Source organism: Varanus komodoensis, unplaced genomic scaffold (genome assembly GCF_004798865.1).
Source record: "Varanus komodoensis strain SLA01 unplaced genomic scaffold, ASM479886v1 scaffold70, whole genome shotgun sequence".
In the NCBI taxonomy this organism is placed as follows: Eukaryota; Metazoa; Chordata; class Lepidosauria; order Squamata; family Varanidae; genus Varanus; species Varanus komodoensis.
Window position 1 is genome coordinate 3,115,479 of NW_025336348.1, and position 65,813 is coordinate 3,181,291.

General features: G+C 40.8%; 2 protein-coding genes across 2 annotated transcripts; one reads left to right on the forward strand and one right to left on the reverse strand.

Annotated features, from left to right (window-relative positions):
- Positions 1–7,888: 7,888 nt before the first annotated feature.
- PLCZ1 (phospholipase C zeta 1) lies at positions 7,889–55,207 on the forward strand (the record flags this gene model as incomplete). The annotated part of the gene is made up of 12 exons (XM_044452167.1): positions 7,889–8,005; positions 11,286–11,517; positions 20,737–20,938; positions 23,893–24,037; positions 25,823–25,975; positions 29,963–30,184; positions 33,783–33,939; positions 34,850–34,966; positions 45,221–45,393; positions 49,067–49,199; positions 53,405–53,554; positions 55,119–55,207. Coding segments are annotated over 12 exons (1,890 nt in total), but the record flags the coding sequence as incomplete, so codon positions are not given.
- Positions 55,208–63,874: 8,667 nt separating this feature from the next.
- Positions 63,875–64,693, reverse strand: CAPZA3 (capping actin protein of muscle Z-line subunit alpha 3). The gene has a single exon (XM_044452163.1). It carries the CDS (start codon positions 64,691–64,693, stop codon positions 63,875–63,877), a length of 819 nt encoding a protein of 272 aa, XP_044308098.1.
- Between the last annotated feature and the right edge of the window lie 1,120 nt (positions 64,694–65,813).

Here is a 65,813-nt window from a genome sequence, read left to right on the forward strand (position 1 = left end):
TAAGAAATTTTGGAATCAAGTCTCCATTGGACTTGTCTAAAAGTGAGGAAGTAACTTACCTTTTGTGACTTGGTTTGCTAAAAGCTTCTAAAACTTCCTGGCAAGAAAAGCATCTGAGCCATATGGCTGGAAATTTTCCAGGGGTGAGGTAGGCAAAGGTGCAGTGCTCAGTTTGTGGTTGTAATTTGTGTGCACAGTGCACACCACTACAATTCACCTGTACACTTTCCTGGTGTGTATGCTGTTTCCTAGTGTTACATTCTATGACACAGAGTAGCAGAAGATCCTAGGAATGCAACAGCATGAATGGGTAAGAATGTTATATTTAAGAACTCTCAAAAGCCCAGCACACCTTATTTGGAATGAAAGATAAATAGCACACACTTAAGAAGAGAAAAAATATGCATAACACAAACGCTTTAGAGTAGAATAGCATGGTGCCAATTTTACAGCATCTCTGCCCTCAACATAAAATTGACAAATTTTATGTGACTTGCCTGGAATGATTTCTTTCATCTTGGAAAGAGTGATAAAGACCCTCAAGAATAGTCTTTCCCAACCTGGTAGCCTCCAGATGTTTTAGACTACAACTCCCAGAATACTTTCCAGCACTGTACAGGCTGATACAAGTTCAAGTCTGAAACATCTGGGGGTGCCACACTGGAGAAGGCAGCAATGTACTGTAGTAGTTGAGCATCTTTAGTGATGGGAGCAAAAATGAATGTTGCGGTTTAGAGTTCTAGAACAGCCTGCCTTTTTTGTTTTTCTCATTGCTATTAGCCACTAGCTAACAGTACAACTTTTGCGTGGTTTGAATTTGAAACTGCAGCAGTGTTCTTTTGTAATTGCATCTTCATCCTGGAATTTCACATTTCATGTATGGTTGCACATTTTAGAAATTCCTATTAGCATAAGTGATCCGGTCCAGTTTTTCTGCTAGAACTGGTGAATGAGCTGGGATGAGGATACCATGTCACCCAAGATAGATAGACTTGGCTTCCAAAAATGTTGTCTATAAGGTTTACGTTTGGGCTGTTTTGCAGTATGCAGACTTGGTGTCCTTCCACTCATAGCTGGACCCTTCCATTCTTTCCCTGAATCTTTTATTCCCTGTAATGGCACTTGAGTCAAGGGCAATTACAGAGGGGAAGAGTGTGGTTAACATTGCAGGGTACCTTTGACCTTGTCAACGTTCTCCTATGCCCTGTTCTGTAGGTAACACACAATAGAATCTGGTACTTTAACAATTGGGCTGAGATGAGATATCACTGAGGCAGCTCGGAGCTGAGACACACTGTCTCAGCTCCAAGTCCTGCACTAAGACAGAGATGGAGAGAAGTTCCACTTGGATATTTTGGCAAGAGTTAGAAATGGCAGTTTTTTTTTAAGGTGCAAACATATACAAAACCTTCTCACCCTTAATAAATTGCATTTCACAGAACTATCTGTATTTCCCCAAAGTACCAACACACCAGGAGACTGGACAGAACAGTGTACTACACAGAACAATGCACTACACTGCATTAACCCCCATTCCCTGCAAACAAGGGAATAATGATGCTGGGCTACCCTGCAGGACTAGTTTAACCCACATGTTCTCAGCTACAGCCCTGGCTCCTGCAATATGGATAGAATAATTATTAGAATTACATCAAATTTTATTATGTTACACCTACAACCCACTGTTTTTCCTCATGGAAAGAACCAAGGTGGCTTATTAGATTCTTCTATTCTCCATTTTATCCTTACAGCAACAGCCCTGTGAGACAGCTTAGGCTAAGAGTGTGTTACTGGCACAAAGTCACCCAGTGAACCTTGTTGGTGAGTAGGAGTAAGAACCCAAATTTCCTCAGCCCTGGTCCAACACTCGAACCACTATGCAAAATATTGCCAGGATAATTTTTAAAATGTTTATACATTCAGAAAAATATTAACAAAACCTCATTTAGAAAGATGATAAGCCCCTATCTTTGCTCCTACCTTTTTCATTTTTAGCAGATATTCTACTGTCCAAATTCAGCTACACTAAATTCCTGGCTTTCTAAATTGTTCTTCATGAGGCTGTAATTACTTCCTAACAGGGAAGGTTCCCAAAGATGGAACACAGTCAAAAGAATTAAAAGAACAAGAAAATGGGTGTGTTAACCAAAGCTATGACTTCATTCACTGGCTGAAAACATTGGAGGATACTGCAGGGATGAATAAGTCTTCTTTCTTTGACAGTTGTGATTCCAAGCTGAATTCAGTTTGCCACAGCTATCAAAGTCTCCACTGTGCAAACAGGCTTCATTCTCTGAAGCACAACGAGAAGGGTGGGGGATCTGAAATGTGACCCCCAGCACCTTCCCCAGAGGCTCTGCAGTGATGTTCCATTCTCAGGTCAGCCTCCCAAAATGGATTAACAGGTCACAGTTTCTTCCTGGGAGTAACTCAGGTAGAGGCTGGGAAGGTGGGCCCTGGCGGGGATAATCTGAGAATGGCCAAGCCCATGGTCTACCTACCTGGTTTCCACCTGAACTCCTTACTTCCAGGTAAAAATGGGGTGAGGAGACATTAGCTCAGTGGGGATGCCGCACTGAGTCCATGGCTCTGCTTCCTGCTTCCACTTGAAAGTAAGCCATCAGGCATGCTCTCTGGGTAGCTGCTTTTGCCAAGTGACTCACATGCTCTGGATCTTTCCCCATGATGAGTTTTGTTGTCTGAGTTTGGATGACACAACAAGCAATCGTGTTAGGGGAAAATCCTAGAGCATACTGTTGTTGTGATCTCTGCCATGTTAAGTCATGATAGCAAATCGCCAGAATGATTGGGTTTGGACAGCATGACCATTGATAAAAAGCAGTTGTTGCTTGTTGTGCTGTGAGAACCCAGTCAATATCATCATCTGACTGATTGTTATGGAACTAGGGAAAATAGATGCAATTACAAGTTATGAAGATGGCAAACAAGCATCTCTCACTTGTGCATGCTGAATATATATGCACGCTATATTACTCCTGGCCATGAATACAAACCAGGCAGTCAGAAATGAAAAGAACTTAAACAAAGGGATTTAAAGAAGCCAAAGGACACCCATCAAGTGTAAGGACATTTTACTGCAGACCAAGGTCAAGATCACCCAAACCATTACATTCCCAATCATACTGTATGGGAGTGAAAGCTGGACAGTGAAGAAAGCTGGCAGGGAGAAAATGGATGCATTTGAGACATGGTACTGGAGGAGAGTTTCCTGGGCTGACAGTAAGACAAACAAGTGGGTTCTAGATCAAATCATGCCAGAGCTTTCACTAGAAGCAAAAATGACAAAACGGAGGCTTTCATACTTTGGGCCTATCATGAAAAGGCAAGACTCCTTGCAGATGACAATCATGTTAGGGAAAGTAGAAGGCAGAAGTTGAAAAGTGAAGGCCAAATAAGAGATGGATGGACACTATAAAGCAAGTTACAAACTTGAACTTGGGAGAGCTGGATGGAGTTGTCATGGACAGGGCATTCTGGAGGACTTTCATTCATAGGATCCCCATCAGTTAGAGATGACTTGAAGGCACATAACAACAGCAACAGCAACAACAACAACACACCCAATCAATCTCATGAGACCTTTTTGCAGGGGGAACTGTGCTTGAGATCTGGAAAAAGTTGCCTGACAAAAATAGTCTTTAGTACACAGCCCTGGACTCCATAGGTTTTCTGAACTCCTTCTAGTACTTTAGATTCTAACCTAATGCGGTAAGATATCCTAGAAGGAGGAGGAAATTTTGAAAAAGAGTGAACTCTAGATAGGGATCAGCCTATTAATAGATATTTTGATCGTGCCCTTGAAGTGGTTTTGCCAGAAGGAACCAATGTAGTCAACACATACACCTTCACCAGTTGCAATCCTTGTTTTGTTTATTCAGAAGTAAGCCCACTGTGTTCAATGAGTTAATGCATGGGTAAGTGGGACTGCATTTATCTGAGACTGCAGCTTCAAAGACTTTCATACCGTCTAGAGGTAATGCAAAGAAAATAAAAGAAGAAAAAAAGTGTGTGTGTGTTAGAGAAAGAGATTTTATGCTAACAATTATTTAGCTGTTTTCCTATTTTCTGAGTTTCTTCTCTGTTACTTTGAATCTAATTTTCGGGCACAACTAAATTTGATCTTGCAAAGTGCAGCATCAGGTTCTTTTTTTTTTAAAGTCAGACTGCTTCTATTAGTTTTATTTTATACATTTTATTTCAGACATTTAGTCAGCAGCTGTGGGAATATGTGTTCTTCTGGGCATAGTACACAAAAGACTAAGGAAACCAAGAGCATATGAAAATTTCATTATGTTTCTTATTATGTGCTAACAAGCAGATATTTAAAGGAAGGTCTTGCGAAGTCATCTTTTTGTTTCATGTCTGTGCTTTCCCCTTAGCAATATCCCCTGAAGGAAATGTGCTATTATTGACAGAAAGTCCAATAGCTGTAGAGGGAAAAATAGAAAAAAATGCTTTTATGAGGATGTCAGAAACTCACAAACACTGTTCTTGTTTTCCTTTTCACAAGAAGGTCTCTGTGTTCCAGTGTTCTTGTGAATTAACAGTTGGTGCAAACTGTTGTTGCCCCTTGAATCAGCTACCAAACATATTTTTGGAACCAAAGCTGAAAGATTTGCATAGATATTACAGAATTGTAGAATAATTGTAGAGTTGAAAGGGGCTGGAGGGCCATCAGGTCCAACCTCCTGCTTAGTGCAGGGCTCCAAATTCAACATCATGCCTTCTTGAACACTGGAAATTTGCTTTTCAAAAGTTTCATCCACCCATCTTCCTTGACTGGGTGGTCAGTAATCGACTACAATCACTGTGTTCCTTTTATTCCTTGCTCCATTTATATTAATCCAGATGCTGTTGATGGAGATACTAAGGTCATTCTTCTGTATTCCTTTGCAAGGATATGCATCTTTAATGTAAAATACAACTCTGCCTCCATTTCTGTTCCCTCTGTTCCTCTTGAATAGGTTATATCCTTCAGTTGTTGAATTCCAGCCATGGGTGTCATTCTATAAAGTTTTAATTATACCTATTAGGTCATATTCATCCTCTTGTATTAAGAGTTCAAGTTCATGCTGTTTGTATCCTGTACTCTGGACATTGGCATATAAACAATAAAAACGAATGCTTTATGATCTATACACTTTCTTACTTTTTTGTAAGATTATTATTGGACTCTGTTGTAGAGCATAAGCCTTTGTCTGTTATGCCCAGGTGTACTTCTCCCTCCCCTGTAGGATTCAGTTTAAACTCCTGATAAACTTCATGCTGGGACCAAACATATTTTTTCCAGTCTTTGTAAGGTGCAACCCATCCCTTGCCATCAGTCCAACTTCCAGGAAGTACAGCCCATGGTCCCATCTCTCATGTTGGAACCATCTTCAAAGCCAGGCATCCACTTGAAGAATTTTCCTTTCCCTGTCTATTCTTTTTCCAAGAACTGGAGGGGTTAAAGAGAAAATCCTTCCAGAAAATCCTAGGCCCCACAGTTCTTGACTCTTCCTAAAGCTTTAAAGTCTGCCGTGTTTTCTTCAAGGCTCTGCTTGGTAGGATCATTTGTTCTGACATGTATAAAAAGGAAGGGATACATTCCCAGCTGCTGTAACTTTTCCTCCTAAGAGAGCTGCCCCCCTAGAACCTTTTAGCTGCCCTTTTCTGCATTTTGCCCCACTCTACAGCACCTTTTAGGGGTGGTGACCAAAACGCTGCTCCCGGTCGGGTGACAATGAGGCGACCTACAGGATTAGGTTCAAAACACCCCATTTCCTGCTCCTTTGCCTTGCACCTCGACAGGATTCCCTCTCTCATTTTAACGGCCGCGTTCAGGCAACGAATCCGAGTTGACATTCTGGTGATATTGGGCATCAAGGCGGGGAAGAAAGAACTGCCTCGCTCCTTTTTATCGATTTACTCATTAGTGAATGTTTGTTTTCAACGTGTACTTTTTTGAAACCGTGCGTACTGCTGCTACTACATCCTGTAGCGGGAACTGAGGGAATAACACTGAGCGGCGGGAAGGGAGCTCAGCCGTCGACTCCTTTCCCGCCTTTCAGAGCCGGCCTTTAAAAAAAAAAAAAGAGAGGGGGAGGGAGCGCGTGAGTGGGCGGGGCTGACGGGACGGTCCGGCGCCAGATAGGAGGAGCGAGGAGGGAAGTGATAGAGGAGTGGTGAACCGGAGCCGTCCATCAGACGGCGACGCGCGCGGGAGAACCGTTGGCAGAGAACGGCGCCTCGTGACGCCACAGAGCCCGCGTGCCGGCCGGGCGGTCGTCGCCGGGCGGGCTTGTGGCGCCTCGCCGCCTCGCCCTACTCGGCCTGTCGTGCCGCTCCCACGGACGGATGCGGATGCGGAGTGGGGTTCGGGCTGCGGCGGCGGCGGGAAGGAGTGCCAGGTGTAGGGCTGGTACCCCTAAGCCTTGGCCCGCCCAAGAAGTATGCCGCGCAGGGCGCTGCTGAGACCACCGGGGCGTAGGCGCAAGAGGCCATGAGGAGCTGCCACCATGGAAGCCAGATATCCTTCTCGCCTCATCCCGCCTGCAAGCGGTGGGGGCAGAAGAGGCAGGTCGGCCTCTCCCAGTCTGGTGTCGTCCGAATGTGTTGGACTGGATTGAGCAGTGTTGGGGGAGGCGCGGTCGGTTGAGGCTGGAGGTAAAGGAAGCTGAAGTACAAAACGTCTTTCAGATTCCCATAGCAATGGCACAGAGAATGCCTGGCGGCCCCAGTGTCGATGTACTCACAGTGGGGTGGTAGAACCGCTCCGCGTCTCACACAAAACTCGGTAGGAGCTATCCATGGTGCTGGAACCGGTTATTGGGGTTAGGGTTTTGCATTATGCCTAGTCCCTTCAAAGATCAATCTAAAACTCGGAATGAAAGGTCTGTCCTGTTGTCATTGGAGCCAGCAGCAGCCTCCACTGTGAAAGAGCAAATAGGACTTAGCACAGTGAAGGTGCAGTCGCCAAACTGCTCAACAGGCAGAGTAGAAGGAGGAGCAGTTCCATTCTGCAAAAGAGCATCTGGAGCACAAGACAAACTGATCTTGGGCCAGTAGGGTTTCCATCACCATAGAAAAGGTGCAGTAATTACTGCATGTTATTTAATGTTAGAAATACCTAGGACTTGTTTTATTTTTCTCAGTAAAGCTGCTCTCTTTTCCTCACTAGCACTTTGCTTCCTTGATAATAATGCTAATTCATTTTAAATAATAGAGAAATTATGGTACTAACACTGCATATGCAGCCCAGAGCTAGCTGCTTTTTGTGGAAGTGCATGGTGCCGCTATTATGAAAATGAATTGTTACAAATTTAAATAATGTCATCAGTGCATTAGAGAGTCACCCCCCCTGCAAAGGCCACAAAGGTCATGCACCAAAAAGTTTGCAGCTGAACGTTTGGAAAGATAATAGGGAAACAATTACGTAGGGGCGTGACTATATACAGCAGGGTAAAATTTTCCTGAAGGAAATGTGCCTCCCATGTCTACAACGGAGCCCCTGAACAAGTGGATTTTTGAGTGTCTTAGTTGCGGGGGGGGGGGGGGGTGATCATTAAGCCCCAGTTGATTTTTTTCATATTCACTCCCCTTGCTTTCCTCTTTCCATGGGTTTTCCCTCCTCCCACTTATTTCAAGTATATATCATGCCTTAAAATTACAAAAAAAAAAAAAAAGTTTCAAGGTGTGTTAGATCATCCTTAGGTGAAAACTCTAAAATGATATTTAAATTGCTGATTTTGACAATAAAACAATATTTGAAATGTCTTAGTGGAGGTCGGTTGGTTGGTTATGTGCATGACTCACAAATAGAACTCAAGCATTAGAAAGAAATGGCTGATGGCTGATTTTCTTAACTAACTTTTCATGTACGTGGTTTTTAAGCAACATCCATGACACATTTAGAAAAGGAAAGATTAATTTTGAAAGTACCTTGGAATTGCTTAGTAAACTTGATATCCCTTTTGATTATGTTCATGTGAAATACATTTTTAAGGTGAGAATGTTTGTAATATTAAATATGTTTTAGAAGTACTATGACTCTGCTGTTATTTTTAACCAAAGTTGTAAAGGTGAATTTACTGTATGTCATATCTAGACCTGGCTTATTGTTTACTGACTTTAAATAGCACTTACAAAGTCTGTACCAGGGACTATTACTTTTTTCTGAACAGCGTGTTGCATATTGTTCAAGCTAAGTAATTGTTATTTAGTAGTAGTAGCATCAGCAGGTAGTAGTCATGAAAAGAGTATGGCACAATTTACTTATTTTCATGCTAGCACTGTTTACAGTAGCCAACAGCTCTGGGATACTACTGTGTCATTTTGTCTAATTTGATGCAGTAGCATCATACATTCAACTTCAGTCTAGCATCTTTCAAATTACATGTAATTTAGACTTCCAAATGGTGAGCTGCCCATTTTATATTCTTTTTGTTGAAACAGCCATGGAGGATGTGGTATGTGAATCAGCACACAGGGAAGAGTTAAACATTCCCCTGCCAAAATTGTTACTGCCAAGGATGTGCTGCTCCAGAAAAGTGCTGCCCAGCTGCTGCAACAGGAAAAGGCAGTTTGGGCTCAGTTTGGGTGCAGGTGCCCTAAGAGTTAATATTGCAATAGTTGAGATAGCAGTTTTAAGCTGGGATGAATGTTTGCTATGTCATCTTTTCTGGAGGGTAGGGACACAGTTGACATTACCTTGGCTCCAAACCAGATCACTCTCCTGAAGCTGCTTTGAGGTACATGGTCAACACCTTCATGGTTTACAGCTGTCCAAAATTTGAGGGGTTTCAGTGTAATGTATTAGTCTGACTTCCATGCATCATTTTTCATCAGCATGCTTCTTTATGAATGTCCTACTAGTCTGACAAAGACTATGGGTGAAAACCAGTGTCACACAGTTAGCTCACAGAACAGGACTGTATCCTATCTACCTTTGCAGCCCCTCCTGTATCATCAAATGTGCTACAGAGGGCTCTCCAACCAGCTGTAGCACATTTTGGGGGTGCATTGAGATGGCTGAAGAGGAGAGGGGGTATTGCCCACTTTTTTGCTGATGGAAGCAGTTCTATCAGTAGGAAGACTTCTTTGGCTACTGTCCAATATATGCAACAAGTTAGGAATAGTATATTTTGGTTTCATATTTGTATAAGAGAATGTTTCTGTTAGAGGTGTCTTTTTTCCTTTACATTTCATATTGTAAGTGTTGCGGTAGAAGTCTGTTATACAATTCCTTATTCATTTTCTTCCAGTCTCCTACTGAATGTGACAAAAGTAACAATGTATCATTATTTAATACAATACACATATTTCTATAGCTTGTTTACATAAATATATTTTATAACAGCTGTCAGTTGCTTAGATGAAATAGTTAAACTGAACACTAAAGGAAACATTTTACTTAAATCTTTTCAAATGTACTTCTTTCTGTACCCCTTTTGTAAAATAAAAATTATAATAAGCACATTAAATATTTCCCCCAGTGGTAGAAACCTTTTTATGTGTTGCATGCTTTGAGCTAAGATCTTCCTTGTGTGACAAACCCAAATAAGTCACTTTGTTTTGCCTCTTGAGAATTGGAATTTTTAATTTTTTTCAGTGGGATTTCAGCTAGATACTTTTTTTTGAAGTAATTAGGGGTCCTTTATTTGAGAATAATTCCAAGTGAGCTCAGTAGGCATTATTTTTGAGTCAGGAATGCATGGTTTTCCACTGAAAATACCTGATGCATTTTTAAATGTTTTTTATAATTGTGGGAGTAAATTTTGCACTGAATGGTGGTTGCTCTGACAATGTAAACCTATTTTACTGTACATAACTTGCCTTTTTTCTTCTCAGAAACAGCCACACCTCCAGAGAATTCCCTGACCCAGTGCATTTTTCCAAGATGGTAGAATGTGTTCATGAAGTGACTTAGTATATGAAAGCTTATGTTATAATGTATTTTTTTTAGTTTTAATGTACACAGGACTCTTTGTTTTGTTGCTGCAGACTAGCATGTCTCACTCTCTGGAAGTGGTTCTTAATGTAGATGCTTTGGAGGGAGTAGACAAATACAAATGTGCTGTAAGCAGTGTGAAGCACCTATGGCAAGTTATTTCATTTAATCTAAAACAAAATGGAAACAGTAGTCTAAGTTACCTCTTATACAATTCCTTTGGAAAGCAGATGAAAGGATAGGAGCATATGGACCTTCACATAGCCTTAAAGTGCTGAAGAGGAAAAAAGACTTGTGTTAATACCAGTCTAGGGGTCAGACTGCCAGGATTTATTAGCTACTACACTTGGCCCAATCAAGATAAACACCAGAATTGTCATTTCTGACAACTCTCTGTAAGATGGTTACTTTGGATTTTCAAACTCCAAAGTAGTATCACCAACTTTAGCTGCAGTAGTTTTGAATGAGTTGAATAAAAAACTGTGATGGAAGTTTTACTTGACAGAAACCTTAAAAATTATGAGATGAGTTTAGTCTAGCTTCAGTCCTGTCCAAAAGCATACAGGTATGCTTGGCTATATCCATGAGTTGTAACAGGCATGACCTTGAAACTTACAAAACATTTAATGGCTAGAAAGGGTTTACTACAGCCTTGCAAATAAAGTTAAAATTTCATTTGCAAGGCTGTGGTAGGCCAGAAACATATTTTCACACATAGCATGTTCATCATTTGCAACATGAAAGAAAAAAAACCCTTTAGTGACAGTTTTATGATGGCTTGCCTTGCAGAGTCTTTACAGGTCTGCTTTGCTGCAGTCCAGAGATGTAATAGCTACAGTGTTTTACCTTACATTTCATAATGTCTGAGTAAAGCATTTCTATTGAGAAAAGTTCAAAATACTCTTTCTCTAGCCTATATGATACTTCTCTGTTTTTGATCCTCATCATCCCAAAGGCCTATTCTGCTGGATTATAAGATCTGGAAATACTGAAAATTCTTTCTGTGTCTTAATATATTCTAAAGGCGTATCTCGCCACTAGTCATTTTCATGCCTTGCTGCAGGGTTTTTGGAGGAATCTGACTGGCCACTGCTGGAAGCAGAATGATGGGCTAGGTGGACCTTTGGTCTGATTCAGCAGGGTTCTTCTTATGTTCACATATTTTATTTCTGTAATAGAAAAACAGAGAAAGTTTAAAAATAAAAACTTGCATTCTAAGAAATACCTGCAGGTTTCACAAAATGTATCCTTGTTTTTCTTTTTGTATTAATGGAAACATGCTGTGTATATCTTGTTATGCATCTGCCTGTACTCATTTTTTCTTCTTTTTAAGTAGGCAAGTGATTCTCTGAAGTCTGGAACTATTACTATAGAGGATTTTAGAGGAATTTATCGGGCTATAGCACACAGATGTGAAATTCATGAACTCTTCAGAACTCACTCTCCGAACCATAAAACCCTGCTATTAGAAAATCTAGTTGAATTTCTTAGAAATGAACAATTTCAGACTGAAGCTGATGAAAGTACTGCTTGTCAACTCATTGCCAAATATGAGCCCATTGAAGAAGGTACTCTGGATCTTTAATTTTGTAATTATCCTTACATAATGTATTTCTTTGTATTTGTAATTCATTGATACATAGTTTTATCTTTAAATACATGCATAATTCAGTGTAATCATATGTATATTTATTTGGAAATAAGTCCCACCAAACTTACCAGGGTTTATTTAAGTAAATGTGCATGAGAATGCCATCTTATATGACTTGTGTGAAATTATATCTACTTTGTTCTTTCTACATAATATATGATTATATGTTCAAAAGAAATAATGACCGCCCTTGAAGACGGTCCAGATACTTCAATTGGTGCAAAACAGAGCTGCCAGGTTGCTGATGGGGACTGGGCATTGTTCTCACATAACTCCAGTCCTCCGTCAGCTTCACTGGCTCCCCATTGAAGTCCGGGCCCAATTCAAGGTGTTGGTTATCACCTATAAAGCCCTTAACGGCTTGGGTCCTGGTTACCTAAAGGAGTGCTTACGTCCATAGATGCCCTCCTACCCCTTGAGATCGGCAGCAGAGGCCCTTCTCCGGGAGCCCTCCATGAAGGACATTAGGAGTGTGAGTACCCAGAGGAGGGCTTTCTCTGCGGTGGCGCCCAACCTATGGAACGCGCTCCCCAGAGAGGGTCCACCAGGCGCTGTCGTTATTTGTTTTTCGGCGCCAGGCCAAGACCTTTTTATTCAAACGTTATTTTAATTGTTGATTCTATTTATTGATTTTAACAACTTTGGCCAGGATGTTTCCATCTGTATTTTATTGTATTAATTATATTTATTTATTTGTAAGCCGCCCCGAGGCTTAGGCAAATGGGGCGGCGTATAAGTTTGCTAAATAAATAAATAAAAATAAATGAAGGAAAGAGACCAACTTCAGAAAGGATCAGCTGATTGAACAGTTTAATAGGAGGCTCAAGTCACCCATCTTGAAATTCAGGGTGATCTGTAGTAGAAACATAGAACCAAAGCAAGTCAGAGGGGGCCTTCCTTGCCATCCAGTTGGTTCCACTCATGACGTGCCTACCATGTGCATGTGCAAAGTAGTTTTTAATGTAAAACATTCAGAGAGACTGTGGCTAATTATGAACAGTATATAAAAGCTTTAATAAGCAAACAATGAAGGACAGAGGGGAAGGTACAGAAAGGAACAGAGAATTGAAACAGTTACTGATCACAATGTATTTGGTTGTATGGATCACCTGTCTGGCTTTTTCTAAATATCTGCCACTAAATTTGGTGATTTTGATATCACAAGAATAAGTTTGTTTCCCTTTGTAAAAATTAGGTTGTTTCATATCCAGCTTCTTGTATGTTTTCTACCATTCAGTTCAGTTGTACATACAATTGATGGCTTTGTCTTGGAAACCTAGACTATATCACTCAGCCCACCTAAACTTCTCAGTAGAGAACCAATATAATTTTGCATTCTCTTCCACTCAGAACTCCTCAGCTCTCTGTTGGCATGAGCTACTACTACGTTTCAGTCTCTGGGATGTTGCTTACAGTACATTTAGTGGTTTAGTACAGATTCCTTTGTGCAATATATGTTAATTTTAAACATTTTTTTTTCCTGTAAAGGGTTTATTATCAGTGGCATCTAACTCTATGTATACACAAAACAGATTTATAATCTAGATCGTGATCTTTATTGGAGAATCAGCTTTCAAGGAGTAGAAGTTCTTAATTTTTTGTACTGTCTAGTTATGTTAGATTCCTGAACTTTGGTATTAAGTATAGAGAAAATAAGTGGATATATTTTACCTCAGAATCCAGTAGCCATTCTTTTGGGTTTTAGCCTTAATAATTGAATACTGTGATGCAGCCAGAATGCCAATTGCAAATAACTTGAAGGAAAACAACAGCAATACAGCTCAAATAACTGAAATTTTGGAGGGATAGTTTTATAGAATATAGATCAAAGACACTATTATTATTATTACTATTATTACTATTATTATTATTATTACATTTCTATGCCGCCCCTTGCCGAAGCCTTGGGGCGGCTTACAACACAATAAAATACATTGAAATACAATAGAACATAATAAATTACCATTAGTGAAACAGGGTAGTTTTATCCATCTGAGTGTATATTGATGAGCAGGGAATAAATTCTTTAATTGGTATTGTAATGCTTTGCAATGTATTTTTTCAGTTAAACCTTATGTATTATTTAATTTACTCTGTTTATATTTTTATAACTATGAAAATGCTAAAAGTGTTTCAATAGGTAATACACATGCTGGTCATACACATTTATGTATTGTTTGGAACATTTATGCGCCATCTCTATAAACAAAAGGTTATCAGCAGTGTACTTAGCAAAATCTCATCTCATCTGACTCCTCCTCCTCACGCCTTTGGACAGTAAAAGTTCTGTGGTTGTTTTTAAATATAGATTTGCAGTCTTAGGGGGAATGAAGACCATTATATCCCATTGTAGTGTAATGTATTAGATATTACAGAAGTAGTTACCATGTTGTATTATTTTATGTAATCTGCCTTTGGGAGTTTCTGGATCAAAGGTGGGATAGAAATTAGGTTAAGTAAATGTGCACCAAATACTGTAAAACATTTAATGCTAAAGATTTCACTTTTGTTTCATCTGCACTCCTTGAACAGGATGCTTCTTGAGTTTTGGGGGCTATAAATTTGTTTGCATGTAATGCTAAACCATACCTTAGCATTACAAGAACAAGCCTCAGTGAGGTTTAGGGTTGTTCATGAGGAGCTATCTGGGAACTTTTGTTTGCATTTGATTCATTACCACCTGATGTTTCATTTGAACTTGACAAACTGGTTAATCTTAACTATAACTTTTTGCAGCACGACAGTTTCAAACAATGGGGTATGAAGTGGGCTTGTTTGAACACGCTGAAGTTAAGATGAACTGCACATTAGCATTTGGATGACATGCTGTGCTGTGGTTAATCCAAACTGACGAAGACCTACTGGGAAGGTGTGTCTGTGGGGCGGTGGAGTCATGCAGTAGCCTAGGGCTTGCTGTAGCTTGGCTTCATTACACTGAACTATAGTTATGTATTATATATCAACCCTTTCAATATCAGCAGCCCCTAGTTCTTGGGCTCTTAGCAGAAGAGGCTCTTGGAGGCTCAGGCCTTTTCTCACCCAGTTGTTGCTGCTGTTGGATCTGGTCCAGACACACATCCTGATATATAATTCATTAGTAGTCTGCATCATAATGGAGTCTGACATATATTGCAAGAGGCTGTCCCAAGTGAAATGAATTTATCTAAGTGTTCAACAACATATGTATGCTAGATTAAACAAAGGCTGGTGTAGTAGCGGAGTTGTCTTTATTTGTAATATTGAAACCCATTGTAGACAGCTATTTATTAATGAGTTAATTAAGGATTAGAAAGCAATTTACACACTAAGGAGGGATGTAAATGATAATGCTTCAGTAGTAATAGCCCAAGTTAATATAGTTAAGAAGTATGCAATTATTATTTTAAAGTATGAGAATCCATTGACTTTTTGAATCCTTTAATGGGATAAGGGGACTAAAAGTATGTCTCTAATGGCAACCAAAACCCTTTCACTTTTGGATACTGTGAAAGTAATCAAGTATAGTATAATTAGGACAGAACATTTATTCCTCTGGTGCCACTGTGCACCCTGTCAATTCTATATAGGTAAAATGTATGTGTATTGTTTATATAGATTACATTTCTATACTACCCAATACGCATAGCTTTCAACATGGTTCACAAAATGAAGAGTAATAACATAAAATGTAAAAAACATTAAACCAGTTGGAAAATCAAAACAGTTTGGAAACAGAAGGATTATACTGTCTCATGGAATTACAGGTAAAACAAGCTAGTAGGGACACAATCTTAAGGGTTGCTCATAACCTTTCAAACGAAGGACAATTATGGGCATCCTATGCAGGGCTGGAGGAATGCAAAGTGGCTTCCTGCCTTCTGAAGCAGGTTAACAGCTGTTTTTGTAACTGGTGATTTAGAGTAGGAGGGTAAATCCCTACTTGTGATGTCAGAGCAGCAGCTGGTGTGTATTTTTCTACGTTACCTCTGTTGAGAGGGCACTCATTGCATGGAATTCCAGCTCCAGCATCACAGCTGGGACTTAGAAAGATCCTGGGACTGTCTAGACACTGTCTATGTGCTATAGGATTACTAGGTTTGTTATATATCTGCCGGCAAGAGCAATGGGTTACACTGCCCATTCAAGAAGCTATTTTTGCTTTGCTTTTTAACAGAAGAGTGCTATACAAAATGGTACAAAATGCATATTTATATGTAATAGTTATAGGCTGCCTTATGGGGGACATCCTAATGCAGAATAGATCACTTTTGCCATGCCAGTCTATTTTGATACAAGGGACTCCTAACCACTCTAGCTTCTCTAGTTTTTGCTAAGTCCAGGAAAACTCCCAGATTGGTCCTGCAGACAGATTGTAACCCTGTCTGGCTGCACGCTTCAATGCAGAGTAGTCTCCCTAACTGTTCTAGCACTTTGCAAAATAGACTGTTTCCTCTTGGACCAATTCACAGTTGGGTTGCCTTTACATAGTACTGAACCCAAGCTAAGGTTTAGAAAGTCTGATGCTTCATGCTTCCCATCTACTATAACAAGATCTTTTTTGTAGCTGCTACTTGTAATTAAATACACATATATTCTTTCCTGTTCACTATATGTGCAATTATATGAACATATCAGACATTTACATACATTTTATGCCCTAAATTACAGTCATTAATAACAAAGTGGCTATGATCTTGGATGGGTAGCATGACCACTTGCCGGGATTGATTTATGATGTACTAGGTCATATGCTTGTGGTTTCATGAAGTGCTACCCATTTCAGAATACCCACCACACAGTTTTTGAATAGAAGCTTTCTTGGTATAAGTTGAATGTATTCTGAAAGTTAGGTCAAGATAAGATTGACTGATGTTGTTTTTTAAGTGTACAAACACATACAACATTCTATTTTGTACATTTGATGCAGTTTATCCTGGCCAGAGAGGGTGGGAGAAAATGTGTGTCTTGGGTTTTTTGGACTTGAAAGGTCATCTTGGTACCCAGAAGTTCACTCATTTCCTGCACTACTACATTAAACAATCTCTATTAAAATACAGAATTACACCAATGGGATTTGGGAAAAAGTTGCCTGGGTAGGAAAGATCCATGTGATAGATTCTACCTACAGAAGCATAGTTTTTTTGTAGATAGCAGCTGCATGGAATAGGCCTGCAAGGAAACTACTTCCATGCATCTGTGGGAGCCAAAGGCAGATTCTCAAAAGTAGCATTCCCATTAAAGGAGCCAAAATGGGCAGATCATTTTTCTTTTCTGATCTGACAGTTGCAGCACTGAGTTGAAGCAGCTAAAACAGCATTTTGTCCTAGATGTTTAAGGAGGTGTTGCTAAGTACTGTCATGCTTTGGGTCCTACTTGATATTTAAATATCACATGATATTTTATTACTGCTTTTTCACTGGCACACACTCAAGTAGGTGCTAGGGACCTCATGGCTTTCATGCATTTGAAAGACTCATAGTTGGTTCCATTGCCCTTGCTGCCGTTCAGGACCTGAAAAAAACAACCTCATACTCGTTCTGTGCTAGGTAGGTTAGTCTCCTGAACATTCAGAACAGTGACGTTAGTGCATGTTCTGCTTGAAGCACTGGCCAAGGGGAATGAGGTACCATACTCTGCTTCTAGAAGCTTTGCATTCCAAATGTATGTTCTGTTGCCACTTTGCAATAAAGCAAAGAATTGGGTTATTTAATTAGCTAAAGCCTGCTTGTCCCAGGGACTCACATTCAGAACAGTGTTTCTCCTTGAAAAGGATGGTTTCTTCCCAAAGGGCTTGCAGAAGTAATTGGAATCAAAGGGAAGAACAGAAGTAAAGATAAAATGTATTCTATATAGAAATAAAGATGGCTAAGCACTTTGCCATGCTGTGAATACATACTCTCCCCTCCCTTTTACAGCTCTTTAGTGGTACCATCTCCCCCTTCTCAAGTTCCCCAGTCCCAAACGTAAGCTTGAATATTAAATGCAATAAAGGCAAAGCTTGTTGTGTTCCCACATGTTAGAAAATCACTCAAATATCTTAATTTGATCCCTGAGAATTGTGCTTTTTAAATAGTCACCATTATTCAACTTAAGAGGAAAAATTACATCCTGATCCTAAACACATTACTTGGATGTTGGTTCATTGATTTCAAGATGATATATGTTTACTTTTCATTCTGTGCTGGTTCTCAGCATTCTGTAACATTCTAGTTTGTCCAAAGATTACAGTCCAAAGTGGGGCTATGTAGATGTACTGCACCTAGGAGTACTGGCTTCATTCTTAATGATGCTCCACAGTGCACCCTCTTTTACTTTGATTTATGTGAACAGTTTCCTTATGAAAAAAAGTTCTGTGTGGTCCTCTGTTTTGATGAAAGTGAAACTCGTTTTTTAAATATGGCAGGGATCCCATGAGGATTATTATGAGCAAAATTTATGTACATGCCAAATACAGGAAGACAATACCCTTATAAAAAATAAAAGTGAATGCTGTGTGTTATTTAAAGAGCAGCAGATGTTTTCAGTGATCCCTATTTTCCTTTCCCCTCAGCTTTCTTTTACAATAAAGGACAAGTTTTAGGCCCAACATGTTCTTTGGACTCAAAACATGGGCATTTGGGTGTCAGATACAATTAAGAGCTAGAAAATGCTCAGTGGCTGCAAGAAACCAAAACTGTCACAAAGAAGATATAAAGATGAAAACTATCACTATTTTAGAATTAGAGGGCATTATGCAGCTAATTATAAGTCAGTTTTTAGCACCATTGATAAGCACATGAAACGTACAGTTTTAAGGTTGCAATCACAGGCACACTTACTAAGGAATACATTCTGGCAAACCCAGTGGGACTTCTGCATGAAACATGAATTGGCTTATCTGGCACAAGTGCTTAAGTATTACTTAATCAGGCCAATTTAGAAATAAATATTTAGACTCAGAGTTGGTAAACTGGTGGCCAGACTCCCAAGCAATTGTATTTGCATCCTGGTACCAAATTGGAACCATAGTCTGATGATGTGTTTGTCCAGTTTAATAGGAAAATTGTTGTACCAACAACAGCAGCAGCAAAAACAATCCGTACATAACACGGCATCTCTTGGAGTGTGTGTCAGGCTGTGCCCTGGTGCCTGTGGTTCATAAATCTGTGCTGATGTGCTGCATTTTAGTTTAGTGTATTGATTTAGCATTTACTGTTTCTAAAATTTGTGATCAGTTTTTGTGTGTGTGTTTATATAGAAAAGCAGAATATATATTATATAAAACCAGTACTCCTAGTGATGGAAACACCAGGGGTGCAAGTGTTTACCCATTACTCATGACCTTTGAATGTCATCTTTGAAGGTTCATAGCATTTTGTAATACTTGGTTTATGTACAAATGTACAAGTCATCAAACAGGTGGAAATTCACAGCATTACCATCCAAACAGATATTTGGAAGGCTGTCACATAGAGGAAGGCCAAAATCGCTTGATCATTCCAGAATGCAGGACACAGAATAATGGTCTTAAGTTACAAGAAGCCTGATTCCAGTTGGCTTTAGGAAAACTTCCTGACTGTGAGAGGATTATGTCAGTGGAGCCAATTACCTAGGGAGGTCATGGGCTCTCCATGCTGGAGGCATCAGGAAGCTTTAACTTGGAGTCCTGCAATAAGCAGAGGGCTGGACTTGATGGCTTTATAGGCTTCTTCCAACTCTGCTGTTCTAGGTTTTGATGGTTCCTGTCAGAATTCTTGGGGTGGAGTGGTGTTGTTTCCTGAAAGCAAAGTGAGCTGTCTGACCTCAGCCTGATTTTGTGTGAATCTGCCCCTTAACTGCAAGTATCTGCTTGCTTCTGTTTATTCTCACTGGCCTCTAGATTAGCTCATTCCTTAGGGAGAGAAAGATACACCCTCTTCAAGAACAGCCATGGCTATTGTGGAGGACAGCCATAAGTCAGATAATTTACACATATGCTAGGTTGAGCTTATTCATCTGGTCTGACTCACCCTAGCAGTCTCTTTCACATCTATAGACTCAGGGTGGTGGTGGGAATCTTTGAGAAATCATTCAGCCTACAGTAAACTGAAGTTCTTATTGCTAGAAGGCAGCAACTTCATTATGGAGCTTCACTAGTTATGAGGGTGTCATTTTATGCAAGAATTTACTACTGCCTGGAGAATAAAATGGTTCCTCGCAATGCAGAAGAGATTGGCTGTCCATACCCTGTCTGATCTATTAGGACTTGGGCTCTTTTTACAGGCAATAGCTCTTCATCTGACTCAGGAACCATTGGATGTGTATATAGACATATGGACTGAATTTATATGAAATTTCTATCCCACATTATCAGTTGGCTTACAATAAACAAAACTAAAAACAAGAAATATATAATAGTAAAAATCAGGAAAGCAGGTGTAGAAAATAATAAAACCTTCAGGTAAAATCAATTAAAACTGTAAAGGGCAGTTAAAAAGCAAACTGTTTTATAGTCATTGGAGAAAAGGGCAGACATTGCCAGATGCTGCAATTGCACAGTTTGGTTGCCATCACTAAGCAGGCCCTTACTCTGGTCATTACCCATTTAATTTATAACACTATTAAAAATTATTCTGGGCCATGCCAAAGGCTTGTCTTGTTCAATATCTTATTTCCCGCAGTAGCAAGTGCCTTTGGAAAGACAATGAGCAGGACATAAGGGCAATAGCTCCATAATGCAGCTTTACTGCTAATGGGTTGATTGCAAAGAACATCTGGCAGTGGGATTTTAAAAATATATGTACTAAATTCATAATAACCCCAATTAGCAATCTGATAAGTGCATTCTGTGCCACTCTGAATTTCTGACCATTCTGCAAAGGCAGCCCAGTGTATAACATGATACAGTAGTCTAGCCTGGATAGCTGTGGCTGACCATGGCATGAACCAGCCACAATTTGTGAAATATGCAAGTCACCTTCTGAAATGATGCAAATGTTGGATGATACTATGCGCTGACTAAATAATTTACCTTACATCATTCCTTTCAGACAGAATATGAATTGTATGTAATATCAAAAAGAACCCAAACCTTCATACGTGAATTATTCTGAAATATTTTCAAATTTGTGTTAATTCTATGTGTAACCATGCAAGAAATCACTTTTCTGTACATCTTCTGTAATGTTCTGGCTTTCAGCAAAGAGAAACAGTGAGATGACATTTGAAGGATTTCTAAGATACATGACTTCTGAGGACTGCGCATTATTTAAAACTGAGCACAGAACTGTTTACCAGGATATGACCCGTCCATTAAATGAATACTTTATTTCATCCTCGCACAACACGTACCTTATATCTGATCAGCTAATAGGGCCAAGTCACCTGTGGGGCTATGCAAGGTACCTGCATCCATTTTAACTAAACTGATTATTAAATAGAATAAGTTAAGTAAATGTTTCCTAGCATTCTGTTTACAAAAGCAAAGAGACATGACAGAAAGTACATCATGCTCAAAAACACAAACATAAAGCAAAGCAAGATGCAATTTATTCTGACAGATTAATAACTGAGTTTGCAACCTGGGATTTGATCTGGAGTAAAGGATATACATTTCTAAAATAAATGGTTTCTTATTCAGTAATTAATAACTGAATAGTGATACGAGTTTTGCATGTAATCTGTGCTCCTAAAAGGGGATGGTGGGATTGTACCACCTCTCCCCACACTCCTTTACACTACAATGTTGGAAGGGTGCCCACAACAACAATATAGGTATCCCCTATATTTTAGAACATAGGGTGGGAAACTTGGACAATGCCTCAATTCCTCAGTGGGGATTAGGGGCTTGTGATTGTGGCAGGGGGGTGGGACAGACAGGTCAGTCCTGTTGTGTTTCCTAATGGTCATCTGGTGGGTTGCTGTACAAAAACCTACCCACCATGGCTAACTGTCAGGTGCCAGGAGTAGGCAGAGTGCCAACAGAACTCCTCCTAAATGCTGAGACTGAATCAGTCCAAATCCTAATAAAAATATACCAACAAATATGGAAAAAATGATGGCCCACAGACTGGTAAAGCTCAATATACAAACCACAATATACAAATAATAATACCAGGGAAATATGAATAATACCAGGAAAATATGAAGACCAAATATGAAATAGTTCGATTCCATAAAGGAAGCCACAGCCTTGAGTCTATAACAGCTGAACTGGACTGTCAAAGATCAGACATATTCATTCATAGGATTGTCATAAGTTGGAGATGACTCGATGGCATGTAATAACAGCAAGCAAGAAATGTAAAGTTAATGGAAAAAAGATAATGGACACCAATCAATTTTCCAGTTTTTGAAATCAGGCAAGAATTCAAGGCAACTGGTAATGGAGTTGGAGTTATGTTACATTACAAACTGGTGCCATGTTCAAAAAAATAATGCTCAGGCACTGCAGACAGAAGCCCGTGCAGGACAACCAAACCTTGTGAAAAGCCTAGTTCAAGGGGATCAGGCATAAGTTATTTAAAACTCAGTGGTTTTGAGGTTTATGTACCTTGGCATACTTTGGGGCTCAAAGAAAAAATATTCATGCAATCCCTTTTAGCATTTAGATTAATGGAATCAAATGACAAGAATGTTTCTGTCCCCTGCCTCTTCTCTTTCTGGGTGTGTTTAAAATGACTCTGAACTGTCTGCCAGAGGTCAGTTTTACGTGGGAATGGGGTTGGTTTGGGGCCTATCAGTGCTGGTCACTTTGCAGATCATATATCCTGTTTCATGCTGAACCCATGCACAAGTCCTGGCAAGATTTAGTAAGAGAGCAGCCAGTTGCAGGAGGTGAGAAATGCAGTCAACCTCCTGTGGAGAATCTCTGCTGAATAAGAGAGCCAGTGTGGTGTAGTGGTTAAGAGCATAGGACAGGGACTCAGGCGATCTGGGTTCAAGTCCCCGCTCGACCATGGAGCCAACTGGGTGACTTTGGGCCACTCACAAACTCTCAGCCCAACCTACCTCACAGGGTGGTTGTTGTGGGGATAAGATGGAGGAGGAGATGTAAGCTGCCTTGAGCCCTTTGTAGGAAAAAGGCAGGATATAAATCGATAAATAAATAAAAAAATAAATATAAGGAAGCTCAGAAAAGCAAGCCAAAGATGTTGTTTCAGCAACTCCCTGCAGCCTTTGAGGAACCATAATAATCACACAGCCATGGGTTTGTCTCTAGCGTTGCTTGTTTTGAGCATCTTTTGAGAAAAGCTATTGTGATTTAAATTAGCCATGCCTTATCCCTCAGATGTTGGCTTCTACAGGGCTGAAGAGCCACCTATTACTTCTGGCTGCAGGGTGATAGGTGATAGCAGCAGGGTAGAGGTAATTCCACCAGTGGTGGGTCCCAGGGCCCTTGTCCTGTGGGAGTGCCTTGCATGGCAAGCATCTTTAGTACTCTCTTTAGGATTGTCTTCCCTGCCCTCTGGGTCTGAGCCCAGGCTGTGGACACCAATAATCTGACACTGATACATCTTCAAACTAGAAGTGGGAGATTGCAAGTTTGAAAGTTACCCTGGTAAGCCTCTTTCCATCACCTGTTTCTCTTCTTTGCCAGAGAGAATTGCTCTAGTCTAACCTTCTCCCTGATGTGCTGTTTATATTTGTAGACTTTTTTTTTAAAGCAGGAATATTCAAATATGTAATTTCCCTCACCTGAATTCTACGATACATTCCAGGGAAGGGTATTGCTCATGATTTTTTTCTGTATATGTAGATCAGCTCTCAAATCCCACTGCAGTTTGTAGAACATCTTTCTCTGAAGTATCTTTGAGGCAGGCATGTTAGTATCCTGGTCCCTTGAGTGGCCTCAGAATGACAACTTTCTCTTAAAAATGGCACATGGTTTTGCAAAGAAGGAAGAAGGAATATGGAATGTAATGCATCATCATGTTTTATATCACTACATCTGTTAGCAATGCTATAGAGGAAAGCTTTTTATTTTCTCCTTCCTTTCCTCCCCCCCCCCCTCCTCTTTGGTAGGATTCATGATATCTGCATGTAATAATAGTCCTGTCATCTGACTGTGCCATTTCAGAAGGGTATAGAAAAAGCTTAGGGTACTCTATCCATGCATCTCAATCTCCTTCAGGTATCATTCCAGTCCATGATAGGCTAAACTCCCTGGCATGTAAGCTTTGGGTATAGATTTGAAGAAGGAACAGCCATATCTGTAGTTTGCCCTTCCGCCTGTACAATTCTATGACAGGTCTCCATCACACTGGTACAAGTTTGAATCAGACCCAAGAAGCTAACAAATGCAGCATTTTATGTTCATTTCTCAGTAGCTTGCTTTTTTCCTTCTTCTTTGAAGTGCTCTACTGAAAGGATGTCGCTGCTTAGAAATTGACTGCTGGGATGGACCAAACTGTGAACCTGTGGTTTATCATGGACATACATTAACAAGCAAAATCAGTTTTAAGACTGTCATCCAGGTGATCAACAAATATGCCTTTCTGGTAGGTACATGAGTAACAAAAGCGTTGGAAGAGGTTTCAGTCAGGAAATGATAGGTTCTTCTTTTGATGTACTTCTTCAGATGCCTTTGGAGGTTTTACTGGTGGTGACTGGGGACACAGCCTTTGCTCAGCTGGAAACACTAGGACACATTTGTTGAGGCTTTAGCTCAGGAATGAAGAACCTCATGCCCCAAGGCCAGTTCGGTCCCTACTGCTGAATGTTAAATGTGTTTTATTTATATGGTCGATTGCAATTTGTATTTTTGCATTGTAAATGTGTTAATATTTTCTATCGAATTTTAATTGGAAGTGGGTTTGAACATCTTGCAAGATAAACGGAAGATTAGAAATGTCATCAATAAATACAGTAATGACACGGTATCTTCCTGTTGTGAAAAAGCAATGAAGATGCATGACAGAATCTTTATTGGAAGGGATATAAATGTCCTTTGGTCCATCTCTTGCAACACAACAGGAGCACCCAACACACCTGCACCTAAGCAGAAGCAGAACAGTAGTAATGTGGACACCATGGGGCAAAAAGCCAGGGTGCTGCAGATCCTGGAGCAGGATCTGAATGGTTCACGCTGAGACAGAAAACTGTTTTCCAATGGGGCTGTGGCCACATGGTGGTGAGTCCTGGTGCCCAGGCCATCCCTCATCCCCACAACTACCTCCGATCTCAGACGGGAGACAACTGTGGGGACGAGGAGCACTGGGACTTGCTCATGCATGGGAAGAAGGGCCGCATTCTCCATGGGTGAACAGATTCAGTGCTTAGCACACAACCCCACTGTTACCTCTGATCTAAGATAGCAGCAGGAGTCCCGCTGTTAATGCGTGCCCGTTGTAGAATGCCTACTGTTATTTCTGATCTCAAATCTGAGACAGCAGCAGGGGCAATGCCCCCCCAAAAGGATTCTTTCAGGGGGTGGAGCATGCCAGTGTACAACTGCAAAAAGTTCAAAAGCAGAGATTTCTTTGAAAACGGTTGAGGATGCAGAGATAAATCAGCTGGCGTACAAGGTTGCTTCCACGCTAGGAGTTTACTCTGGAATAGTCAAGATTTGTTATCCAACCTTTTATGCAGCAACCTCACAAGGTTGTCATGAAGTCATTGCTCCCCCACATTATCACCGTGCTTTTTTTTCTTTTTTCAAAGGAATAAATCCAAGTATAGAGGAAAGAATAGCACAGCAGTGCGTTCTCTCTGCCCTGGTGAACAGAAATGTGTGAGATTGAGGCTTCTGGTCAAAAAAGTGGTCTATGAGGCAGGAATGATGCCCCCCCCCCCCCGCCATTTTCCAAACAAGTTTGCTGAGTATTTCTTGTTGCACAGCTGCTCTGTCCTCACCACTCTCCCTCTTGCATGGGGAAACGGAGCATGGAAAGCTGCACCAAAGTACTGTGCTGTCTCACTGAACAGAGAAGGAAGCCCAGATGATAGTGTGTTTTATTTTTGAACAACAAGAGCAGCAAATAACTGGGTGCTCAAAAATACATTTTCTCAGGCTGAGTAGGGAGAAAACACCATAAAGCAGCAGAGTACAGTAAACCCAAGGGGCAGGCTTGGTTGTTGGTTTCAGGCATGGCTTCTGCCCTTTCTCTGCTCTTTTTATGGAGAAGAGTGGATTTTACCCTTCTATAGAAAATGAGGCTCACTTGTCTAGCTGTGTTTTTACTGTGGAAAACAATACAGACGTCCTGCAATATCTTCATATTAGTTCTGTTGGGTCTTTATTTGTGTAACGAGGAATCACGCTAGCTTTGAAACTGTTCTTCCAGGCCTCTGATTATCCTCTGATACTGTCTTTGGAAAATCACTGCAGCCCTAGGCAGCAGGAAGTAATAGCGGATCATCTGACAGGGATCCTGGGTGACCAGTTGGTTCTGTCTACAATTGGTGACATCATGCCAGATGAGCTGCCTTCCCCTGAGGTAACAAGTAACACATTTCTCTCTTGTACAAGATAATATGAAGAAAGGAAGTTTATAGTTCCCCTTGCAGTTAAGTATCTTTCCTCTTCAATTGATGAAGCAGAATTTAATTGTTACATCCTGCCCAGAGAGTCTTGGCTCTTGGGTAGTATAGAAATGTATAACAACAAGAACAACAACAACCACCACTGTGGATTTGGGATGCATTCTTTTCAATTTAGTGTTATTAAACCAAAGGAAATAACCAATAGGCCCCTGTTAAGAAGAAAAGGCATGTGTCAGAGGTTTGAAACACAGTGAGGAAACACGGCAATATACTGCATGCAAGATCTTGGCTCTTCTAGTATGTACGGTCATGATTTATATCATTACCCCAAGGCTGAGAACACAGGAAAAGCTTTTATTCATTTTTACGCAATTTTAGTCTGCACTCAAGTGCCTATTGAAAAAACAAATAAAACCCAACTTATGTGGGAAGCATGCATCCCCAAAATGCTTATAAGCTCTCTCTCTCTCTCTCTCTGGCACTCCCCCTGCCCTCCCTCCCCAAGTGTGCGTGAGAGAGAGAGAGAAAGAGAGAGAGTCTCTCTGCTGGATGAGGCTGCTGCACTTGCTGTGTTTCCTTCATTCGATAAGCCTAGCTGGTCCTCATGCTTTTGCTCAAGCTATTCTGGAGCAGTGTGGAACCAAACACCTTCACACATTACCTTTGCGCCAGATGAGAACTGCGTCCTTATGGTTTTTTAAAGCAGCACTATTTGGAAGAGCCAAGTATTTCATACACATAACTGTTGATGAGATGCTCCAGGTTCCACAAATTCCCCGTTTCCTTTTTTCAGCCATTCGGTGTCATTTTCAGCAGCACTGCCACATCTCCCAGGACTCATGCTTCCCCATATGCATGTGCAGAAACCAACACATTGCAAATCAGACATGTGCAAATACTTTGTGACTTGCAGTTCTTGAGATCTGAAGCCAGAATAGTAGCAGTGGCAGGTAACTGGATACACACACATTCTTGGTTCCCATGCTTAGTTCATGCAGTGGCTGAGCACACGTGCATCTAAGGATACCCCCAGCACCACTGGACATGTGAGCTAGCAGTCTTGCTGCCCTATTTATACCTTTGCTTTTGTATTGCTGCTCACAGTGATTGTAGACTTACCTGCTAAATGTTTTCAGCTGCAGCAGCTTGTTCGCTGAATTTTCTTATATAAATGGCCATGTCAGAGTTTGTGCCTTAAATGCAGGTAAATCTAAATCAGGCTTATCAGATATGTAGAATAGGTTATTTCACCTCTGTAACTGAATTTTAGCTTGCACAAGATATGAAATAAGGAGAAAACAGGCATGCAGAAATGAATATACTTTGTGATACTATAGTGCAAAAGGAGTAAGAAGATAACATGGGGCTTTTACTCTAGTTTTATAATGACTGGAATTTTCTCCACAAGTCCTTATACAGAGTGAATCAATTTACAACAAATCTTTAAAGTTATACTGTGCATTTAGTTAGGTATAACCATTTTCACCTGAACTCAAGAAATTTGAACAAGATGCTGTTATTTCCCAGGAGTTCTGCTTTATATCTGTAATTCTCTGCTGATCCATTTGTTCCCTTTTTGCAATTAAAAACAGCACCGCTGAGCAGATGTATGATGAAATTATCTCCATAAAAATTCTTACATAGTACTCCGGTGTAGAGATGTTAATGATGCACTGCTGAAGGAGATGGCCTTAACCAATTACTTCTCTCTATTTTTTTAAACAATACAGTGGACAAACCTGCATGTTTAAACTTTTATATTGGCTTACATAAACCCTTGTTGACTTTGCTGTCCCTGGATTGCATTAACATAGTCCTGCATATGCCTGAATTACTGAACAATATCAGTAACCAAGAGGCCTCGCTAAATGTGAAATGTATTTTGGGAGTTAATCCGAAGTCTGATCTGTTTCAAAATATAAGTGGGGTTGTTAATAAAATGGAAATTGTGCAGAATTAAGGGCTACTTCAGGACCACACTAAAACAGAACTAGCTTTGATCAAATCTAGGGGGTTTAGGCACAGCTAAAACTATACTGAATTGTAGTCTAGGTGTCTGGCAAACACCTACGCCTTGCATTATTTGGACTGAACTGAGACAAAATCTCCCCATCTAGATGGAAGAATTTGTGTCTGGAAGAATTTATTTTAATTGTGTCATTGTGGCAAAGCATGTAACACTAAAGCATGGCTGCTGAGCGAAATACATGCGTGCACACACACACAGAGAACGAGAGAGAGAGAGAGAGTGTGTGTTTAAAGCTCATACATAGTAGACATTTGTAAAAAGGAAAGGCACCATGATTCTAGCTAACAGAATATAGAGCACATCAAATGTATTAACAACTACTAGAGGGAATCATGAATAGGCACGTAAGGATTTTATGAAATCCATGCAGTATATGTTCTGGACTGTCAGTGTCTTTTATTCCATTATCCACTCATTGACAGAATCAGATTTTTCTCATTTACCCAAACATGGATATTAGAAAGTGTGCATTTATGCAAATATGTATGCCCAAAAATGTGCTTTTGCACAAACCTGCTCAGTGTTTTTTTTCTTATTTCTGTATGATTAAATTTGTGTACAGTTTTGGAAAGTTAAGAAAACTGATTCACAAGTCTAAAATCTGCATGTCACTTGTTTATCCCCTTGTCTCCTTATAACTTTCGTATGTTGTAGCAAAAACTCAGACTTCCTGATTGTTCTCATATTCTTGTACATTTTTCCAAAGTCCCCTGACTCTTTCCTTGCACGGGTTCCTCTCTTGTGACTTTCCAGACTGTCATGCATGCCAATCTAAATATCAGCATTCATTATGTCACGCTGCAGACCTTCGTCCAGCCCATTCCATGCTACCATTTCACAAGTGATACACACATGAGCATGGCGTACCTATGTACACCATTTCACAGGCCTTTAGATTCCTACACAGAGAGCCATGGAATGAGAACCACAGAGAAGACATTGCCAATGAGTCCTGAGGTTAGGACAGATAACGATAGCATCAGTGTCCAAGGCCCTTTGCGGAATAATGTGAGCAGCAATAAGAAAGCAGAAATAGGAGGAACAAGTTCCTTTATCAGTTTGGAATTACGAATGCATTGCTCCTGGGCTCACTCCCTTCCTCGTGCAGCAGGCATCTGTGTTCCCAGAAAAGCGAGTCCCCATGTGGAAAAATTTCCACTCATGAATTTATTTTGCTGAACTGGAGCAAAATTATTAATGCAAGAGGTATCTGTTTAATAATCTGTTTCCATCCTGATACTGGAAACTCAGCCTGGCTAGAACTTATTTTCATTCTCTGGACTGGGATATGTAAGTAGCATTATAAAAATAACGCTGTTAAGGCAGGCACACAGTACCCTTAGGACAGATTAAAGAAATCTTCCAAATTTTTTGAGAGGGACTGAATGATCATATGCTATGTACTGATTTGGTCTAATTTATTCATTAGTGATATTTAAGTTCTGCTCCTCATTTGAAACAAATCCCCCAGGAGTTCACAAAGGGATAGGAACAGACCATCACACAGTTACATATTCACACAATAGTATCATGAGATTGGTTTAAGGATAGTTCATGGCTGGGGAAAAACAAAAATAAGCAGAAAGCGTTTCAATGCATGGCTAAAAGGGACCAGCACTGTGACATGACGCACCTCCAAGGGGAGACCATTCCGCAGAGTAGGCATCTCTGCAGAGCAGGCCCGTCTCCATGGCACTCTGAAAAGAAAATCTATAGGCCGTGACGCACCTACAGAATGCAGTGACATGGGAGGTCAGTTATAAGAGGAGTTTCTCACAGCAACCCAGTTCTGAGCTGTGCCGGACGCCATGCACTTACTTAGATGACAACAAATATGGCCTTGGAGACCATCTTCTGAGTCATAAGTTCATGTGGCTTATGATTTGTAATACCAATTAATTTCTTTTCTCAGGCACTGAAATTTAAAATAATGATAAAAAATAAGAAAATTGGAACACTGGAAGAAACGCTTGCAAGAAAGGGCACAGACAGCCATGGCCAGATGGGGGAATTTGAAGAGGAGGGCACGAGTGACGAAGAGCTGGAGGATGACCCTTCTCACCCAAAGCAACCCTTGCTCAAGAAGAGACGAGCACGTTGGAAACATTCATCACCACCTCGGAAAAAGCAAAAAGTATGATTCCGAAATGTGAAATTAAGATTCCGAATCTTCATGGATTATAGAGCCATAGAACAGTAGATCTGGGGGTGGGGGCAATGAAGGCCATTGGGCCCAACCCCTGCTCAGTGCAGGACTCCAAGTCAAAGCATACCTAACAGATGGCTGCCCAGCTGCTCCTTGAACACCTGCAGCGTGGGAAAGCAGACAGCCTTCCTAGGAAATCTGGTCTACTGTCCTATTGCGCTAACAGTCACACTGCCTTTTGTGTGACAACCTTTCGAGAACTCAAGTTATCAAGTTGCCCCTCATTCTTTTCTTATCAAGGCTAAACATGCTTGATTCTTTCAGTCACTCCAGATGGAACTTCATTTCCAGTCCCCGATCAACCTTGTTGTCCTCCTCTGAATCTTTTCCAGTATATCTTCATCTTTCTTAAATTTCGGTGCCCAGAACTGGATGCAGTACTCAAGATGAGGCCTAACCAGTGCTGATGGAGGGGAATTGGTACTTCACATGATTTGGAAGTGAGCCTTTATCAAGGCAACCAAACATAGTCTTTCCTTTGTTTTTTTTTTTTTTTTTGCATCACCTGATTGACTCATTTACAGCTTATGAATTCCAAGATCCTTCTTGTTTGTAGTATTGTTGAGTCATCCCCCATCTTGTAATCGTGCATTTGGTTTCTTTTTCCTTGATGCCGAACTTGGCATTTGTCCTGATTGAATTTCATTTTCTTGATTTCAGCTCAACCCTTCTTGACTGTGTGGTTGGCAGTAGACTCCAACCACCATCTTCCTTTTATTCGTTCCTCCATTAATTTTAATCCAGATGCTTTTGATACGGTTGCTAAGCTCCTGTTCCTATTTCTGTGAAGAGATATCTGTAACATAAGGTGCAACTTTGCCTCCCTTTCTATAATTTCTTTCCTTGAACAAGTTAGATCCCTGAGTTGTCGAACTCCAGTCCCAGGGGTCATTTCATCCCACCAAGTATCAGTTACACCTATATCAGGTCATATTCACCCTCCTGCATCAAAAGTGCTTTCTTAATTGAAGAATTTACCTTGGAAGAAGCTCTTTCTGCTACTCAGGGATTAGAAAAGTTCTTTTTCAAAGGAAGTGTCTTAAATTGTCAAAGATAATTCATATGATGTGACTCATCAGCAAAATCAATAATCAGTCTTCATCAAGCAGGTATTCCATTTTTCACATATTAACATTTTATCCATACTTGTACAATTTTTAGTACGGTAGTATGGGCAGAGGTACACAGGAAATATCTCCTGAAATTGCAGGTTAGAATAACCAATTTCCCCGCTCTTTCATTTTTGATACTTTCAACATATAACAATATTGTTATCTAATATATATAAAGTTCTTTAAAATGTGCCAATGCACATTTCTCTCTTACAGCCTTGTTGCTAGTCTGATTGTAATATATACACCATTACCCCCTTTTTTAAATCTATCCATCATTCACAAGGTGTCCCCTGAGATGTGTTTATGTTGCCAGCATCCTTGAGCCATGGTGCTCAATTCAAACTTCAGTAGCCCAGCATTATTGCTGCTTCCTGAATAGAACCCAAAGAAACAGGTCATAAGGTTAGAACCACCGATAGTCGGCAATGCATACTGGTGAGAATTTTGGAATGGGACCTGGGATATCTGGATTCTAGTCCTCATTGCATCATGAAGTTCACTGGATGACTTTGGGCCAGACTCTGATTCTTAGCCTAACCTTCCACACAGGGTTGTTGTGAGGTCAAAATAGAGAGGAGGAGAATTAGGGAAGCTGTTTGGAGTTACTTGCAAGGAAAATAGTAACAGTAATACAGTCATAATATAGCACACTGTGGAGCTGGATGTACAAATAGAATGGACTCACTGCTAGGAAGTATTTATCACCTTCCTTTGGAGTCAAACCTAGAGTTGTTGAGCTGCCTTGGAGTGAGAGGTGTGTGAAGCAGTGCTGTGTGGGATAGTCAACTTAGCTTTTTGCATCAAATTCAGCAAAAGCCACCCCAAAGATGTGGGACATTGGGAGGGGGGTGAGCAAAGATGCAAAAACTTGGGGGAAAAAAGTAAGAGGAACTACCTTACAGTGTGCTTTGGCAAATAAAATGGGAGAACCCCATGCATGTTACCCTGAGATATTTGGAGGAACGGAAGGATATAAAATGTGGTTAAAACTGATTTGTTGAATCAAGCTCAGTTTGTCATCCATTACAGCCTCTGATTTTTCCATGAAGTGCTGGTGTCCGGCCAGATACTATCCATCTAATAATTCCGTATTTTCTTCTTCCTTCCTTTGGTAAGACATCTCAGTTGTCTCAGCTGTATTTATTTAATAGTGTCTGCCCAGTTCTCGACTGGCTCTTCCCAGTGTGTACACAGAAGTTTCCTTTCCACAGAAATGACAACACGTGCCAGGTTCTGAAAGTTGGCCAACATATTTAGGATTTTTCTTGTTCATTGACAGGAAAGATACTCAGCAATTTTTGAGTAATCTACTACCCAGTTTTTCTAGCACACGGTTATGTGGAGGGGAAGGGAGCACCAGTGTGGCACCTTCCGTCATGTATGAATCCAGCTTTGGCTAAGAGCCCCTCTCTAGAGGGAGAGGCACCAGAAGCGCTTCTGTGATATTTAGAGAGGCTGCATTTTAAACTAAGAATCGAGGACCTAACTTTGCTTTTGTCTCTTTCCCCCAATCCCCAATATCATTTACTTTTGTACCGTGTCCTTTAGATGGTAAGACTGCATGCACAGACTGTCTTATTTCTGATCTTTGTAAGCTGTCCTGGGAAACTTTTTTGACTGAAGTGGGAAGTTAATTTATATATATATGAGACAATGTTCTTTCAGTAGTCCTGATAACCTTCCAAGGTTGGTCTGTGTAATAATCTCTATATTACTAACGGGGAGAAAGAGGCTAAGAGATGGTGCTTGCTTAAGCCGAATAACTGAGCTGGGATTTTCCAGTTTACAGTCCACGCTGCTGATTTATGTGTGCCCTTAGCATTAAACCATTATATTCCACACTGCATTTAGTGTGAAGGGATGCAGACCTCTTTATATAGATCAGGGGTCTCAAACTCAACTGATCTGGGGGCCGCTGGAAGTAGAGTCTGGGTGAGGCTGGGCCGAATCAAGTATTCCACCACCATGGTGGTGGGGGGCCGCTCATCCCGCGTCGCTCCCGGAGGCTGTCCTGGGCGCCGCCGGCACTTTGAAGGCTGCAGGGCCCCTCCCACGTGCCCTGCCCATCCCGGCAATTGGCCCACGGGCCGCAAGTTTGAGACCCCTGATATAGATATTAAGAGTAAGAATGTTGGTTAGGGAGTAGGAGTTAGAGAGCTGGGTTAGGACTGGGAAGATTCCAGTTCAAATCCTCAGGCAGCCATGTTGCGATGATGGAAGATGGAAGGGGAATAACAAGCACATTTTGAACTACAGGGATGAGAAGTGGGACATCAGTATGCATATTTCCATAATCTCCTACCCAGAAGTGTTTTTAAGAGAAAATACTTGACATTTTGGCATAATTGTTGATGCCAAGTTGAAAAGATTATTAAAACAACCCTTCCAACTGTCTCTTATTCTATTTCCAGAAAAAGAAAGTAAAGATTGCCTTGGCATTGTCAGAACTAGTGGTTTATACCAAATCTCGGAAATTTGTAAGCTTTGAAGACTCGAGAGAAAAGCAGCTTTTTTATGAAAATAATTCAATTGGTGAGGCAAAAGCCCGAAAGCTGGCAAAACTGAAAGGTAATTCTTGCAATTGAGTTTGATAAAGCTGATCCTGCCGCTGTTTTCGCTTGCTTAAGCCATCACTACTGTCAATAAACTTTATGAGGCAGCATGCCGTAGGCCGGCTGGCAGGCAGTGAAATGCCTCAGACATTGATCTGGCACTCCCCATGGGTCCTGCAGCTAAAGGTTTGTGTTAATTGGCTGTTACCTACACATTACCCAAGCTAAACAATATATGAAAAGGCAAATACATGGAGCCTGCTTTTTAAAAACATGACAAGACACTTAAATCCGTAAGTGTAATTTTGCTCCACTGACCGGTGGAGCTTGGGGCTCCCCTGCAATGCCTGCTCTTCTAGCAGCCCATCCATAACGCATGGTCAATATTCCAAATGTACCACTGACCCAAAAGATTGGGAGTCCCTGGAAGTGTTTGCCCATGATGAAACTTAATTTAGTGTGCTTCTGTTTTCATGCTGAAAATTCTGTTTTAATCATGGTTGACAAAATGACTTCAGGACTGAACCCTACCAGCTTGAGTTTAATGCAAGCTAGCAATACTGGTCACATGAACTGAGCACTTTTACTTGGAAGAAAAAGCAGCTATCGGGCCCTGATCCAGAACATATTGCTGATACAGACTGGGGCCTCACATTCGTCTCTTCCCGCAAAACAGGCAAACAAAAACAGCAACAACAACCAGAAATACTGAACAAATCTAAACAAAAACACATTCAGCAAAACTGCTTTAAGAAAATGTGTTAGTGTAAATGTTTCTGTAACTACTCATTCCTGAACTTGTGATAAGTAGACATCAGAATAGTTGAAAAATGCACATAGCCATGTATATATCCTTGGGTCTTATTAGCTCTGCAATTTTTCATTCCTCCATCAATAGTATAAATCTGAATACTGTCTCTTTGTAGGTAATGAATTCGTTCAACATACAGTCAGGTTTCTTACAAGAATATATCCCAAAGGGATCCGAGCCAACTCTTCCAATTATAATCCTCAGGAATTCTGGAATGTTGGGTGTCAGCTGGGTAGGTGATCTAAGTTTATTTTTTGTTGTGTAGAACATGATATTTTTCTTCTATGTATTGCATAGTACTTAAAATGTAGTAAGACTAATTTTCAGTTGTGCAAAAGATTGCCAAACATGGAACTTTTCACCTCTCGGCTCTTGCATAATTTGGTTCCACACTGAAAGGGAGCAGGCAAAGCAATCCTGAGTGGGGTCCGGATGGCAGGATGTAAGGGATTGTGTGTGTGTGTGTGTGTGTCTGTCCATCCATCTGTCTATCTGTCCATGTGGAGAGAGGAGTTAGAGTTCAGTCTGCAGAGCTCTTCACTTTAAATCCTCCCATTGAAAGCATTGTGAGGGGTAGGAGTACTGATCAAGCAGGTTATGCCAGGTCCTGGATTAAGCCCCTGTCAGGGGACAAGAGTCAGAGTCAGCTCGGCCCCACTCTGCCCCTGGGGACTGGTGCTGGGAACCTTACACTTGCTGCGGCCGCTGGAAGCTTGCCGCCATTCCATGGGCGTTTTCCCCTTCTCCAGTAGGCAAGTGGAAGGGCAGCTTTGCTAAATCCCAACTCCCAAGCAATATCAGGGGATTAGAACAGCTCTCTCAATTCTGCTGCCTTTCATTTCTCTTGATTGTGAATTGCTGCTGTGATGTCTGGATAGTCCACGAGGTTTCTGACCTCAAGAGTGGTCCTGCAGGCATTATTAGCCCTTGCCCATTTCATCAAGATTCTCCAAGACTTGGACTCCTGGGCTCCAACTGGAGGATGAAAGGGCTTCCTAGTTAATGGTATATTTGCTGACCTTTGCCTTGCAGAATCTAATTCTTTCCTTAACTAGCTGTCTGTGGAAGTGTGGTGAGAACATGCTTTTGTTCCAGCAGCTCTTCTTTTCTTGTGTGCTCCAGGGACCTTTTGTTTCCCCACCTCGTACCTTCTCCTTGCAGGACGCTGACTCTGAAGGCAAGAGCAAACCCTGTTTCTCACTCCAGAACTTGTGGGATCAGGTTGGTGACTAGGCGAGCCCTCGCTGATGCACTGAAGCCACATCTTAGTGGGTGGACTTCAACCAGATGCATGACTAAGTAGATGAGTAGGACTGGGACTCCTCTTATCTCACGCTTTCCAAACCCCAGTGCTGACCAAACACCCTCCAAATTCTTCCAGCTGGCAAGGGGCCTGGTGGCTACAGAATTAAAAGGGGATATAAAGCCTTCTTAAAGGAGCAAAACATACACAGTAAAAGCGAATACTCAGCAAAAATTAGTATGCTTTCCACATGCAACTGCAGTGCAGGTTGGAAGCAAATCGGTTAGTACAGCCATACAATTCTTTTATTTATGAAGTAGAAATTAAAAGCAGTGATTTATGCACAAGAGTGAGATTCAAGCTGATTATTTAAATACACAGTTATTTGCATTACATTTTTGATACAATAAAATAGAAAAGATTATAGAATTCAAGATACTTTTTGAGGTATTGCTTGAGAACTAGTGAAACAGACATACTTAATCTACCACATGGTAGAAAGAAAGCAAAATAACCTTGTAGTATTAACTAATGTCTTAATAGTAGCGAGAGTTTTCTTCTTAAATTAAATTAGGAATGTGTACCTTATAAACAGCCCCACTAACTTCAAACCCTTGTATATGACCAGACGGCCAATTAACTCCAAAAGCACTTGCACACATGGAAGCTTAGGCTCTTACAGATTTTCCTTACAAGATCTTCCATAAAGATTTCCCATGATACCCCCTATTTTCAATATTCAGGCCGTTAGTGCCATTATTTATTGAGCCAAAATGGCACCACTCACCCACACAAAGGTGTATCAGCAAACTTGGGGGTAATCCCAAAGTTCTTTGGTGTACAAGAAATCTTCAGAGGTGGAAAAGGGGAACCTCAAAACAGTCCCAGAATGCTCAGTTGCTGTGAAATGCTTACTGACTTTGGAAGGAAACACACAAAACCACAGGGCAAAGAAGACAGGAAATGCTGGAGAACACCGCTAGACACTGCAACATGTTGTTGCAGTTCTTACTTTTAAATTTTCTGAATAATTTTTTTTGTTCAGGTATTCTTCTGTTCAGTGCTACAGATGGGACTGTGCCTGTACAGACTACAGCATGAAAACTTTCTGGATTTCTGAGAACAGTGGGATGTACGTTTTGGAATTTAACAGAGCTTTGTGATCTATTCTCTGCTTCACATAACTAATATCCTATCTGCAAGATGCCATGATAAACAACAGAGTTGGTTACTCTTTATCATGAGACTTGCTACTTTTGCTTACACTGCTGCTCTGTGGCTAAGAAACCCATAGGAAGAGCTAAACTGGATTGGGACTGCAGCGCTGGAAGAGGAGAGGTTGAGTCTTCTGCCTTCCCAACTTCCCAGTTAAAGTTGCTTCCCTTCAAGTCGTTATTGGGTCCATGGTGGGAAACATACAGATCTCTTCTGATAACTTGTCTTGTTCGCAGCTCTGAACTCTCCATAATGGAGATTAGAGCAGTGCGTAAATCTTGTACATGCATACATAAAGTGTACATTTCTTCTGTGAGCAACGAACAGCTTCATGAGGGAAGGATCATTTCTGTTGGGAAAACAATGCACCGACAAAATGTTAACCCACCTTTGTACAAAGCTGCCATCTTCACGCGATTCCTTCCTTTACCCCTCTCTGTGGCTGCTTATAAAATAATAGTGCATAGGTGATCTTACTCACAGATCTCTCAGTCATGGCTTACTTGGCCTTGACTCTTGAAATGCGCATTATGAAATTCCTTTCAATTCCATTTGCAGCTGAGTGTCTGAGGGAGCGTATGTACGGCCAGTAGACAGTTTGCAGCCTTGCAGTGTTTCCTCTAACACAAAGAGAATCATGACTCAGTTTTACTGCACTTCGTGACCATCACATAGTTTCTGCAGGCATTTGTTTACTCCCAATGAAAATTTCACAAACTCTGAAGATTCCCAAGAGATCTGAGCCTGGGAAAACAAAAGTCCCTGTCCCCTTTCCAAGACTAAATCTCAAAACCATGCATATAAATGGATTAAACTGTTTCTTTGTTGTGTACAGGATGTGCTGCTCTTTTCCCAGGCAAAGTATGAGTTCAAGGATGGGAAGCCAGTCATTTTCAATGTAACTCTGGTGGGGTTTTTGCTTTGTTTGCTTTTGGTGAGGCCTGACAATAATATAAACTGTTTGTTGTTTGTTTTACAATAAACAGAATATTATATAGAACTGATTATGAACTTAGTAATTTACAGGTTGGAAACAGATGTACTGCAAGGAGAAATTCAAAATCTCTGGGACTTAAATCAGTACAGCTGATTTAGTCTACTTTCTGCACGCTCTCAATCAAAACCACTACTTTCCAACATATATGCACAGTTTTGTAGATACATTCTAGTTATTATACTGTGAAAATCCCTCTCAGAATAGGAAGTCTCTCTCCAGATTGAGAGGAAAGTGATACTCATTTCTAAATGTGATTTCATGACCATGATGAATTCCTTTCTATTTTATTTATTTACTTTTTATATTTATATGCTGCCCCATAGCTCGAAACCTAGTCCATGTTTGCCTATTAAAACTTTTTAAAACCCAGGCAGGGAGCTTACAGAAACCCAGATGCCTATTCCAGCCTTGAGATATGAGATCTCGCTGGTTAGACTACATGAAATGGACATTTGCAGAATGTTTTCCATGTAGACTTAGGACCCCAACATGAAGTGCCTGAAAGTCTCGATTTGGGGTGTGCAACCTCAGGCCTAGGATCCAAAGGCAGCCCTCCTAACCCAGCTGCTTTTCATTTGGTGGCTTCCCAGCTTTTGTGCAGATTGTATCCCCCATTCTAAAAGGCTGCGATGCCATTCCTAAGAATTCTCAGCCAGAATTTACTGGTGTTTATTTTTATTATATTTATATACTGTCCTTTTTTCCTGTCAAGGAACTCAAAGCGGCTTACATAATTCTCCTCTTCTTATGCTGTTATGCTTGTCTGAGTGGCTGAGTGGGGACTAGATCCCAGATCTCCTGAGTCCCGGGCCACACTCTTTGTTAGGATCGTTCCCCTTTTGCCTATGATCCTGCCCACAACTGGAATGTAGCCCTTGAGAGCTAGTTTAAGACAGAATTTGGACACCAGACTGTCTGAGGTCCATCACCTCTGGCCTAAATTCTCCCCAGTCTCGTAATTTTGTTGCATCCATAATCATGCTTCTAACTATATTAAACGTAATACTGTAGTAAAGTTGCAAGAGAGAACTTGGCCACTATCTTCTCTCTGAGGAAGTAGTGGTTTTATAATCTTCACTAAATGGCAAAGAAATCTAGAATACCATGGCAGAATTTTCCAGGAGTTTCTTATTTTAAAAGTCACTAAATCTAAGGGTGCTGACTTTTAGAGGACACTGTGATCTTGATATCCAGTTTAGGTAATTAATAAGGAGCCAAAATTATTTCAGGTATAAAACCTTCCCCTGAGTCCTTCTGACAGTTTTAAGGATTTCACTATCATATTTCCTTAATTAATGTATTAAAGGCCTACTTTAGCAACAGGGAATAATGAGGCTGACTAAAGGCAATGTGCTGTCAAAAACACAATGCATCATAGATAATCTTAGAAACATCTCCCTAGTCTCTTCCAGGCATTTTTTTAGGTAGAAGTGTGAATATAAAATTGTAGCGAGACACCAGTTTAGAGTCCTTTATATGCAGAGATTGTATAGCAAAGATTTTCCTCCCCTTGTCCTCACGCCCAAAAGGATTTTCATGAAAATGTGTTTTCAGGTATAATTAATGAGCAATGAATGATTTATAATAATTTTTAAATGCTTTTGCAGGAGACCTACAAACGCTTGCAATTAATTTAGAAAAATGAGAGTAATCAAAAAATTAAAGTAACCAAGACCTTTAACTTACCACATGAAATTAGCTCTATAGCTATAAAATGTAATTGGTTCATTTTTTTCCCTTTAAACCATGACCCGTTACTTAATTTCTGTCGAATCCATACAGCCAATATGAGTCCCCTATTTTAAAATGAATTTTGCCTATAAAATCTAGAATGCAAGCTAAGCCATTAGCAATGATGTAAACCTGTATGTGTTTACTTAGAGGTAAATACCAGTTATTCAATGGGTCTAATGCCTTTTTCAATTAGAATTCCATTCAAGAATACATACTTTAAAATGCAGTTAATCAGCACATGTTGACTGAGTCAGTTTTAAGGCTTTTGGTGCACATTTTGTTAGTTGAGGAAATAATTTCCTCTTATCACTCTGTGGCACTGGGTATAGGGAATTGTTCCTGGAGCATGTGGAGTGACCGGCCATATTTGGTCACGTTTGATCACACAGCAGTCTCTTGAAGGGCCTGAATCTTTTATCTATTGCAAATGGTACTGGAAATTCTAGAACAACGTAAACACATTTAAAAGAATCTTGGTATCCCAACCCAAACCCTTTTAGGTTCTTGCACACAGAGGCATGGCTAAATTTTTGGTAGCATTTCATGTGCTAGTGCCTAGTATACTTCCATACTGACTTCCAGTCTGCATCAGGAAATGCTAGGATAGTGCTAGAGTGTTGAACTAATTTAGCTAGGGTTGTTGAGCTGATTCTTCAGCTAATCCACAAAAGTTATCCATCTGGGTTAAAAAAAAACTAAGAGGTTAAAACCTCTGTGAAACAGGAAGACATGCTCAGTCTTTTCTTGCCAGTTGTTCATTCATGTGCATGCAATTCCTGGTCAACTGTGTTTGCCCTGCAAATCATTAAATACAACTCTGCATTAAGTACAGTATGCATTACTGAAAACTGGATGTACAAAGGGAACTCCAGGGGTTCTTGGATGCACCGCATTCTCCAGATCCGTTTCAGTCACTCCAAACAGCTCTGGTGATTGTGGTTGAAGAGCTTCACTGAGACTGATACAGGGGAAGTATGATTCCTGTTGATTTTGGGGGACTCTGAAACAGTGCTTGATACTATTGGCCATGCTGTTCTTCAGGACAGCCTAGTGAGGATGAATTTGGGAGGAACTGTTTTATGGCCATTCCAGCCCTGCCCTATCGGTCACTTTCAGAAGCTGTTATTGGGAAGTGCTGTTTGGAACCTTGGCCACTGGTTCATGGCATCTCCTAGGGACTGATTCTGTTCCCTGCATTATTCAATATCCACATGAAATCTTAGGACAGATCATTTAGGGATCTGTAGCGGATTCTGACAGGCAATTCTCTTTCTCCTTTTCTTCTAACACGAAGTAAGCTGTTGATAATCCAAATGGCTTTCTGAGGCATTAATGTGTTGGACAAAGGTTAATAAATTGAGATGTACTCCATAGAATGCAGATAAGGTACTGCAAGAGGAGAAAGATGGGCTCTAGAACAGGAATTCAGCCAGATTTGGATGGGGTAGTACCCCCATTAAAGGACCAGGTTTGAAATGAGGGGGTGTTCTTGAACTTGCCATTGCACCGAGATCCTTCACTGGCACCTGTAGCAAATTAAGCTGCTACAACAACTGTGTCAGTTCCTTACAAAATTGCACCTGGTCACTATGACACACACTTTATTCACTTCTTCTTCTACAACCACTCTATACGAGGCTTCCTTTGACGAAGGTTCAGAAAATTGAATTGGTCCACAATATAGCAATGGGGATATTTGCAGGCATTTATGGGAATTGGCTCTCCATTAATTTCAGACCAGAACTTACTCTGTCCACAGCTGAAATGCAAGCAAGAGTGCAACTGGGGGGAGGGGGGGGCAAAATGTCAGCATTCCTAAGCTTGTGATGCTCTTTTATAAAATATGTGCTTTAGAATAACGTGCAATTTCATGTTTTACTCAGTGGAAGAATGTATACATTGGGGTAGATGATTCAGAAATGCAGACCCAAATGCATACTTCCCTTGTTTGAATGGGCTTGGCAAACTCATGACTTGGAATGGGAGAAGATGGACCAACTTGCGGGATGTAACTTGGCAAACCTCAGCAAGCTCAGCTCTTGGCAATTCTTTGTTGCTAAATGTTAAGTGTTAACTGTACCTCACCAATAGGTGTCCCACACTTTTCATATCTGTATAGATTAAATTAAGATTAAATTGCCATGCACCTCCTGAAATCTCTCCATTATTAAAGATGCAGGAAGCCATTCTCTGTCTTTTTCTCTTTTTAAAAAGCTTCTAATCAAAGAAAAAAATGGTTGCATTGCACTGATGCAAACCACCTTAGTCCTGACTCCAGTTCGAGATCAGTGTGTAAAGAATAGCAGTTCAAAATTCAGTACTCAAATAAGCAAGTAAAAGAAAAAATTGTTTTTCCGTAACAAACTAAGAAGCTAAACTTACACATTTCTCCTTCGGTTCTAAAAAGGAAGTTGACTGAATGTTCAGTGAGTTGACCTGCATTTATCTCACAGGAGCAGAGAATGCAGCCTCTTCTGAATTACTGTTAAGTGTAACGTGTACCTCTTTAGGTCTACATTTTCTTCTGGCAACCCATCAAATACATTTACTTTTTAAAGTGCTCGTTCTATTTTATACATGACATGTTTGTGTTTTACTGGGTTGACTGGTGAATTTTCCATGCTACGAGCACCACAGTCCTAGATGAGAGAAGATTTTACACTTCATACCAGTAATTATGATGCTGTCTTTTCCCATGAATTACAGTGTCCTGGTCTAGGCAGTGTGTTGTTTCATTTCCAAAACTGCAGCAGCAAACAACGGAAGCGTTCTGAGAAAAAGAAATTATGACAGTTTTGTGTTCAGGATAAAGACTAGTACTTTATGATTAAACTGCATGGAGGGTTTGCATGGCAATTCATAATGTTTACAGAACAGAATGGTGCATATGCACATAGCTTGCATAAACCCTCAAGCACACTTTTAGCAAAATGACTTCTATAATTGGGTTTTAGCATTTGTGATTAAATTGGAAGTGTAGATCAATTTTTTCTTTCCCTACTTAACAGTGACTGAGGTAGGTAGAAGCTGTCGGTTTTGTTTCATAATTAATTAATAATTTGAATTTATTAGAGATTGCACATAATACAATAACCAATGCAGCTCAAATTAACTATGAATAGGCATTTTTGTATGAATCTTAACAGTACATATTATGGCATAGAGGTTCACGGGAAATCTCCAGTCTGCATGCTGGCTGTCCCACTACCTTGTCATAGTGTTCACCCTTGTCTGAGCAGGTACCAGACAGAGAACAATTGAACAGGTACCGTCCTTTCTGCACAGCCTCCCACAGGCCATTGAGAGCTCACAGTTCTTGGGAAGCATGGGAATTTCTTACAATGCTGGAAGACATTTAGGATCCCTAAGCAGGTTTTCCCATGACTACTATGAACTCACAGAGCTCCCTTGGGCTTTGGAGTGTCTGGGTTCCATTTCTGGCTGGTCTTCACCCAAACTGGAACCCCAAAACCCACGGAGAAATTTGAAAGCTGGATAATTCAGTGGCATACAGCTGTTAACTTAGTGCCTTCATTTGACTGAAAACAACACATTCATAAAGATCTTACCATTTTAGCACATGAAATATATTAATATTGGAGTTGGTGCACCCAGCTCAGTAACATGGAACTAGTACAGCATTATTGACTCATAGGAATGGTGAGAGACGAGGAATAGTTTATCAAGGAATTCAAAGGGGTTTCCTTTCCATCGTGTACATATATATTTCCTTCATTTCATGGTCACTTCTGCTCAGCCAGGTTTTATATTTCTTGGCTTTTTTAAACAAAACAAAAACTTGCAAATCCTGTTTATAAAAAGCAATTATAGGATGAGAACACACGGTGAACACATGTTCCTCCTTCAAAGTGCCTTTAATTCTGAGTAAGAAAAAACAGCAACACTACAATAGTCTATTTCCAGTCTGATCCTCTTGATGTCCTACTGATTTTCTCCACCGACTAGGTTCACCAACACAATAGCTTAGACACAAGGGCTGAGTGTGGGTTTCTGCTGAAATATAGGTTGTCTGAATCCAGTCATGCTAGCAAACCATGATGTTTCGCCCACAAACAACCCACAAAGAAAAGCCATGCTTTGTTGTTCTAAGCTAACAACAAACCATTGTGTCGGGACTGAGCAAGATCGCTGCTGTGGGCCCACATACTCAAGACCTGCTGGCTGGACTTCAGAGGAGGAGGAAGGAGACGAATGGCGGGGGGGGGGGGGCTTGGAACGTGGGTCAATTCCAGATGTTCAGATGAGAGAAGCAGAGATGCTTATCTCAAGACAGACAGTCCCTGGGGAATAACCAAGCTATACAGCTGGTGGTAGGGGATCCAGAGCAGGGGGTTTTCTCAGACAAAAGCCAAGCAGCCCCAGCTCTTCACCCCATGATTCAGTGTTAGCAGAGGGAGGTGGCCCAATTAGAGGATCTTTGTGCAAAGATGAGGCATGTTCATTTTCAGAAGGTCCCTCCCAAATGGATGGGGCTCAGGCATGCTCATACGGAGAGTTCCTGGATGTGAATATTAGATTGGGTTAAAAGAACCATTTTGTGTGTGCTCAGAGGTTCACTCTTGGTGTTTGTGCTTCTGGAAAATGCTTTGTTCAATAAAGAACATTTTGCAAGAAAGGTCCCTGGCTTTGAATGTGTGAGGAGAGGAACTCAACTCACAACACATAGGTTCTCTTCATGGGTTACTAGTGGTTAGCAAACCATGATTAATGCCCCTGGGTTCAGACAACACAACAACCCATTTATTATTTATTTATTATTTATTAAAACATTTTTATGCCGCCCCATTCGCCGAAGCCTCGGGGCGGCTTACAACACTAGATAAAACAATAAGTTAAAATATCCATATAAAATGATCATAATTTAAAACACACATTATAAAATAAGCCACCCTGGCCAGATAAAATTCAGTTGTATTAGCATTTAAAATGTTGCTTAAATAAAAAGGTCTTTTTTTATTTTGAAAATATTTTGAAACATCAACCCCTTGGTTCAAGGTCAATTTTATCCTAAACCCTTGAGTGTGGGTTTTTGTGTTGACTGAATCCTCATGTTGGAGATTGGTTGATTTATCTATACTTTTTATGATTTAAAGTGGAGAGCCATGTAAGAAAGCATGTTAATAGCCACATCTACTTATGTAACTCATATTAAAGCCTCAAGATATATATCAGTTTCTAGGCTGGATAACGCAAATCTATCATTTGTATGTGCATATGTGTGTATATTCTATTTCTACTGCCTATTTTTATGACTGCATATATTCTTTTTCATACAGTGGCCTTAAATTTCCAAACAGCTGGGGTGCAAATGGATCTTCAAACTGGAAAGTTTTTGGAGAACGGTTGTTCTGGTTATATACTAAAACCAGAATGCCTTAGAAATCGAGACACAGAATTTACTCCATATGCCATAACTGCAAACCATCATCCAGTTGTGCTTACAATAAAGGTCAGTCTATTTTGTTGGCAATATTTTCTTATCAAATGTGCCAGAACACATGCTTTTTCCAAACATTTGTTGCCAGTTCCTTTGCAGCGTTTGTGGCCCCAGTCTATGACAAGCACTTCCAGTAACTTGTGTTTGATAGCACCTGGGTATCAGTTATCCTGGCAGGGTCTCCATATATAGAGTTGCCATCTCTTTTAGGTAGATTTATGAAGATGCATGAGAGCTGTGAGGAGCATTCTGAGTTGTAAACATCATTCAGTTCACAGTCAGAAATGTGCCCTTATGAAGTGCAGCAATAATTCACATACCTCGCTGCCGTCCAATGGCACTGAACTAGGACCAGCTGTTTCTTACCTTTTTGCCTGTTAATGAGTTCGGAGAGGACCTGAGCCAGATTAGCTGGTTGTGAGGCGGTAGTACATATATTTTCAATGTCTGGTGGCATTTGATTCGACCGACTCCCTGCTGTATTTTGTTCTTTCTGTTTTATTGGCTGTTGATTCTTGTTTTATCGGTGTAACCATTTTTCAATTATTTGAAAAGGCAGCATGTGAATATGATAAGTGCCATCATATTCACTAATAAACTGACTGACTGACTGACCCAGTGAGTAAGCTTGTCTGTGAAATTTCTAAAGCAACTTTCCAGACTGTTTTATGACACCATTTATATGTGGATTTCGTTGTGGAATAGGTCAATGTCCTTTCTCGTATCACAAACTGTATGTTTGCCGATTCCTGCCTGGGGTCGCAGGTGCAATTATGGGACTTTCTCCTAGAGGGCTTTACCTGGTGCCGACACTTTATTCATTTCGGTCCCAGGCCAAAACATTTTTATGCTCCTAGTTTGTAATCAACAACATATTTTAATTAGTTGCAGCAGGTATGGGCACTTAGGAATTTTAAACTATTTTATTGTTGTAATAATGGTTTTAATATATATTTATATTTTTGTGTTTTTATGAAAACTGTCTTGAGATTTTATAATAATTAGGCAATATATAAGAAGTGTTGAATAAGTAAATAAGGCATTTTTTAGATCCTAGACTTACGTTTGGACACTGGATCGTATGTTCCCGCAGCACAAATGGCCATGTGTATGCACACAGCTAACATTTCCCCCAACACTCAAACACAATTGGAGCTCCGTATTTTAAAACTGCTATGTTAGAACAGAACACTGTGTGTCAACCCCAAGTTTAGCCATTTAAATCCTGTCATTGCATCATCATGTCCTCAGGAATAAAGTGCACTGTGCTTCTCCTACCTACATTGCCAGTCTCGGAGGGCTTCCAAGATGTTTAGTCCCAAGGTTTGGTCCTGGAATCAGTCGCAGAATCTATTCTAGTTCCTCCTTTGACTCACAGAATCCTAGGACATTCTGTGAGCTGGAAGGGGCCACTGAGGCCATTGGGTCCAGCCCCTGCTCAAAGCAGGAATCCGGGTTAAAGCATCCTTGTTTGGCCACGCTCATGGGTCCAAGCGGCTGCTTGGTCAGGCTTCCAACCTGCTGGCTTGCTACATCTCACAAGGGCCTTGACCCTCCCAGCAGCTCTAGCTTTCTTTCCATTGCTTCCTTTTGATTTTATAAGGCTCCTACTACACAGTGGAGGTGGTGCTCCACGACCCTCAGTGGCACACCCTGGAGAACCACAGTCGCTTGAGGACTGGATTTGGATATACAAATTCTGAGTGATCCCCTAGTTAGGCAATGAAGTTAATTGCTTTTGGTGGAGGAAGGCATGGGATACAAGTGTTGTAAAGATGCTCCTAAGTTACAGCTGCTACTGTCCTCATACTGGGATTCTCTCAGCCTCAGAAGCTATTGCTTGATCTGTGGAGCTATGGCCAGTTAAGAGAGTCTGCATTTTGTTCAGTGACATGGTTGGCTGTATCAGACTTTATCAGGGACAGGTTGGCTTTCCCCCGATATTGGTTATTGTTTCCTTTATGCTGAGATCAACTAGCTTATTCTTCAGCTATAACCTATAAATATTATTTGTGTGCAAAACCCCCAGGAATTAGATCTTTTAGTTCTCGTCAGTAAATCAAACCTCCTTGATTTATTAACTGCAATATTTCCATGCACTTTCCTCTGCTTGCTGTTTGGAAAAAATATCTTGAATACCACAGATGTTGAGACTAGCTTCCTACAAATGCTATTTAGTCATCAAAGGCATCTGACAGTTTATTAAATAGCATGGTTGCAGTTTCTTGTCTGGTTATACAATGCACAGTTTGCTCTATGTTTGCAAACATGTGACAGTGAGCTAGTTTTATCATACCAATTAAATTAAAATTGTATGCAAGAAGCGTTTATTCTACCCTATTTGCTGCCAAAAGACTGAAACATTTGTTTCTTTTTATTCTGTGCTTTTAATAAACAGTAATTTTCACATACATGATGGCTATCTCTCTGGTGTGATCTTTAACTCCTGATTTACCTAATGCAGCAATAGGAGATAAAAACAAAAATCAATAAACACTAACCCTTGAGAATTTTAGAACATAAGAACACCGGAAGAGCCTTGTAGGATCAGGCGGAGGGGTCCATCTAGTCCAGCATGCTGTTCACATGTTAGCCAACCACCCGTCTATGTTAAACAGGACTAGATTGAACATTACCTCCTGCTTATGGTCTTCCACAGCTGCATAACACAGGCATGTGGCCTCTGTTCTGGAAGGCAGGATTAGCCTGATAGGCCCTCCTTCTCCCTGAATTTTTCAAATCCCCTTAAGAGCTGTCCAGAAGTCCCTCTTTACTTGCCCCAAGGCTGTGCTCCTGGCTTCAGGGAAGCACCTGGCACTATTCTTTCCACACTAGGGGTGAACTGGAGGAGAGCTGGAGTCCCAATTTCCAGCTCTGAGTGCTGTCTGATACCATAGTTGGGAATCTGAGATATATTCCGGCCTCTCAAGCATCGTACGCAGGCCATAGGTCTTCCTCCTAAAATACTGGGTGAAAGGCACTGAGTTTTCCACTTCATAGTTCAGGGGAAATGGTTCTCAGATGACTTTTTTAAATTGTATGATAGGTGCCATGGACTGGTCTTCCGTCCCACATTCTAAGCAGTTCAGGACAAAGGCTTTTGAATACAGCTCTTTATTATGTCAAAGCAGACCACCTAGGCTGGCTTTGTAACACAAAAGAAGAGCATTGCAGAAATCCATCACAAAAGACACAAGCTAAGTTAGAATACTGGCCATTAGGAAAATGTGGCTTAATGATGCCAGAGTGAATACCATTCCTCCCTTCCATCCCAAACAGAGATGACTCTACCTTCAGGGTGGATCCTGCTGTGTATGAGCCAATTGTCTGGAAATCTTGATGCTTCTTAATTGGTCCACCTTTTCAACTTGGTGCTGTTAGATTTGGGGAATGAAATTAAGTATATCCTGCTCATCTCCGCGTACTCACAAGAATTTCCCTTCAAAACTGAAACTGGTTTTTAGCGACAGCTTGGCTTATCTCTGGGTCTATTGGCCTTGGCATTTTATTTCCAGCCCTTCCTCTACCTCTGGATCAGGATCCACTTAATAAACTGTGAGGGCTGCATTCTAGGAGTGGACCCTATACCCGCAATAGACTTTCCTGACCATGCTTCAGCAAAACATTGATGTCAAACTAATAATCATGTCTATTTTGGCTAACACTTCTGGGTTTATTTGTGCAGCTCATCAGTGGCAATCAGTTACCACCTAGCAGTCTCTCAAGGTCTAATAAAGCCGATCCCCTAGTTGTAGTAGAAATTTATGGTGTTCCAGAAGACCAGGCAAAACAACACAGTTGCGTAGTTAAGGGCAATGGTAAGTGGAACAGTCTATTGATTGTACATAATGTCTAATTTAAGAATTCAGCTCATGGATTTAGGACACAATCTCATGGAATCCTGACATTGCCCAGAGGGGCATAGGATACCGTGGCAGTGAAGGTCATTTCAGCCACACCTTGCTCCGGGCCTCGGATGCATGCAAGCTGCCAAGTCAGAGGTTTATGCACACCCTGATCTAACTTATCAAATTATTCCTCTCACATTTGAAGTACTAAACAGAAACGGCAATGCATCAATCAATAAGAAAACTGAATATTACAGAAAAAATGTGTAATTTTCAAAATATATTTTTACTTTTTGATTTTTATGAAGCTTCTTCCATTACAACATAAAAAAGAGAATGCTTTAACTCACCCACTCCCACATATCAATGCATTCTAAACTTTATTGTTATGTATGCGTTATGTTATATATTTAGTTATTAGATTTCTGTTCTGCCCAATAACTAAAGCTCTGAGCTGTTCACAATTATGGGGGTATAATTATAATCATATAATCTTTCATGCCAGCACATATCCTATACCCATATTTAACAGACATACAAATAGACAGTCAGGACAAAGGGGAGTATAGGTGGGATTAAAAAAACAGGATTAAAATTCAAGTAGTGTGATGGTAAATGACTCGCCAAGCTTACTTCTCCAAAAGAGCCTTTAGTACAATTTAATCGTCAAAAAGTTACGAAAATTGAGTTCCCATTTCTCTACATTTCCCGTAGCATCTCAGCAACAAAAGACAGTCATCTCTTCAACAGCCATGTCCATTTTTCTCTCTCCATTTTTCTGCAAGTGGACAGTGAGAAGCGGTGTAGGTTCCGAAAAGAATACACTTAGGCACAGCTGCAGCTCTGAGGACCCAGAGTGGGTCTATCACAATGGTCTCATTTCCTGAACCTTGATCATATGGGAATTACGATCACTGTGGGGCTTCTTCGCGCCCCGCCAAGTTTGAGCATTACTATGGGGTTGACCTACAGCAGAGCAAGGCATGATCACACATCAGATGGACTATATCAGTGACGGGGAAGATTTTAGAGACTGAGTGCCCAAACTGCACCCAAAACCAACTTATTTATCGCAAAGTGCCAACACTGCAACAGAACCTGAAAACTGAGGTTTTAGTTTAGAAAAAACAACTCACAGCCAGTCCAAGAAATATAATATATATATGTGTGTGTGCGTGTATGTGTGTATAAAAAGCTCAAAAAGTAGTAGCAGAGCCAGGCAATGACATCACAACCCGTGACGCATTAGCTGAGACTCATCTGAGATTTCGCTTGGCCGGTCAAGTGAGCGATTGATAACCCTAACCCTAAGCCTACCCTGGTGCACACCCCTAACCCTAGTATAGGGGTGAAATACCATTGGAAGGGGTGATTTTGAAAAAGACTTCCTTGAGTAGATTTTTCTGCACTGCTCATAATTTCTGCACACTCTAAGCACATTCAAACTATCAAAGTCATGCTGGGACACCTCGTTTTTCTAACCCTAACCCTACCTTGGTGCATACCCCTAACCCTTATCCAGGGGTATGGGTCCATTGAAAATAATGTGCTTTTGAAAAAGCCTTCCTAGAGTAGCTTTTTCTGCACTGCTCCTCAACCCGTGATGCATTAGCTGAGACTCATCTGAGCTTTTGCTTGGCGGGTCTACTTCTTTTTGAGCATGCACTTGGCCCCAGTGAGCGATGTTACCTGATGCTCGGCTGCTGGCGCAATGCTGGGGTGACTTGGCTTGGGCGCTGACTGAGAGGGCTCTGCATGCCTGCTGTGGCATGCATAACATAGGTTCACCACCACTGCGCTACCCCTATGCTGGTGCAATCCCCTAACCCTAATATAGGACGAAAGTTCCATTAAAAGGAGGGCGATTTTGAAAAAGCCTTCCTTGAGTAGCTTTCCCTGCAAAGCTCACTGTTGCTACCCATTCTAAACACATTCAAACCATCAAAATCATGCCAGGACACCTCATTTTTCTAACCCTAACCCTACCCTGGTGCACACCCCTAACCCAAATATAGGGGTGAAATACCATTGCAAAAAGGGTGCTTTTGAAAAAGCCTGACTTGAGTAGATTTTTCTGCACAGCTCATCATTTCTACATGTTCTAAACACATTTTGACCATCAAACTTCTGCCAGGACACCTTGTTTTTCTAACCCAAACCCTACCCTGGTCCACATCCCTAACCCTAATATACAGAAAAAGTTCCCTTGAAGGAGGGCGAGTGTGAAAAAGCCTTCCTTGAGTAACTTTTTCTGCACAGCTCCACATTTCTGCCCATTCTAAACTCATGCTGACCATCAAAATGATGCCAGCACACCTCGTTTTGATAACCCTAACCCTACCCTGGTGCACACTCCTAACCCTAGTATAGGGGTGAAATACCATTGGAAGGGGTGATTTTGAAAAAGACTTCCTTGAGTAGCTGTTTCTGCACTGCTCATAATTTCTGCCCATTCTAAACACATTCCAACCATCAAAATGATGCTAGGACACCTAGTTTTTCTAACCCTAACCCTACCTTGGTGCACATCCCTAACCCTAATCCAGGGGTATGTTTCCATTGAAAATAATGAGATTTTGAAAATGCCTTGACTAGCTTTTTCTGCACTGTTCCTCATTTCTGCCCATTCTCAACATATTCCAACCATCAAAATGATGCTAGGACACCTCGTTTTTCTAACCCTAACCCTACCTTGGTGCACACCCCTAACCCTAATCCAGGGGTATGTTTCCATTGAAAATAATGCGATTTTGAAAAAGCCTTCCTTGAGTAGCTTTTTCTGCACTGCTCATCATTTCTGCCCATTCTAAACATATTCCAACCATCAAAATGATGCTAGGACACCTTGTTTTTCTAACCCTAACCCTACCTTGGTGCACATCCCTAACCCTAATCCAGGGGTAATGTTCCTTTGAAAATAATGAGATTTTGAAAATTCCTTTCTTGAGTAGCTTTTTCTGCACTGCTCATCATTTCTGCCCATTCTAAACACATTCCAACCTTCATAATGATGCTAGGACACCTAGTTTTTTCTAACCCTAACCCTACCCTGGTGCACATCCCTAACCCTAATCCAGGGGTATGTTTCCATTGAAAATAATGCGATTTTGAAAATGCCTTCCTTGACTAGCTTTTTCTGCACTGCTCCTCATTTCTGCCCATTCTCAACACATTCCAACCATCAAAATGATGCTAGGACACCTCGTTTTTCTAACCCTAACCCTACCTTGGTGCACACCCCTAACCCTAATCCAGGGTTATGTTTCCATTGAAAAGAATGCGATTTTGAAAAAGCCTTCCTTGAGTAGCTTTTTCTGCACTGCTCATCATTTCTGCCCATTCTAAACACATTCCAACCATCAAAATCATGCCCGGACACCTCGATTTTCTAACCCTAATTTAGTGATGATGACTCTTTTAGAGACTGCGTGCCCAAACTTCAACCCAAAACTCACTTATTTATCACACGGTGCCAGCACTACAAGATAACCTGAATACTGAGGCTTTTGTTTGGAAAAAACAACTCACAGGCAGTCTAAGAATATCTATCCATCTTTCTGTCTATCTACCCTTGGCAGCAAACTGACCGGCCATGGGAAAATTCAGATGTATCGCGGCTTATGAGTCGCGGCTTGTGACGTCATTGCCTGGCTCCCTACTCCTTTCTGAGCATGCTCATCGCCCCTATGTGCACTGTTATCTGTTGCTCAGCCGCTGGGGTGATGCTTGGGCATCACTGTTTTTCCTTCCATTAACAGCTTTTGCAGAGCTCAGCTGCAAAAACTGGTGGATTTTCAGCAGAAGTACAACAGGCTGATGGACTCTGCTAAGATCACATTACCTTAAGATCTGCTCCTGAAAATGACCATGTACTTTCAAGGGAAGGACATAACAAAGGCAGCATTCTTGACACCATCAAGTTGATGGCACCACGGCCAAAACAATAATTCATGCATAGGGAATGTAAACTACATAATGAGAGTTCCTGCTTAGTTAGCATTTTTCCTGCAACTGTGTGCAGATTTCAGTCCTGCAATCAGTAGGACTCATCAGTGGATAGATGGAAAAATGGGAACCAATCATGGCCTTGTTTTCAATAGCCAATGAACGCTAGCTGGCAAGGTGAAGCCTTTTAGGGGATTGTTGCTTATCTGCTATTGTACTTTTTATTTCAGCTTTGTCTCCTAGATGGAATGAAACATTCACATTTAATGTCCAAGTTCCAGAGCTTGCCTTAGTTCGATTCATGGTAGAAGATCAGCAGTCTCTCACTTCCAATGATTTCCTTGGTCAATATACTTTGCCACTTTTGAGCATGAGTAAAGGTATTAGATATGTTTCCTGCACACACACAGTTTTCCAAACTCCTATTAATAAATTGTTCACTTCATGATTATTATATAGCAACATACCTTTAAACTGGAAATTGGATGCTACCATAGGTGTTTCTGTGTTCACTGTCATTGCTGGTGGGAGAACTATTTTTTAAAAATTAACTGGTATTCTGATTTTATCTATGTTACATGCTTAGTATTCATTTGTGTCACTATGCAAAATTAAAAGGGAGCATTGTTTGCATGCGTTGAGCCTTCAGTGTAACATACATGGAGACGACTTGGACCAAACCTTGGAACTTTTTCGTGCACTGAGCTGCAGCTCTTCTAAATTCATCAGTATGTCTCATGATTGCCTCTGTATATTGTACCGTTAAGTTAATTATTGTAGCTTTGTGGTCAGACTGTCAGCTTTTCCAAGAATATGTTGTTTTACTCTTTATTTCTCTTGTTCCGGAAATTGACATTGCTAGAAAATCCATAGCAAAGCCTTTGTAAACAGGGAACACAACTTGAAAAATTTCTGTGTGGCCTTATTTGGAGGGAACTACTACACAGAAGAATGTGTGCTTAAGAATACTGGATGCATATGGGTGCAATGCTCAGCCTCCCAACATAGTGTGGGAGGCCATTAGATTCTTCAAAATCCCAGCACTGAGGTCCTGCAATCTCAGTGCTGGGCCGCCAACGGCCATGTCTGAAGCCGGCCCTCCTCACAGCTGCTGTGAGAAGAATAGCAGTGTCTGTCTCTCCGACAGGGGCATGTTGGGGGCTGGGGAGAGGAAGAAGCTGTGGTTGTCTCCATACATCCATGTCCCCCCCTCCTCTCCCCTGGCACTTTATCAAGGCAGCTGAAAATGGACATCTAAATACATGTATGGGGCAACGTAGGTCAATAGAAGCACTGAGGGCCAGGGGCACTGGGTTGTGTCGTAAGTCATTCTTAACAAGTGTCTGACTAGGTACGAAATATGTACAGTATAACTTGGTAGAACTCAAGACTTTAGGGGTCTGCTATATTTCTAGCAATGTGCCCATTGTTATAATGGGTAGGGCTGGAAGAGTTCACCATATACTACAAGGATCCCTGACAGGTGTGATGTGACATTATGTGTGGACTCATTGACCGCACCCTGTGATATTCCTGGTAAAGGCTAGGCAAACTGGAAGCAAGAATGAGAGGAAATTTTGTCCACCCTTATCTTGTAGTTAGATGCACTGTTTTGCTTTTGGTATAGAAGAGAATGGCAGCCACACTCTTACACTGGTGAAAGTAAAAATGCATACTCAAGTGTACAGCTGGGATGGGTCTTTGCCTTCCAGTTCTGTCTCCAGTGCTTTGAGAAACCGGTCTGGAATGTCCCATAATGGCTTTGCCAGTTGCACTCTCTTCCCTTTAACAGGGATGTATGTTGAGACTCAAGCACAGGACTAGTCTGGTTGCATTTCTTGGTGTTTATTATGGTTGACAGTACACCAAGATTTGAGTTTATATTTGTTCATCTACTTGAAACACTTTGTAATACAACTCAATTCATTCCTGTTACATTTTCAGGTTATCGGCAGGTTCCACTTTTTTCCAAACTTGGTGTCAGCCTGCGTCCTGCTTCTCTCTTTGTACACATTTGGTACTTTTCGAAATAATGTTTGTTAACAATGCTGCTCCAGCTACCTGCTCCTCAATAAAGAAACCATGGTTTAATAATACTAATCTTGTAGTGATATAAGTGATTTTGCTCATGTGAGTCAATTATATTCATTATGCATAAAAACTATATAAGAATTGCCTTGCTGGATCAGAACAAGGTTTGCCAAGATTCCGGCTCACAGGCAGGGCACGAAGGTGGAGACCTACCAAGGATGAGACCTAATCTTGCCCTAATCAAGATGAATCCATAATTATCCCCACTGTTTGTCCACAACAACCCAGTATTCAGAGATATATTGCATGGCTAATAGATATTGACAAACTTTCTCTCTCTGTTTTTGCTTTTTTTGTTTTGTTCTTGGGTTTGGGTTTAGAGCTATCCAAGCCTTTTATGATGTACACAAGGTAAAAACATTGAGAGACTCAAGCGACTCAAGTCTGTTATATTTTCTAAGATATTCCAGATTGCTTTGAGGAGGAAGGCAAGGAAATAGGCAAAATATTCTACAGCTGTAATGTGAGAACAAGTGTGCCAGCTCTTCAGATGAGATGCGTGTAGTTTAGGGCCTGTGCAGCTTGCCTTCCAAATTTTTTCTGGTATGTTGGGTATATCAGTGCCATCCAAGGTGAATGGTTACCAGTTTTAGAGTGTTAGGAGCAGCCCTTTGCAGGGAACCCATATTTTCCAAAGCCAATATAATAATTCCAAAAGAAAAATGTTGTTATCTAGAGCTCACTAGTGAGTAAGGACCGGCACTGGTTGCTTAGTGGTTTTGGACCCACATTTCTGAGGACAAATCTGTGCATGATGCTCAACTGCATGTAGCTTGCCTCCATTTTGGAACAAAGATGCAGTCACAGAGATTAAAACCATGATTGTACCCAGTTGCAATAACTCTCTTGAATTTATTTTGGCCCACTGGAGCAATAAATGACTGTTTTTGCCCAATTATAGGATTTAGATCTATTTGAAAATTCTCTTTGTCCAGACACAACAGATTGCCCACAATACTTTCCAAGTTTTGCAAGCCAGGGCACTGTCCTCAGGAGAGTTACGCGCAAACATGCCTGTCTATGGCCCATGTCGATTTGTTACTTTGTAAATACAGATAAGGAGAAAGTTTGTTGATAAATTAAGGATGTGATCACATGCAGGGTTAGACGGAAAACCTGCCTAAACCTGTGTAGGACTGCATCTTAAAGTTTATTTTAGATTATAGACTTCATTTTATTATTCATGCATATATCAGAAAAGCTTGCTGCAATACTTCAGTGGGTGAATTAAACACATTGCACAGATGTCTTTTCTTAGTGAAAGATGCAAACTCTGCTGATGTTAGATAAAATAAAGCAAAATGAGGACAAGAAATTGTGCTTTAGGCAAAGACCAGAATAGGCCCATGTATTAACACTTTAGGCACCTTCTTAAATGGTATGGTGTATCTAATGTGATTATTTTTTGCAATTGTGCCTTTGTCGTTTAAATCCGTATATTTAACATCTTTCTTACAAATACATTCCAGTTTCTGCCTAGTTTGAAATTTGAAGTTTTGCATTGCAGAGATAATAACTATTCACCAAATGTCTACATTTATTTATAGCAGAAGTTGTAAACTATCCAAAGAGCTTTGGCTATAGGCAATATAGACGTGAAACTGATGATGGTGGTGGGTGGTGCTGGTTAGTAGGCAAAGAGAGAGTTCGTTGTTGACTAGAACAGTTGTCTTTGAAAAGCATCTGAAATCAATATTTATTGAATGTCACGGGTATGACATTTGATAAGAACCGAAAGATGAGTGCCAGGGACCTACTGTGCTTATGCTGTGATGGAACTATTCCTTGATCATAGATTGTAGACAATTCCATTCATGACTTCTACTGGACTGCTGGATTAGTAGACTAGAAAACACCCTGGGAAGCATGGAGTATAGACTCAGAGACAATAAAACTGGCTGCTGCAGTCTCGGAGACACAACAGGGCTCAATACTTTTTGAGAGACAAAAGTAATTTGCTTCAACTTCATTTGGCTCTGATGTCCTATTTATAGTTCATATTTGCTTACAGCGGGTTCTCTTTTTCTATAGTAAATAGTTCATGGCTCTTTCAGCACTGTAGAGGCATATTAATGTCTTCGCTCAAGTAGCTTTTCTCTTTCTTCGTCAGGGAGAGTTTAATTTCCCCAGGCAATGTGGTGGCTCTGTTCCAAGAACAGGCTAGAATGGCAGAAGCAGACAGTCATTTTTGGCACTGCAGTGTATATATTCTACTTTATCTGAATTCTGTTTCTTTTCCTACATTACAATTATCCTTCGACTCCAACAGCTTTCTAAGCTATAAGCTCCTTAAGTCTGATTTGTGTGTCTTGAAACTATTCTGTTTTTGGCTTGGGAAAAAAAGCAGTTCTCTGTGTTGTAGGCTCTGTCACTGCTTTTTATCAGCAGCAAAAATGTCATACACCGACCATGATTAATTGTTATGATGTCGCTTTATGGCTGAGATCCAAAGATGTACAGAACTTGCCCTTTGTACTTGAGAGGTGCTGAATTTATGTTTATCAACAGCCATCTCTGTATCAGGTGACAAACCACTTCTGAGACTGAGGAAAATTTCAAAAGCTTTGTAGGTGTGAGGTCTGCTGTTGAACAGATGACCATGGAATGGAAAATGCCTCTGTGGATAATTTGGATACTGGAGTACATTTTGTGGTTCCCTCCCCACTACTGTGGCCTATTTTGCCTCACTGAAGTTGCCTACTGCTCTTGTGTGTGATAGAAGAAAAACTGAGCTGCCAGCCCCATCTTTAAAGTCATGTGTGTTTTAATCAGTTGTCTTGAAGGCCTTCGTGAAGAGCCAAAATTTTGCTTAACACCTCAGTAGGTCTCATTGTTGTGGGGGTAGGCAGGCCTTCCTAGGGAGAGCATTACACAAGTGTTGGCATCACTTCTGAAAAGACTGTGTATTCATAGCCATCTACTTAACATCAGTCAGCTGGACATGCAGAACAGGAGTTCTTCCGTTAAGCAGTGCACCATGAATTATGTCCTAGAGAAGGCAGTAGGAATGAGGAAAATTGGCATTTTGATCAGTGTGTTAAACTGGATGTCTATATTTTTGTCCTGGGCGACAGTTGGAAAGGTCATGTAATCTTCTAGGTTCCAGGTTTTGTCTTTAGTTCTTCATATCAGGATAAGATCCTTTCATCTGCATGGCACCACACCAAGAACACACACGAAGAACCAAAGTGTAGAAAACACTGTGGGTTTGTGATTTGAAAACTGATTATTGGATTTCCTATTGATTTCCTAGCAAAGGGAATTAGGAATATTCATGAAAAGGGGGCAGAGCTATTCATGAAAGCATTTAGGTATATGAAAAGCAATTAGCCATGGTAGCTAAATGGAAACATAATGTTCAGATGTAGCAAATCTCTGAACATTAATTGCTGAGGACAAACCTTGAAGATAGTTGCCTTGATAGTCTACTTGCAGCTGGCTGGTCACTCACGGGAACAGAATCCTGGGCTACATGGACATCTGTTCTGATCCAAGTGGGCTTTTCTTATGTTCTGTATGAACCTCCATCCTTAGTCTGATGTGCTCTCTAAAGTCTCAAGATGAGCCCTCACCCTAGCCATCTTGGTATAACAGTCCTCTGCAGAAACAGAAATACTGCTTAGTGCACAAGAAATGTTGCCACGTTTGAAACTGCATGCTGCAAAATATGTACACATGTCTTTTAAATGTTTATGCTAATGGGGAACCATTTACAAATAGTGAGTAGTAATTCCATGAAGATAAGTAAATGACAATGGCGCATGAGCGGCTCATTATAATATCCTTGTGGTTAGCGGCCAGTTCTGTGCAGTTAGCATCTTCCCTTGTGCACGTATTCTCCAAGGCAAACACTTCAGCTAACATAGCAAAAGTGCCGGTGGAGAAAGAGGGAAAGGAATCTTAATGAATAAATAATTCATTTGTCTAAGACCATGTTCATATTACAGTGTCCTCCTATGGGTATCACTTTTCTTCAGCTAACTGGACACTTTTCGTGGTTCCCACTAATGTTTGTGTGCCTTTGATGACAAGCTGTAAAGCAAATTTGAATACTAAGTGACAATGGTCCAGTTTTCACTGAGGTGGCAAAGCTGTGTCAGAACTGTATCAGATAAGATGGCAAGCTGAAGTTCAAATTCTCCTCCTTAGGAAAAAAAATGAATAAATCTCCATGCGTTACAAATAAGCATGCTGGGGAGAAATGGCTAAGCTAGAACCTTTCCCACTGATGCCTAGTTTTCTTTGCAGAGGGGTTTTTAGTCGTGGGCTTTTGTGTACTTGTCCAGAGTGGTACAGCCCACAGACAGGTCTATAAGTCATTGAAACCTGGGCCTATATCACCCCCATTTACCTACACATCAGCCTGTTGAGAGATGTGCTTAATGAGACCAAGTGTGGTGAAAAAGAGAAGGAGAAAGTGAGAAGCTTTATTCAAAATGTGGGACTTAACTCCACAGTTTAGGACCCAAATTCCTCTTGGACTGCCAGCTGAAACTGCCAGCTAGGGTGGTCATTTAGGTATCACCAACGAAGGAGAAATGCATTATCAAAAAGAGGGCACTGATTTGCATGCAAATGGCTCAAGCAAATATATATTTATAGATGCAAATTGAGAAGTAATTATTATAATTTAAAAAGAAATATAGTATGCTTTAGACAACATCAGAACACCCCCCAAGAGGCTGAATATGAATTGTTGTTCAACTGTGGATTGTTACTAAAATGTGATTATATTGTTTGAACCCGTCTTCTCTAATAAACCATGGTTTGCTAACCCATGCTTTGTTAGCACAGCTCCTAGTACATGTTTCAACAACAAGCCACTGTTCAGTGGCAACCCACATTCAACCCATACTTTATCCTTGAGTGTGGGTTATCCTGTTGTTTGGACCTAGCCTACATCTCAACATGGCCTGAAAGACTGATCAAGTGATCTGTGAGTCTTCTTCTGGCTGCTGGTCAGGCCAGTTCCATTGATAGACAACTTCAAGGCCCAGCTTTTCCTTCTGATGATTCTTTGAAACTGGACTTGTCCTTCAAATAGAGGATGTTTCAAAACAGAGGCCTTCTGCCAGCCCTTGAAGTAGATAACTGTTCTATGTAAAAGAGGACATACGGTCATTCTATCGTCAGCTGAGGCCTTTCTCTGGGTGTTCTTGTCCTCTGAACTGCTGAGGGTGTTGACTAGAGAGAAAGCCTTTTTAGTGTGGCTTCATGCTAGGGAAGCTTACCTTGGAATCTTATCAGTGAAGACGGATAGTGCCAGTGTCAGTGGGGTGGTGTATCCACCCAGTTTTTAGCCTGAATGTTGCCAGAGCTGTCTATTTTGGAATCCATTCCTCTAGTTCCCAAATTACTTCAGCACAATGGATAGCTCAGACTACAATCCACAGTGGATACACTGTCCCACTAAAATTGGAATCTGTCTGTCTCAGCTTGTGCTGTCTTTCCTTACTATCATCAAGGTTTCAAGCAAAAACATTTCTTTCTGCAAGCTTAAAAGATCTGTTAATATTATCATTTTTCAACCTGGATCCATTTTGATTTTACTGTCAATTTGAATGGACTGTTGCTCTTATTACATCCTAATTTTAGTATGTTCAGATTTTTATATTTTCTGTTAGTGTGCTCTTATTATGTTCTAATTTTAACAACTCCTTCACCTTCTTCTGTTACTCATCCTGGGAATTTCTTTTGAAGGTGTAAGAGATAAGTTATGTAAATTAATCAATCTTAAAAGGGGCTGCTTCTTCAATAAAGAAAAGAAAAAAAAAACCAAGGTTCTCAGCTAACCATGCAAAGGTTATGATTGTTTTGTAGCAAAGTTTATGTATCTCATTAGCTTTACTGTCATTATGGAGGTTTGAATACTTTGCTTAACTTAAGCAGTTCCCCTCACAAGGTCTGAGATGTTCTGGATTAATTTCCTAGATTAATTCCAGTTCAGAATTAAAGAAATATATTTCAAAGCAGTTTGGAAGCAACAGGAGATAATGCCTCCAAATATGAAGAGCCAAAAGGCTCCATCTCCACCTGAATTAATGTGATGGAACCACTTAGTTTTAAAATCACACACATTATTATTCAGTAATTAAAACAAACAAACACCTGCTGGTTTTAGACCAAGGTTAAGACATGTGGGCTCAAGTTCCATGAAACCCACTCGCAGGAAGCTAATTTCCATGCTTAACTGATGTGTCCTGTGGCGATGATGTGCCCTATCATAGGTTTTACCTGTCCACCCTCCATGCACCTACATTCATCATCACCTGGATATTCCCCTAGTGGAACAATCCTTGCCTGTCCTCTCTCCACCACACAGAAGCAAAGAGCAAGGATTCAGTTTTCATTCTGCATTTGTTTGCAGAAAGGTGGAGTGAGGCCACAACTCCTCTGTTCTCCTCTGCTACCTGTCCATTCCTGCTTCTCCTGACCTCTCTCGGGGACAAATTGCATGTTACTTTAAAGCTGTAGCTAAAGGGGTTCTTCTTTTTACTCAAAAGAATGTTTATTGGACCTCACATGGAACGGGACCAAGAGTGCTGGGTGCCACACACCTTCAATGTATGTTCTTTCTTCTTCTTTAGTTATGGAAAGATATATTGCTGCTTATTTTGCCTTATTGTTGAATGTTTTGATGATATTTATAATATATTGTTATTTATATTGTTATTTTTATATTCTGTAAGCTGTCCTGAGGCTTTTTGCAAAGGACAACATAGAAATGTTTAAATTAAATTAAAATTATTCTAGAAATGAATACTGTTTTTAGCATTGCAAATTGGATACATGAGGGGCCTGATCCAGATTGGTACCATGGCAAGGAAAGGCAGAGGATTAAATTCTCCCTATTCACCCATGCCTGTGCACCAATCCTTGCAGTAACATGTAGTTCCACATGTGAGATCACATTCCACAATGTGGAACGGGTGTGGGGGTGGCACATTAGATGCCCCCTGTAACAGAATTCCTCTGGAAGATTTAGGGATATTGTCAGCATTCTAGCTTCAGAGTGAACTGAGCATATCTGGCAGTGACTGTCACTGGCATTTGCAGTGCAGAAAAAACCACCTCTGAGCCAGCGCTCCAAATTTCACCAAGCAATGAAAGGCACGGCTCAACAATGCCGAATGTACATCAATCGTTTTGCCAGAATCTGAAATACATGATACACTGAGATGCCCTTTGGATTAAGAAGTACAAATGTGCCAATTTTCAGCACATTTTAAACTTGCTGTACCTGTCGCAATTTGTTTTGGATCAGTTTGACATTTTGCATAATCATAGACCTCATCAGGTCAATTATGGATGCTATTCAAGTTATCAGCTCAACAGGTGTCATTTTTATTAGCAGCAGACATTTGAGGCTTATAATCACAGAATATTTGTGTGTGTGTGACTTACTTTGAAGGGAAACTCTTGTGTCTCTTTAATTTTAATGATTTAGTGAAGAGACCTGGTTCCACATAGGCTGCAATAGTCCTTATTTTCATAAAGTGATGTGTTTGGGCAAATTTATGCAGCTGCCAGAGTTGGACACATCATGCCCAGCCCGTTCAAGTAGCCCTGTGTCTGCTGGCACCCACAGGCACCAGCCCTGTCATGGCGTACCACGGTTGTACCCTAGGGGAGCTGCCCACCCCATTTCTCAGAATGAGGGGTCAAGTCTATAACACTGCTCCTTGGCTTACTCATCTCCCTTCAAACTGCCATGTACTCCTTAGGGAAGCTCATTCCTCATTGCTGTGGGCATTTCTTAAGGCTTCAGCCACTTGGACACAGTGGCACAACTTTAAATTCAGTAATGTAAAGATGCACAGTCCTAGGATGACCTTGTTTCAGGCATCCAGGTTTCATAGTCATGGCCGTTTGGTGCTGATGGGCAGGCAGGCAGGCACATGGACACACATGGGCATACACATCTGTTAGTGATGTAGAAGCGGTATTTGCTGATGTTTGCAAACTATATTTATGAATCACACCCTCAGCCTGCTAGCTTCTTTCATCCCTCCAGTCCTATACGATAAAAGTAAAAGCTAAATAAAAATATCATAAACATCAGCTCCAGAGATTAAGCAGTTGGCTCAATAGAGCACAATATGCAACAGGAGAAGGTGGAACCCTCCCAGGATTACCAATGACCTGTGAGTGGCAGACCATTGGGAAGTCTGAGAGCCAAAAAGAAAAGTTGCTCTGTGTGTAGTTGCTTTAAAATTTCGTGAAGAAAAGCCTATAGTCCCTTGAAAAGTGTTATTTACAGATAAATTATATTGAATCTGTTGATGATGATAGTCATTCATTTGGTTGTGGCATAAATGTAGAACCCTTCTGTTTGTTGCTGCACAAAAGGAAGAAGTTACTTCATTTTACAACTTCATTCTTTGTTCTCCATGCAAAGAATGAACTATACTTCAGCCAAGGTACTACTGACCTGGATACGATTCATTGTGCTGAAGGACTCCATTTTCCTATGGAGCAATAAACAAGCAATAAATCAAGGGAATCAGTGTGAATGTATTCAGTGATTGCAATTTTATTTGTCTGATATTTCATTCACACAGGGCACTTCAGCAAATTTAACAGTATATTACTTCCAGATGATTTCACCTCTAAATAGACAGCAATTTTTCCCAGTGGATTGCAGTACGAGTAATTGGGAGATGCCTACGTAGTGTTCTCCAAATGTTAGCCGACAAGACTTGAAGGCTTTCCATTATACCAATCTGAAATTTGTCATCTTCAGCTTCAATTAATTTTGCTAAATCTAAGACGAACTGAGTGCGGTTAATTAAGTGAATGGAATCCTTGACAACTTTGCTCACTGTCCAGTGGAGGTTAGCTTTTTCAAAATAGTGTATTTGTAGGTTAATCTTCCCTGTGATCTGTGTAGTAGGTGGAGTGAAAGCAATAATCCATTCTGATTTCCAAAGCCCATTCCAGAACTTCTCATACTGGTGGCTTTCAATACAGACCACCAAGAATGGGCTGCTTCTGAGAGTTTTTCGATAGACCCTACAGCCTCCTGAGTAGAAATGTCTCTTCATGTAGGACTCTAAAGTCACATTAAGGGTTTCTCTCCATAACTCTACATTATCTTTTCTGATACACTTATAAAGCAGAACTTTATCCACTCTTGCAGTCAGGTGGTCAAACCTGAAAGAAAGTTTGATCTGTGGATCAAAGAAGCGATTTCCTCCAAGATCATTGAAGCGACTCACTAGAGTGTAGTCCCCTCTTACCTTCACAGCTGTGAAGTTGTTCCTGGTATGATTAGCACATACTTGAGCAGCTTCAAACCTCATGAGATGCTCATCACAAACCAGAAGGCAGAGATCTTCAAAAACATTCCTGAATTCACCTGGCGGGGCCTGACGTAGCATACTGCAGATGCATTCTATTTTCTTTGCAGTAGACAATTCTTCACTCATCATGTACTGTCTTCTGAAGGATGGAGCTAAAGATGGAATGAACATTGGTAGGGGGAAGCACACAAAAAAGCACTAAATATTTCTTCTCAAAGTGTAAGGAAATTAATGTGTGGCTTCTTAGGGGTAAAAAAAAGTGCTACAGTGATTGTTGATGTAACTGTGAGATCAGCACCAACATTTTTTAAAATGTTCCAGCTTTTATCTTCAAAGATTAATCAACAACATGGGAGGGGACCTTCCAAGCCAACTTGGTCTGTGGCGGTACTTCAGCCAGCTGCAGAGCCTCCTTGGATTCTCTCAGAAGGCAGGGCTCGACCTCCAAGGCTTGTTCCGTGGAAGAATCCCCTTGGGAGAAACCTCCTCTCCTATCTCTCATCTCACGTGTCGACAACACATGCCACACAAAGCCAGGGACTCTCCTCAGTGCCGACTGAGTTCATTTGCTGTGTGCACGTACAGACTTGGCTGACGCGAGGAGTGGTTGCTCCTCCCTTCACTGGCTGAGTCCCTTTCTCTGTGCTGAGGCATGAAACTCTGTGCCTCTCCTAACACAAAGGCAAAATGGGTGGAGCAGGTTGTGATGTCAGTGACATGGCTGCTGCGCTCACCCTACCACCTCCAGAGGGCCTGCGGGGAGGCGGTGGCAAGTCACCTTCCCCAGCTACACTTACTTTCCCGTCTCTAACCTAGAACTTTCTAGAACTCATCTGAACTAATGTAAGGCTTTGGCTTAATGCCTGCGAAAATCAACACAGTTTATTCTTAACAGTACAAGTATGATCATGCCAGCAGTTAGAAGATGGATCCAAGTGCCAGTGCGTTGAAAAGTGAGAGCACGATTGAATAAATACACAAAACCTGCAATGACCCATAATTCAGGTGCTGCATAAAATGCCTGAGGGCAAGCCCTGCCCTTCTTTGTTTATTCAGAACTAAGTTCCACTCAGAAACTAGGAGGCAATTATTCCCAAGTAAATATGCAGAGGAGTGCAACCTTAATTCGTCCTTTGTAAACACATCACTAGATAACAATTTTCTTGCATATTAAAGAGATTTCAATACAGCAATGAAAACAATAAAGCATGCAAGCATGAACAAAGGGATTACCCTTTGCTTATAT

What these genes read in the sequence shown, in the direction of transcription:
- CAPZA3 (XM_044452163.1), bottom strand. Translation starts at nt 64,693, where the DNA reads ATGAGTGAAGAATTGTCTACTGCAAAGAAAATAGAATGCATCTGCAGT.